At 40.1% G+C, this 63,461-nt stretch overlaps 3 protein-coding genes and 1 long non-coding RNA gene across 9 annotated transcripts in view; 2 read left to right on the top strand and 2 right to left on the bottom strand.

Moving 5' to 3' along the window:
• Positions 1 to 159, bottom strand: part of MDH1B (malate dehydrogenase 1B) — a 7,712-nt gene extending 7,553 nt beyond the window's left edge. For 2 of the 4 annotated variants that reach the window (XM_027637086.1, XM_027637087.1), the window contains exon 1: positions 92 to 159. In XM_027637086.1, coding sequence (XP_027492887.1) covers positions 92 to 113 — 22 coding nt within the window. In that variant the 5' untranslated portion in view covers positions 114 to 159. The remainder of the gene's footprint in view (positions 1 to 91) is intronic. The other 2 variants (XM_027637089.1, XM_027637091.1) reach the window with 1 other exon arrangement.
• FASTKD2 (FAST kinase domains 2) lies at positions 154 to 11,312 on the top strand. Of its 3 annotated transcripts, none has more exons than XM_027637085.1 (12): positions 154 to 267; positions 942 to 1,709; positions 2,112 to 2,215; positions 3,610 to 3,718; positions 4,974 to 5,097; positions 6,211 to 6,350; positions 6,649 to 6,821; positions 7,192 to 7,355; positions 8,350 to 8,571; positions 9,493 to 9,577; positions 10,578 to 10,692; positions 11,165 to 11,312. In XM_027637085.1, exons 2-12 carry the CDS (start codon positions 1,050 to 1,052, stop codon positions 11,282 to 11,284), a joined length of 2,016 nt encoding a protein of 671 aa, XP_027492886.1. In that variant the 5' UTR covers positions 154 to 267; positions 942 to 1,049; the 3' UTR covers positions 11,285 to 11,312. The 3 variants fall into 3 exon arrangements, with proteins under 3 accessions (XP_027492886.1, XP_027492884.1, XP_027492885.1); XM_027637083.1 differs by lacking the exon at positions 154 to 267 and adding an exon at positions 342 to 551; XM_027637084.1 differs by lacking the exon at positions 154 to 267 and adding an exon at positions 342 to 597.
• Positions 11,313 to 22,014: 10,702 nt separating this feature from the next.
• CPO (carboxypeptidase O) lies at positions 22,015 to 36,473 on the top strand. Its single transcript, XM_027637227.1, has 11 exons — positions 22,015 to 22,143; positions 25,336 to 25,411; positions 25,827 to 25,951; positions 28,414 to 28,528; positions 29,566 to 29,667; positions 30,447 to 30,551; positions 31,167 to 31,277; positions 33,049 to 33,139; positions 33,697 to 33,899; positions 34,846 to 34,930; positions 36,123 to 36,473. The coding sequence occupies exons 1-11, from the start codon at positions 22,064 to 22,066 to the stop codon at positions 36,389 to 36,391; spliced, it is 1,362 nt and encodes a 453-aa protein (XP_027493028.1). The 5' UTR covers positions 22,015 to 22,063; the 3' UTR covers positions 36,392 to 36,473.
• On the bottom strand, positions 24,393 to 62,965 carry LOC113944287. The gene is made up of 3 exons (XR_003526628.1): positions 62,556 to 62,965; positions 61,141 to 61,257; positions 24,393 to 24,492 (listed from the first exon to the last, which is right to left on the bottom strand). It is a non-coding gene; the product is annotated as an uncharacterized LOC113944287 (long non-coding RNA).
• Positions 62,966 to 63,461: the final 496 nt, after the last annotated feature.

Below are 63,461 nucleotides of genomic sequence, written 5' to 3'. Positions count from 1 at the left end.
GTCCCTGGTGCGGGTACGAGGCGGTGCCGCCCCGGGGTCCCTGGTGCGGGTACGAGGCGCTGCCCCGCGCGGGTCCCGGGTCCCCCCTCACCCGCCACCACGAACTTGGCCATGCGCGCGCCGCCCCCCAACGGTGGCTTCGGCGTTGCGCGGCAACGCGCCGCGCGCGGATGTAGTTTGTCCCTCGCCGCGCGCCATCCCTCTCGCGAGGCCTGCCGGGAGCGCGCGGGGAGCGGGCGGTGTCATGGCGGCGGCGCCGCGTGCGAGGTAACGGCGGCCGCCGCTCGCCAGGAGCCCCGGCACGGCCCAGCCCGGCCCTCCGGTCCCGGCACGGCTCGGCTGGTGCGAGCGGCGCCAGGCACCGCCCGGCCCGGCGCGATCCCAGCCGTTGCGTCCGGGAGCTCCGAGCCGGTGCGGAGCCGCCGAAAGACCTCTGTCCCCTTGTGCCGTCCTGCTCCGCCGGGCAGCGCTCCCGGCGCCTGGGGGAAGCGATCCCGAAACCCTGCGGCTTCTCCCTGCCTGGTGTCCCCGGCCCGGGAGTGATCCCGCGGGTGACCAGCCGGGCAGGCGGCTTTCCCGGCGGATGGCGGCAGGGAGGTCGGGCCAGGCTCGCGGGCGGGATTCTGTTACCCGGAGCTAAAGGGGACCCTCCAGAGCCCTGTCGAGAGACGCGTCTGCTTGGGAAACGTCACTTAGGAAAAGCCTGTGCCTCCCGGCAGGGCTTTTGGTTAGAGCAGCAAAGAGGAGGAAACAGTTGACACCCAGGCTGAGTGTGCCTTGTGCCGAGATGTTTGGCTGAAATGTAGGAGACGGAATAAAAGCCTCTCATTTTCCGGGGATCTTTTCCCAAATCTTGTCCCCTCCTCTAAAAGTGCATAAAGTTGAAATTGTAGGAGTTCAAAGTCTGGTAACTAACCCATAATTTTCAATTGCTTTTACAGATGAGTGATCTTATGCACTTCCTCCAGAACTGTTTCCACTGGTAGAATTTCATCGGATCCCTTACTTTGAGTTGGTATTTCAAGTCTATTCATGAGGAATTAGCAAAAATGAATAGGAGAATAAGTTATTTGTTAAATACTGTTAGATACCTGCATAGGTACAGTTCTCTGTTGACTCCCAGATCTTCAGGCACAACAAGAAAACACATTTTATGGATTAGCAGATACAGGGATCCCTTGGGAAATGTGAACTTTAGGGAGTTATTTTTAAATATTTTTCCTTCTCTGCATGGATCATCGCTTCGATTCCTATCTCAAAAGACGGATGTGTTTAGCACAGGTGCAGAGGCTTTGGTGAGTGAGCAGGCTTCCCAGAGCTCTTTGGAAGCTGAAAAGTTGGATGATTCTGGGAGCTTCAAAACAAAGCACGTAGTGGATCATAATGACCCGTTCTTTAATAGTCTCCGGAAATGCACCTGTCCTTGCGATGCGCTGGACTTGGCTTCCGAGTCTGCTGTCTCCATCAAGCATTACACAAACTGTTTAACCACTGCTTGGAGGCTCTTCAAACACATGTCGGAGGAGCAGCAGCGCTACGAGAAGCAGCTGATCTTTGAGCACCCGGCCTTCGCCAAGCTGTGCCAGCAGCTGCTGCGGGACTCCCGCAGGATGACGCGCAGGGACCTGGTGTTCAGCCTGCACGCCGCGGTGAACCTCGGGGTGCCCCAGAACACGCTCCTGGTCCAGACTTTGCTGAGAGTGTGCCAAGTAAGTGTGAAGATCCTTCTCCTAAATCTGGGCTGAAACCTCGTGGGCAATTCTGGGAGTCTGTGCAGCATCAGAGAGAACTGGGTTACATCCCTGGCTTAGTCTGATGTTCCATGGAAACAGGGTTCCCATAGTTCATTTGTGTGTACTTCTTGTCTCCTTCATTTTTGAAACCGCTGCCTGATTTCAGATTTAACAGAGAGAAGTCTCAAAAATCATTACCCCTCTCAAATCAACTGAATTTGATGTGAGTCCGTGTGGGGGGCCACTGCAGAATTAAAGCTTGTGAATTGACTTTTGAGGGGAAAAAAAAAAGACAGGTACAGATTAAGAGTGGTCAGTTTTACTTTTCTGAAACTTCTGTTGGTTTGCAGTAATGTGACATTGTGGAAACTTTAACAGGAGAAGCTCAATCAACTCGATAACCGATGTGTCTCCGTTTTGGCAACTACTTTATCAGGGATGGATAAAGACAAGAATGTGAGCGCTCTTCAAGCTGGATTACAGTGAGAAAAACATATCTTTCACGTGTTCTTCCTATTTCAATGTTGTTTGAATACGTCTGTTAGAAATCATCAAGGGAATGTCTGCGCATAGAATACATACTGTGCTTTTAGGATTTAAATGATCACATGAGATAAGAACTGTCCTACACAGTGATTTTTGGCGTTGTCTTTGCAGTTTCGAGCAGGAGGGCTTCCAGTAGTATAGGGTGCTAGTCTGGTCCGCAGGGGATTGTGTTCTGGCTGCAGCTCCACCAGTGTGGTTTTTTTGTGATCTTAAGTCCCTTCACATATCTGTCCCTCTTTTATCTGTGTCTAAATGGGAGGTAGTGAGACTAGTTTACTTTGTGAAGTATTTTTGATTTTTCATTATTAAAAATGCTATTTAGCAGCCTGGGAATATTTTCTTTTAATTTAGTAAGTAAAAATTAGGCTGAAGACTAGTTGCATCCAGCAAGTCCCTCTCTGTAGTACTTTATCAGAATAACTTGTTTGGCTGTAGTGAATTTTGTCTGGGCCAATGCGATTTATGTGACTAACCAAGCTGCTCAGTCCCATAAGATTGTTCTTACTGAGGCTGTCAAAAAACTTGCCATGGATTAGTACTTTTGATCCTGTGTCAGGTTCTACTTTGAGAAGGTGGATGTGCCTTAAAAGTTGGTGCAAAGCAGGAGAGCCATCTACAGCTCTCTCTCTGTCTTGATGTCTGGAGCTCTTGCCTATTTGCAGGGGTGAATTTCAGACCAGTGCACTGCCTTAGAAAGTGACACTTCCTATTTTGTAGCTGTGCAGGTATATTTAAGGGTTGTTTGGACAGAACAATTACAATACTACCCTCTGAGACAAAAAAGTAGGTGCTAGGAATGCAGAATTCCTTCATCTTGTGCTTATGATCCCTCTGTGTTGCGATATCCCCTTCTGTTCTTGCAGCCCACAGCACTGCTTGTTTGTTTTCTTTCCTCACTTGCAACAAATGGTTGTCAGTGTCCGTTCCTGAGTTTCCTGGCAGTTTCAGAACTTGTCTGCACGTAGATGATTCTGAGATAAAAATATGCAATTTTTTTTTCTGCATAAGGATGTTAATTCTTTGACACTTAACGGGACTCACATCTACACAGTCATGTGCAGTCTGGTCAGGTGCCCCTGCTGTTAATATATCAGCAGCAACATTCATCTATCAGGATAATGTTAAGAAAGCATGTAAAATTATTTCTATGTGTAAAATATCTGTGCTGCAGCTACATCACGTAGAGTTATGCCAATATTGCATAAAAAAGGAGGTGGGAGAGGAGCAGGGAATTACAGCTTTAACTTAGGGGTACATCAGTGAGGAAGAATGGGGGTACCTGCTGTTTCTGCTGAAATGAGGAAAGTTCTTGTGTGTGTTTCTTCATCAGGTTACTAGTGGAGCAGCGCATTTCCAGTATCAAAGACATCTTTATTCTGCAAAACCTGATGAAATGCATGGGAAAAGATGTTCCGGTTTTTCTGAAAAAGAAATTAGAGGTAAGTGTAGTTGGAGGCTCATTTTTACTTCCACAAAGCCTGTGCTCTTGCATTGTTTATAAATTGTGTATGGTTCTTTCTCAAAGAGAAAATATAATAGAAAGGTAACTGTATTTGCAATTTGAATCATAGTCCAGATATATCTGCAGGAAGAACTTAAATTTGGAGGTTGGGAACAAAAGGAGTTGAGGCAGTAAAGTAACAGTGTGCCCTTGACTCTTTGTTTTGGCCACATGGTGTTTCATAGAAGCACTTAAAGGCTATTCCCTGATTCCCTTGCCCAGCTTGTGACTGGAAGACAAGGCGACAGAAAATTAGTCTATGATGGGGCTGTGTCTAGTAATGGTAAGGGGATGGAGGACTGATGGGAGTGAGGTTGGGAGCAGGCGTCAGGTTTTATGGCAGGGCGTACTGAGGTTTGTCACCTGATTTAAAAATCCTTTTTGAAACCACTTTTCAAACAAGTCCTGCTGTGTTTTCATCACATAACTGAAGGGCACTGAGGTCACACTTAGTAATGGCATTCATGAAATACCATAAAACTGAAAGGAAAATAACATTTACACTTGTTAGCTAAAGGGAGCTCCTAATTTTCTGAGCCCACAGGGTGCTGTTTTTTTACAGTGTAATTTCTATTGTAGGTGCATTTTGTATTTAACCTTTGATATGCGTGCAGTAAGAATACTGTATTTTAGTAGCCAATATATTTTGTAGTCTCATTTTTACTGTCATTTATATCAGTCTAATTACTGCTTCAATAAATGAAACCTCTCTTGTGGCAACAGAGCTGACCACCTCTGCCTCAGTCCACATTTGTAGCTGGGTGTTTGTGTTAAAGATAGGCCGCTCGGTGTACTATGGATCACTTTGGAGGCTTACAGCTTTCATGGGCATGCAGATCAGTCAACTGTGCCATTTTTGTTTCTGCTACTTTTTTAAGAGTTTGCAGAAGACACATATTGACAGTGTTTGGAAATGACCTTTGCTGAGACTTCTTTCTTTTAAAAGAAGCGTATAAAGGCAAATTGCTGGGAACTTGCATAGTGACACATCTCTAGAGTGCTTGACCTGTTAAAATTGTATATGAAGAAATTGAAAGTGGTTACTTTATGCTTTTGCTATTTTTTGCTTTTTTTTCTTTCATATAAATCTGAACTAAGGAATTTGGGAAAGTTTTGGTGAAATTGTCTTCACCAGAAAGCAGTGATAATATACGAGAAGAATGAAGGATTTAATAAACTCTGATTCACTTTAGATGGCAGTTTTGAAAGAAATAGATCATCTGACTTTTCCGAATGCTCTGCGTGTGTTTTTGGCTCTTGTTGCAATGAATTATTGTTCGTATCCAATCCTGACTGCCTGCAGTAAAAAGATCCAGGGTAAGAAAATAATATACTTATTAAATTTCCTTTCCTTATACCAAATTCTTTCTAATTACTGTCTCATCTCCCTTTTCTGACTTCCTTTAAAACTCAGGAAACATCTTTGTTTTACAGGATATTATAGTTATGTGGAGCCATTTGACAAGAAGCAAGACAGAAAATTACTAATAAATAATGAAAACAAATAGCTCTTGTCATCTCTGCCCTTCTTAACATTTACCTGAATTACATGTTTTCGTTTATGTTTCTCTGTACACAGGATTTAGGAAAAAGAATTTAATTCTATCAAGAAAAGACAGATTTCAAATAAAATTTTAAAACAAATCTGAGTTGGAAACGGCCAACTTACAGGACGGATTGGCAGCCTAGTGTGATTAGTTGGTAAACTAAATGAAAAACAGTGTTTCCCTGAAGAACTGGATTTAATTATTGAGTACTGCTTAATAACTGACCTCATGCTGTAGCCCACAGAAACATTAAATGAAAGCTAATGCTTTCACGTCTCTCTATACCTTTACAATACATTACTTAAGTGTATGTGGTCAGTATGTATTGATTCATACTTAAAATAAAAATGCATTTGTGTCTCATAAAGCATTAAAATAGTAAAATAGCATTTTTAGCATAAGTAAACCAGAAGTGTTAAAGCTGCTTGTATAGCCTGTATTGTCCTTACACGTATAAGGACACAGTGTTTAATTACACATACTGGCTTCTCCCATAGGACTTCCACCACACTGGGGACACCAGCCAGGTGGCATACACAGAGTGAGCAGTGACTTTTTTCAGCATTTTTTAGTGCATGCTGAAAGTCAAGAAACCTGGAAGATGTCCTGGGAACACAATCTTCTTGCTTATTTTGTAAATTTGTCCGCTTTTGCTGATTAATGTGTTCTAGCTTGATTCCAACTCAGTTTGTTTTCTCCTGTCTCAGTTTCTTCATGTGTTTTAGCTCAGTTGAGCTTTGCCTAGCTAGTCTCAGTCTGTTCCACAGTTTCATATCAGATTTTTTCCCTCCTCCATCCCTTAACCAAACTATTCCCACGGTGTCTCCAACCTACAGCTCCCATTGCTTTGTATCATTTGTCCTTTTTTGATCTACTGTTACAGAAAATGTCCATGATGTTCCATTTCGGCAGTTAATTCTCATTCTGGAAGCTTGTCACACTCTCCAGTACCGTAATGTAAAACTGTTTTCAGCATTAGCAGACTATGTTAATTCCACTGCCTGCCTTTGGGACAAAAGACAGGTGAGTTTGAGACCAAATAATTTATAGCAGTACTAGTAGAGTATCTGGTGCTTTCCATCTTATCTTTCTTCATGTTTGTGCTTGATCTTTGGGGAACAGATTTTTTAGGTATACCAGTCTGATGAAGTTGATAGTTAAATTTTGAAAATGCTCTTCTATTTATTGATAAGTAAAGAAACAAATAAAAGTGGTGTTATGATTTGAAAAATTTGCTTTCATTAAAAATGCCTTTTATGATATCAACAGGTAGGATTTACTTCACTGACTTTCTTGACTTATAAAACTCTCTTTTCTTTAGATTATCCTTTTTCTTTCTGCCTGTGAGGCACTTGGCTTTCAGCCTAGTGAGTTGATGGAGATTTTTGCAGAGAAGCTGACCGAAGACCCTGAATTCCTTAACTTGAAAAATCTTTTGATTGTTCTCCGAGTGTATTCACGACTCAACTATGTTCCCAGAGTCCAAAAGCATCGGTAGGTTTTCATTTAGGATGCCTGATAATACGTTATGTAGTCATTATAGAGTAATGTATGGCAACTAGTATTTGATTTCAGTTGTGGAAGAGTTCATAATCCCATTTCATTAATCTGCAAAGTAAATTTGCTTTGTCGTTTTACATTTTTTCTACATAGGATTTTTTTTTGTCTAGCTGAAGACTTTGGTTCTAGACTGACTAGGCTACTAAATCTGTTGATAGGAAGCTGTATCCTCAAAGCAAGAATCAAGTGCTAATGTTAAATAACACAAGCTAGCAAGGATTTCTAACTTGTATTTTTGTTTGAAATGTGTGTTTTTATAGCCTTATTTGTGTATTTAGATACTTTTCTTCTGATTTTGGAAAAGGTTTTTTGAGACCCTTCAGAGCTGCTTGAATAAATGCCTGCCTCAGATTTCCGACACAGAACTGCTGAAGGCAACGTATTCACTTTGCATCTTAGGATATCTTCCCCATCAAGCACTGGATGAGCTGCTGCAAAAGGACAGCAAGGATGAACTTATACTGTCAGGTCAGACCTTACTTTGTCATCTTCTTGTTTTAAAAAGAATAGTCTGCCTGTGTACATAATTTGTTGTAATTGTGTTAAAAGATTAGAAATTAAAGAACCCCAACATGATTAATATTAAATTTGAAGTCCTCAAGACAGAGCTAATTTAGTAATGGTGGTCTGAGTGATCTGGCTTTGCACTAAGGCATCAGCTTATTGTCTTGGGCCCCATGGTGGAAACAGTTTAATAGTAGGTGTGCAGTTAAATGAACAGAGATGAAGATGGGATTTGTGGAAGTGGTAGAAATGTGCAAGAGTCGAGGGTTCTACAGTCAATAGATGTTCAGGCATTTTTAAAAATATAGGAAGTTTTAACCTTTATAAACTAACTTTAGTACCTGGAATCATGAGTAAAAGTGAGATTTGGACTGCTCTGAGTTATAATGAGGTACTTGTAATGGTTTGTAGAAGAATTTGGTTTCCACATTATAATTTTGTACAGGTAGTAGAATTGTCGAGCAGAGTAGAAATTTGGTGCAAACACTGTGTCTTGCTGTTGAGCCTGCTGTGTCTCAACCTGAAAGATGTAAAGCTGTAACTGCTTAGTGTTTGCACAGCTTAATGCTCTTCAAGTACAGTTTCAAAATTTTGGCTGAATCTGATATCCCTTTTTGGTTTATAAGTAGTGTCCTGATTGTCTGGATTTCATGAATGGTTTTTATGCATACTCTCCCATGATAACTGACAGCATGCACAGAGCTGTGTACAGCAGAGGGGGAAGACTGCATAAATGGGCAAGCTCCCTGCCATAGACTTTAATATTGTAATTAGTGAATTGATGGTGTGTATTTAACAATATGTTGAAGAGACTCAATAATATTCAGTGAAAATCAATTGGGTTTTGCTTCTTACATCGAAATTCATTTGTTGTGCTGGAACAGACTATAAAAGATAATAAAATTAAAAATCCTGTGGGATGATACATTGTATGTAGTATTTTTGTATCCTTTTTCAGGTGATCTTTACAAAGAACAAAAGGAAATGATGCTTCGCTGTGTGAAAACGTGTATGGAACTTGATAGCCCTTCCTTCACGAAGCCTGCATTTGTGGTGACTGAGAATTCGTCCTCATTGGTCTCTCTTAGTCTCAAAAAGGCTCAGGAGGCACTGACAGAGCTTCTGGGAGATGAGAACATGTTTCGGCAAAATGTTCAGCTGCCATATAAATATCACGTTGGTATGAAGCTAAATTATTGTCAAATTCTTTTTAATATGATTTATTATCCCCAAATAATAAGGTGGTAATAAGTTTGCATAGTATGCAAGTGATTAAAAGTGTAACACTTGTGATGACAGTCTTTTAACAAAGGATGTCCTTGATTGGTGAATCTACTTTCTAGGATGCTTCTGTTAAAGTATTTAAATCCATTTCCTAAAAGTTAATGATTTCTCTTATTCACAGAACTGCTTTGGACTTTTTGTTAAGCATCAGCAAGGAGATGTTATTGTACATAAATCCAGTAGGGCCAACTGTTTGAGGGAGTTGACATGTTGATACTAAATTACATTAGAAACAAAGCCAAACAGCAGCTGCCTTTTGTTCTCTGACTTGTTTCTTCTCTGAAGTTCTGGCTAAGGTTTGGGTTTCACCTTCTTTATGAAATGTGATGTGACCTTTTGACAGGTGATCATTTCAGAAGGTTTGGTTTCTTTTATGTTTTGATCTTGCTTATTTTTTTTGTCAGCCATCCAGCTTACCAGTTCTTCTGTACTTGTAATAATTTTCTTCCCAAATATTTCCAGTGAGGAATTGGACTACAGGAAAATATGAGTAGGCATGACAGCCTGTGATCAAGAGTAGTTTCTTTAAACAATGATTTCACTCCCATAAAGTTACATCTGCAGTTTCCAGAAACAAATTTATTTTTTCTGGGGATGTGCAAGCTATAGCTGTTTATATTGGTTGCAGGGAGGGAAAAGCTATCAGTAATAAGTCAATTATTAGAGAACAGCAATTAGAAACAGACCAGCGATGGTGCCTATTAACTTTTTCAAATGAGTTGTTCATTTGAAAACAATTTGAACAATTAGTGTGTTCAAATGAGAACAGTAATTGTAACCTCTTGCAGAGTTAAATGTTTTGTTGGGTTTTTTTCAGATTTTGAAATCAGAATGGATTCAGAAGGAAAAAAAGTGCTCCCTATAACTGCAACAGATGATCATCCTGACCCAAGTGTTCAAAGGTGTCTCTTTTACTCCATATTTTTTCTAGCAGGCTAGTTTTATTTGTATGTATTCCATCCAGTTACTTCTTCAGTTCACCGATTTGCAGGAGCAAAGTAGATAACTAAATTGTTATTTATGGTCACTGAAATACGCAAAAATTTCCGTGCCAGTTCAGAGTAACAATTCATCCAGCTCAATACCTGCTTCTGAGGGAGGCTAAAATTAACATTTCAGAGAAAGAAACATCACAGTGGTCTGATACTCTAGTAGTGTATGCAGGTAGAATTTTAAAATTGCAAGTGTTTGTGTGTCCAATTAAACATTCAGTTATTCTCTTAAGTCTCAAAGATGTGCATCTTAATGATATGTTATGGCAGTTAATTCAGCTACTGAAATATACTTTGAATAAAAAGGATCATCATATGCACATTTTAGGTGATTAATTTAATCTTGTGTAGAAGACTGACCTCTCAGTAATTGAAGCAGGACATGTATCATTTAAGTAATGCTTAAGTAGAATTGGGTGATACTTAACATTCATGTGCTGGATCACTGCACAATGTATTTTATACAGTTTGCTTTTTGGTAAAAAGAGAGCTAGTGAATTGTGTAACAGAAAGTCAGTGTTCCAAGCCATTCAGCTTTTCTCACCCTTCCAAGTAGCTTTTTATGGAAAGAAGTAACTGATTCTGAATATCATTAGCAAAGGATCAAAGTAAATGCAGAATCTCTCAGATTAATGGAGAATGCTGAATGATCTATTACCTTCTCATTGTGGGAGAAGTGGAGATCTAAGTACGTAATTCTGCTGTAAGCACTTGGGTAGATGGTGGAAGTTGTGTGAGCTCATGGAAGAAGAAAGGGTCTAAATTACTTAAGTCCGAAGTTCGAAATTTTTGTAGTCCTGATATTTTTGCCTACCAGAAGGAGAGCTGTATATTCTGCTGTGTTAAAAGACATCACTGAATCATTGTCTTAAAAATGCTTGTTCTGCATATGTGCCCTTCTTGATTGTAGATTGGCTCTTCTGTTTGTTCCTCTATCTACTTTCTGCATGGGTACAACGCACCCCCAAGGGAAGCTGGCAATGAAGAAGCGGCATCTAAATAAACTGGGCTATCACGTGATTCTGGTAAGAAGTCAGGTTATTCTCTCTGTTTGGGTTCTCTTATCAGTGTAGTGATGAGTGTGTTTGGTAGAACAGGCATTGTTCTACCAAACATGAAAGCTCACCTGGGATGGTGGGCCTTCTCCAGAGTGGTAATTGCGTATCTTTGCTAGTTAAACCGGAGTGATGGTGTCACTAGCGAGAAAGGGCAGAGGAACTCTAAAAGACAAGCCACCACTTACCATTATCAGTGAAATAAATATAATCATAGTTGAGGGGGAAAAAAAAAAATCAAGCCACTGAATTCCTTTGTGCCTAAAAAACTTATGTGTCTCTGGCTTGTTTCCTTGATTTTCATAGAGTGAATGATTCAAGCGAACTTGTTTTCAAAATACAGCAAATCCCTATGGCCTTCTCATCACTGAGCACTTGGTTTGTAGGACAGGGTAGTTTGGATAATAGAAATAACGGACCCTTTCCTTTTACTTTCTTCTAGATCCAGAACAGGAAGTTTCAGGAAATGACAAATGAAGATGCAGTTGAGTTTTTGAAAGGAAAAATTTATTTAGAAAATACTTCCTCTTCTTCTGAAGCAACTGTGCAGGATAATAATTAAAATAAACTAAAAATTTTGGGTCTCCTGATCTCTCTTTTTCCTTTGTAATTAATGTAAGGTTTTAACGGAAGAGATAAGTAGTTTTATACACAACTGCCTGCTCCAAAGTATTACAGATTAAGAAAGTTTGTGAAATGAATGAAACCTGCTGATAGTGGGGGTTTTCTTTTGTGAAGTGGGAGTGGAATTTCTCTAGTAGAGGGAAATAATCCAAAAAGCATCCTGACATCTACTGCTGTTGAAATGTCTTAATTTAATCTGTATTATGCTTCCCCTCCTGCATGCTCCAAGTCAAATTTCTCTCCTCTTGAGCTGGTTCAGAGAAAGGGTGTGACTATTTCAAGTGCTATTGGAGCCTGGCCTACAATTAGGCACTAGAAGGATTCCTGCCCAACATCCCATACAGTTCTTTACGCAGATCTGTATATGGTAAAGCAGTAAATAACTCGGCCTAAGTGGTGTATTAAAAGATCTGGTTATGTGGAAAGTTTCTGAAGAAATCAATCCCCTTCAGTTTTCTGGAGTTCAGACCAGTAATGGTTCAGTAAACTGTATGCTTTTTCTTTTGAACCGTTTGTTTCACTGCTACTGTAATAGATTTTGAGACATCTCACTACAAGAATACAGGTCTTCTATGTCTTTACAAAATGACTCCTGCTCTCTGTTTCTGATGTTACTGTCTCCACAATTATTCAAAGAGGTTTTGCAATACTCAGATTTGTTCATTACATACTGTGATGCATCTCCATTGGCCTGTTGTGTAGTGGTGCAATTGATTAGGGTGGCAGCATTCTAGAAGTGCACAGCAGCTTTGGGCCTTTTATCTGAAGGAGCAGAGTGAACTGATGCATCTTTTCTGTTCTTGGTAACGTACTGATAAAATGCATTTTGTTCTGCTGGAGTTCCTGAAGTACTTAGAGCGCTGAAGTGCGCAAAATACATTTGCAAACAACAGCTTGCTTCTTTCTGTGGAGTAATTAGATCTTCAGTCACAATTCTGCTGCACCACAGCCACAGTCCCATTGGCATAGAAGGAAACAGCAATACTTGCTACAGTGACTGTGTGCTACCTAACCGTGGTGCCCTTGCTTCATTTCCTGAGCTACAAGCACTGCGTTCTTTGTCTTTCTGAAGTAGCGTGGACACGTGGTTAAGGTACTACTACAATGATGAGGTAAAAAAGGTATTGCAGTCATAAGGTGAAAAGAAGCAATATGTTAGGAAAAATTCATTGCTCAACTTCTTGTGGAACATGTAGATAGAATACAGTGCATGTTTGTGTAGGAAGCAGTGCAACCAAAGGAGCATTGTTATGGCTGCCTAGTGTAAAAAGCAGAGAGAGCTGTTCAGTATTTCAGTCTCTGAAATGCAGCACGGACAGGAAAACAGATTTGATGCAATTGTAAAACTTAACAACCAGAGCAAAGTTCATCTGCTTGACTTGATGAGAAGTTTGTTATGCCCCCTTTTTGGATCTGCTACTTTAAGAAAGCATTGTCTATACAGTTTCAGCTGTGAGGTACACTGGTCAGTGCCATTCTGTTGTTTTGAGCTGGCTGACTGACTCATGGTCCCAGCCTGTGCTGGAGGAAGTCTGAAATACTCTGTGCTGGGGTGTCAGGTAGTGCACAGAGCTGTGTTTGGGAAACCACTTGGTGCTGTGTAAAGCCTGGAGCCCTGCAAACCAATAATGCAGTGTCAGCTGTGGCTCTCGCTTTGGCTGGGGAACTGCTCCCTCTGTCTGCTTTGAGCTTTTCAGTCAGGTCTTCAGGAGTAGGTACGTAACTCCCATCCCTTCAGGGACAAAACACAGGCAGGGAAGTATACTGTCCTCTTGGATGCCACCAGCCTGGACAGAATTAGCTACCAGTGGGCACAAAATGGCATAGCACATTATTAAACTAGCTGATCACCATGTGCTTTTTCTTTGTTAAACACCTTAATAGTAGGTAGAAATGAATACAAGCAGCATGGAAGTGTAGTAGTCTGCCATTATGATCACTGTGCTTACTAAAATTTCTTGCTTTATGCTCTCTCAATAATTTATGTTGGTCCTATGTCATCTATGCTGGTAGATAGTTCTAAGCACCATGTAGCTACTGCCAGAGACTTCAGAGCTGTGGGTTTCTTGAATCTTCACATATGCTAAAAAGCTAGTCTGCTGAAAATAAAGCCAGGTTTTTCAGGTGTCCAATTCATGTAATAAGGAAGATCTAATCCCCTGTTCTGTGCATTACAATCTGTATTTAGAATACCATTCTCCTCTCCTGAGTAATTATTAAAATTAGTGGGAGACTCACAATGAAAATCAACAATAATTATTTTTCTCCCATACTTATGAGGTTTGTCACTGCATGGAGTGGTTGGTGTGAAAGGTGCAAAATCCTCTTTTTTAAGCAAAACAGATAAAAAATAGATGTTTTTAGCTGACCTGCCAGTGAGGCTAACTGGAGATGCAAGCTGCATCTTTCTTTACCATTTTCATAGTCTGCCTGCAGACTCAGGAACTTGTGTTTCTAAGTTTTATTCATACTTGGAACTCTTTGTATGTGCAGTGGCTGGAAATCTTTTCTCAATGACGAGTGAGGAACAAGGAAGCTGCAAATGGCTTTATTTCATACAGCCCATGGGTGTGTGTTATCAATGGATGGAACCTAGACCCAATCTGTATCAGGGCCAAGGTTCCCAACTCCCTGTAAGGTGAAAATAGGAAATTTATTAAGTAAACTAAACTGCTGAAGCAGGGTAGGATTTTTCAGTGAATTGAAGGCTTGTTAAAGCAAGTATAGGGCTTAGAGTAATTGTATACCTGTGACTTAAAGACAGTGGACTCAGCTGCAGAAAGCAACCATATATTTGACCAGACTTGTATGAAGGCAGCATATTTTATACCTGGGCCACAAAGAAGTCTGAAAAGTAGAAGCATACAAATCTTTCCTTCATTCTGAGCTCTGAAATACTGGACTTCAGAATTTGTCCTGCTAATCTCAAGAAACAGATACTGCCTTTTATGATTCCTGGGTTTTACATGCTGCTTGCTGTTAGATAGTTTATGATTCATAAATCTTATTACAAAACAGTAAAATGCCATTATAAAGCTGGCTCATCTGGTAAATTTTTCTTTGAGAGTAATACATGTACTGTTCATCTTTTGAAATCTCCAGGTCATCTGAAGGCTATCCACATACCAAAGGGTGACAAGGTTAGATCATTGTCATGTATCACCCAATCAAAAAGAAAACATAGAAGGATTTACAAATATAAGATGTATAGCAAACTTCACTGGCCGAAGGATTGTGTTAAGCATTGAAGGATGTGTGAACTGATCTAAAATGAGAATAAGAAACAGGAAGGCAGAAAATGTGGGCTGCAAGGGTCAGGAAGGTTCTTGCATGAACAGAAAGTAAACTAGTACCATCTGAGCGAAATCAAAACGAAGTTTGTGAAGTAATGCAGAATGAGAATGAGTGACTGGAAAAGCAAATTGTCTCCATAAGCAGCTGGATTTACAGACCCTGGTGATCTGCAGTTCTGTCTTGCTTGGAATTCCTTACATCTAAAACCATTTTTGAGCCCTAACTCGAGCCTTCTTAGGGTATGAAATATTGCAGCCTCTCATTCACAAAAATATCCAGGAACTCTCTTAAAAACTTTCACTTTGCTCTCAAAATGTTCAAAAGATATTCTCAAAGATATTCAAAAGTGACTGGGAAAGAGGGACTAAAAGTACATTGCAAGACTTTGGTTTTTGTTAAGAAATAGAATCTAAATAAATTGGAGCTTGAATTAGAGAATTAAAGTCTGTTTCTCAAGTATTGCAACTGTTTCTGCATAGAAGAGGTTGATTAAAACTGATGCAAATATAACGGAACTCTGAAGTATGGTTAAAATCAGTCCTAGTTGTAAAAAGTTTTTCCCCTTTTTTCATTATTTTTGGACAACAGCAGTATGAAGTGAAAGTATGAATGTGGTGGTGACTGTAAATAGCCACTCAGGAACAAAAAGAAGGAGAATCTGTATTTATGTCTGCAGCAAAAGTCCTTGTGTCCACAGATATTCAGTGATCCTTTTGTTTCACCCTGTTCCCTCCTTCCAAAAATGCTCCTATGCATACTCCAGTAACATTGTTGCCATGGCACCTATTAAAACCCAGCATAAGCTCTTGCTTTATGAAGCAACATGCAATTTTTTTACAAACAGGAGAATTTATTTAAAAATAATTACCTACTTTGCTGTAGGTAAGGGAGTCTATTCATGCCTCCAGACAGGGGCAATATTTATCAAACACTCTTCATTCCTGAGTATGTGCCATAGTTTGTTCTTATTAGTTCAGTCCAAAAAGGGCACTTGCTAAATTTTCTGTATTTGTCCATTTGATTTTCATGGTACAGATTCTGCTGCACATAAGATGTCACTTGTACTTGATCACCCTTTAGAAAGGTGGGGAACTCTGTGGTAACTGTGGGGAAACGGCACTACAGCAAACATGAACTAGCTGAGGCAGTGGCTCCACAACTTCAAAGGAGAAAACTTGAACTGTTATGTAAGTCCAGCATTCTCTTTCTGCAGTGGGGAACAGCTGGTGAATCGGCCTCTGACTGCACAGAGGCTGGTGTCAATGGTGAGGATTGTCACTGAAGTCTTGATTTGTGCTGACACAGATGGGATGTGATTCACACAATGATGTGTTGTGGAGGAGAGTATATATTTGTATGTTTAGATGTTATTGCACACAATAGCTCGGGAAGGAGGAGAAACCAAGCATGGAGTTCACATTTGAAATGTCATTCACGTAATAAAAGACTTACTTAATCTTTTAAAATACACATATTGAAGACCAATAGTGGGTTATCACTTGCCCTTTGTAATGGCTCAGCAGTTAGATATCAGCTTTATCAGAGCAACAGACAGTTCCTTGACACACAGAATTCTCTGGAAAATACAGAAGCAACCTGCACCCCTTGCACACCACAGTGTACAGGGCAAGATGAGGGCAAAGGCCACTGATGCATTTGTGTCTGTTGGTTTAGAATATGCTCTATTTTGCCATGAATGATTTGTTGCAGGGACAAACCATCTTCTAAATGAATCTTCAGTCTGGGTCACATTCTGTGTAAATGTAAGGAAAATTATGGAGATCTGAAAAGTTAAGTAGACAAAATATGTGCATGCATGTGTGTTTGGAGATTTGCTCTGTATCAGTCTGTGTTCAAGGAACAGTACAAAATGGTGAATGCCTCACTGATGACAGCAAGAAGACTTTCTTCTCAGTTGGCAGTAATTCCCCCAAAAGGTAGTACTGAGGAGGATGAAGGTTGGTTAGATTTGTGCTGGTGCAGAATAAAAACAGAACTTTCCAAATTTTCCGCTGCTGGTGTAGGTTTGATATTTATTTGCTGAATCCACTAACTCTGTATTTGAAGGGGAAAAAAGAGAACACCAAAAAAGAGCCACGCTCTCTGAACAGAGATAAATTACGTGGCACTAAGGTAGTAGTCAGAGACATGGGGGATCTTGAGTTCGGCTTCCTGCTTGCCATTGATTATCTGTCTGCCCACAGGAAAGTCACTCAGGAGGTCCCTGGGGCACACCCAGATTCCTGGTTCCACACCCATTTTGGTAGTGCATGACTCAATGGAAAGCCTTGTTTGGCAGTAGGGGCAGAGTTCCAGCACAACCAGGTGTCTGTGTTCCCTGTCTATAAATGGGGACGCCCCCATGTTGACTTGCTTGGATTTGCAAGCTCTCCTAGGCAGAGCTGGCTGATGTTTCAGATCCGCTTCTCATACAAAGAGTAGGAAGTGTTCAGACATTAGAGTGGAGGAAGCCTTGGCTGCCTTTGCTGAAGAACCCCAAACCTTGTGACCGATGCAAGCCATGTCAACAGCCTTACTGCAAACCTACCCAGCCCTATCACAACAAGCACTTGAAAGTGCCACTACCCAGTCCCTCCCTCAGATACTATTAGCAGCAATTATTTTTAATAAAATCAGGCACCAAAACACAAGCCGTTTCCACTGCATGTCACACCCATAGATACATATCACACTTCAAACCTGGCTTACAAGTTACATAGAATGGACTTGTTTGGCGCAGACAAGAACTGCTTTGAGATCTTTTGTCAGGTACTATTGGTTTCATTAATAATCTCTGAGGTTCCTCAGGGCTATCATAAGCATTTTTAACAGATTCTCAGGGTGGTTGAGGGGTTTGTAGCATTGCTCACCTTGTGTGGACACACATAACTGTATGCATGCAAATAATGCTATTTATGCTTGGTGCTGTCACTAAACAGAAAGCTCAGTGTGTGTGTCATGTTTGATAGGACAGAGAACAAAGGTAAATATGAACATATTTTATAGTTGTAAAAGCTAATTACTTTATATACAGTGTATATTGTTTGAGTTTAAGAAATTGCATGCAAGCATATTCGTACCTAATCACAAAGTATTCTGGTGCTTGTAATAGAACTCATTAAAAATAATGTTGGTTATTCTAGGATACAGTGCAGTAAGCTTGTTTCTTAACCATTAAGCAACAATAAAGATTTATGTGCTGTCCTTTACAGTTCTGCTAGTAGTAATAAAATAATACTAATTTATTTACATACAAAGGTATTTATTTTATTTAAAAATACAAGCCAGGCTTTTAATGTTACATGACATCCTCTTTAAAAAGGCCTAATTAAAACAAACACTGCATTACTTTGACAGCTAAAGCTTTACGAGAAATTTTGTTTCTTCACAAAATCAAGGATTCTTGCCTAACTCTTGTCCACTCAGAACTTCAGTACAGGATCAAACACTTCTGAAAATTCTCTTCCCCCCAGAGCAATACCTCTGAAATCTCAAGTTTCAATCATGTCATCAGAAGGTATTCTTATAAAGGGAAGTTTTCAAGACCGGAGAAGGTGAGTGAGGAAAAAATAACTGATTTTTCTGATAGTGGATTCAGGCACATAAAAATCTGTGAGCAAATTGAGTCTTTCTGTTGATCAGATTACAAGGGCAATATTTTGCAGCTTGTATGTGTGGACTTTGGGTTCAGCAATTTACCATTGCACCTGAAATATACCACTAATAGTTTTTAAAGTTAAATTGCACAATCCTTATGCAGACAAATTTCCCATAGGAACTGTGTTTACATAAGGAGTGTAGGATTTTGTGCACAACTCCTTGTAAATGTGATTACCATTAACTCCTAGAACTGAACCAACAGTGTTTGTTACCTTTAATTACACGTGGTAAATATAATTTTGAATTCAGACTGTATGTTAAAGCTCAAGGTCCCTAGCAGTGATATTTTGCCATCTAATGGATGAAGTAAAAATAACTACTCAGGCTACCTGTTGTTTAGGAAAGACAATACAATAAGAATGTTTTTCTTTCCTGGTTAAAGAAAATGATGACTGAGGAAGCTGCTCTGCCAGCCTAATTAAACCAATACAGATTTTGTCAGCTTGCTTCCACCTGCTTCCATAAGGAACTGCTTGCTGGGTGGGTACTTGAAGCTCCTCTCTGATAACAAAGCTGTCTAAAAACTGCATCACAGGGCTTGTGGAGAAAAGGCAGGTATTATATCCTACACTGACACAACACACTTGTATTTACAGTTGCGCTCAAATATGTGAGAATGCATGTGTATAAATGCTGTAAAATCTATGGAAAAATCTTTGAAAGTGTCTGTAAATGAAAATACCTTGAAATTACTAGATCATGTGCCAGTAGTTGAATTAGCTCCACTAAGCTGAAACTTATGTATCCTGTGTCACTTGATGATCTGCAGGACATTCAAGTTTGGCTTAATGAAACTAATTTTAAGGTTTGCTAGTAATGTCATTCTATCTAGAGTATGTTAGCTGGAATTCTTTCTGGTTCATGATTATTTTTAAGTTCCAAATGTAAAGTTAATGGGGTGTTTGCAGAGTAGTCTCAGAAAAAGAGAGAACAAAAAAATCTCAGCAAGATGACTCTAGAACAAAATTGTTGTAACTCATAGTTTCCAGTATATTCTCATTTATACTAGGATTGTTGCTGGAGCTAATGAGGCTTGAGAACAGTTAGCACTGTCAAATCACAATGAAATCCAGAGACTTTCAGTAAAACCTTTCTCTAACAAAGCTGTGAAAGCTGAACACTTGGCATACTAAGAGGAACAATGATTCCACACAACATATTGCTATATATATGTATGCTATAGTATTACAACCACATATTTAATCTTCTAGAATGAATTGGAATATTTTGAACATTGCTCAGAAAAAAAAAGAAATATTTTTTAGTACTCATAGAAAAGATAATACCTACAGAATATACTATCTATTCTGACAAGACAATGGGAAACAGAACTGTCAATTCATTGTGTGCTTCCTCCAAGTAAAACTATAGTGATAACCAGAGGATATTTTAGTAAAACAGCTGAATCACCTCTCTTCAGTGGAGCAGAAGACTAGGATTTAAGGCACATTAGTCTGCCTGCTACTGATTTGACCCTACTGAGTGATGATTCTGTTTTGGACACATACTGTGAGTTTTCTGCAGCAATGAGAGGAGATTTATCGGAAGATGATTTTCTCAGAATCAAAGTGATGATTTAAAAACATGTTAATCATGTTGAATTCCATTTAGTTCATTTAGTTTTTTAGTTCAGATGGAGTCAGCGTGGAATTTAGTTGTTAACTGAGAAAGCTTAACACAGTGAATGGATGTTTGTGGAGAAACATGAGTGTGTACATTTTTTTTTGTCTTCGTCCTTGAAAGTTACATGCTGCTCAGTAGGAAATCTGGGTGCAGCAGCTACCAAGATCAAACAACTCACTGCTGTATGATAGTTGTTTAAAACACGTGGCATGCTTCAGTATGGAATCTTTAAACAAAACAGTTCAAGCTTGTGGCTGTTGCTACACAGACTGTATGCAGATAAGTCACAAATAGCTGAGCATATGTGTGGTGCAAGGTTAAAACAATAACAAGCAGGTCGAATCATTCAAACACTGGAAATCACTTTGACTCCAGGCCAAAAGCTTAGCTTGAGATTATATCAGTATGGGATAGAAAGAGGATAAACTAACAGGCTTAGCAACAAGCTTGTTGGAGTCAGCATATAGTATCTATACTTCCAGCAGGAGAGCAGATGGTCATATATTTAAGGAAGCACCAGACAGGGAGTCAGGAGATCTGAATTCTATTCCTGGTTCTGCAGCAGTGTTCCTATGTCACCTTGGGGAGCCACTTTTCCCCTGTTTTTCTTAATCTTTTAAGTAGTGGAAATAATATTTGCTTCTCTAAGAGGGCAGTTAAGAGGCTAAACTGATGCTGAATAAAACTCTCTGAAGTTCTGAGAAGAATATATGGAAGCAGTGCAAAGTAAACTTTTTTGGAAGAAAGGACACCACAAGATTTCATATGGCACGTTTGTGCCACATGTTTATGACCTTTCCTCCCCCCAGAAAGTCGCATGCCTTTTTGTGCACAGTTTTCAAGGAGGGAATAAATGGATTAAGCTGCCTTCCACATTTGCTAGAAAGATAAGCAGCTGCCAATAAGAACCTGACCAAAGAACAGACTTTACTACTGAGAAAGACGTTATTTATGCCCAAGAGGGCAATAGGCTTGTTGAAGTTAACTGTTCACCCCAAAATACTATTTTGCATTGGTGGCAGAACAATGTCTCTAATGGCCTTTATTCTGAATTCAGCAGTGCTGCTTGCAAGCTGAACATAAGTACAAAATTAAGTATTGTCTTTTATGAACAAATTTTCTGCTGAAATCCCAAAACAAGTCCATTTCTTAAATCAGAGAAATGTCCATGATTATTTGCACTGTACTTTCATTTAAAGGCTATTAAAATCAACTAGATTTCAAAGGAATCTGAATCAAAGACTTAGCAAGCAACTGTCATTTCTCCCGAGTTCTATTCCCATTAAGCAAAATGACCTTATCTATCTTTGTAACTATTTGGCATCATAGGAGTAATGTTTTCACTACAGAATAAACAGCTTCTGCTTTTGATGTTGAAGGTGTAAGCTTTGGGCTTCCTGAAGAACTGGGCTGTATGTTTAACTGTAGTCTATAAATGTTTACTCTTCATATATGAACTTAACAAGAAATTAAATATTTCAGATAGTAACCAGCCCACTGTTTTAAGTATATAACACAGAGACACTCTTTATGACAGTGTAGAGTTGTTAGTCTCTGGCCAGAGACTGATCTGGTCCAAATGAAAGTGGTTTAGATGAGACTCTGATGTTCCCATCTTTCCCTTTTACAGGAGTGTTGGCTATTCTTTTATGTCCTCTTTTTAGTTAGGCAAGTGACAGAATAGCAGTTAAAAGGTCAAAGAATTGTTCCATAAAGACATAAACACAAGAAGAAAGAGAGTAAGGATGGAGCTTTTTTTACCATTGTTCTTTTGTTCTTGCCCATCCCCATGATTTTTATAAACTGATCTTCACTAGTTGACATGGACCTTGCACTACCAATTTTGTCACATAACATTTTCAAAGATAGAAAGGTGACATAAAGAAAAATCTTCTTACTTCTTAGAAAAAGTGATTCAGTGAGAATGTTGCTAATTATGTTTGTGTTTTGGGGTATGGAAGAGAGCTTTAAGAATTGAGAAAAAGCAGAACTATTTACAAGTGAAGTTAATGATTCAACAAGGGCAGATTTCTTCCTGGATAAGTCTAGTTATATATTATAATTGTACAAATCAAGTGTTCAGTCCAGATCTATCCTCCTTCTCCTCTCTAGTCCTGCACTGTCGGTGCTTTGCACAAAGATGTGGCTTTCTCTTGGGATCGTCTTTTCTCTGGGGATGCTAATTCCTGGAAAACTCAGCTTGAAATTGCAGTATGACAGGTGAGTGTGAATGTGGTATCATGAAGAATTGTACATGCAGTGAAATTCCCAGGAACTGTGAAAGAATAATAACAATTATGAGCTGAAGACCTGGAGACAGGGTTACTAAGCTGTAAGCTTTGTAAGAGTTGTGAACAAAACATAAAGATGAGAAATGAAGAATGAGTGAATCAAATCCAAGCCAACGAAGATACAGCTGCAGCAGCAGGAGCCACAGAATGGCCCTCAAATGCACCTCAGGATGCTCTGCTTCCATTAGCTGAAATTCATTTGGCTTAGCCTCTTTCATAATGAACTTTGAAATCAGATGTTCTAGGAATAAAATGTCTTTTCTGAGTATAAAGCAAGGGAGATGACTGAGCAAAATTATATCTATTAATAAAAGACAGCTTAGGTTACCTGAAAAAGATAGTGAAGACCTGTTGGAAACCTGTAACAATTGTTAAAAAATGCTAAGGAAGTTGTTCCAGACAATCTTTCATCACTCAAAGAATGAGATTATCACATTTTTTATTACTGATTAATGTTTCTGAAAAGCATGAAATCTCTAGTTTTGCTGTATTTTCCATTCTTAGTTCCACTTCTTCAGAAAATGAGTGATGCAAAATCATGATGTTTGCCTAAACTATTTTTGTTTCAGTCATCTTCAGCTTCCAAGGAATGATAGGTCACTCTGCCATTGCAGGAGCTGGGATTTTCAGGAGGGACGGGAGCACAGTGTGGAGACCACCATCCACGTATAAGTTTATACAGGGAATTTTCTAAAGTAAACAGAGAAAGTAGTCCAGTGCTGAATGCCTCTAGACTAATTAATCCCCAGAATACAGTCATAAAAAGGACAGAAAACCAAGCAATACCTATGGCAAGTAAGTTAGTTCAATGTATAACCATTCAACAGCTCTCCTGGAAAATCTTCTAGGAGAACATAAAGAGTCACTATTTAAAATGTGTTATTTCCCCTGGATAATATTTAGCTTTAGATTTGTATTAGGGATGCAGTCAGAGCCTGTTGATTTCAGTGAATAGAATTCAGCAGATCCTTGGTAATGCAGTGTTAATTTTTGTTCCTAATTACTGTCCAGGACTGAACCTGTTGAGTACTTGCATGGAATTTAAAAATAAGTATCGTATGGTCATTGTGACTTTGGATGGGCAGCACTTGCATAGAGATGAAATTATTAGTAAAGCCCATTTTCATTGTTATTTGCTCTGTTCAACACCTTAAATGAAATATCCGATCCATGAGAATCCAAGGAAACACAGCTAGTCCTGAGAACAGCCCTTTAATTTGGTAAGAAAGCTTAAATAGCATTTTAAACACTGTAGTTCTCTTGTGGTCACATGGGCTGACTTTGCACTTCTCCACTGAGAAACTTAGTCCATAATCATAAACGAATGTGTGCTTTCTAATCTTAGTTTACTATTAAAAATTATTTGTCTCCACACTGGCTATTGTGAAAGGTTTATCAGTAAATAAGAGCTGGCCATCTGGCAGCAATCTGACTGTCTGGAATTTCTCTGATTTGGTGTAATTAAGACATAATGTCAATGAGGATAGAAAGATATTACAGGATATTGTTTCCCTTCCTGATAGACAAAGAGCAAAGCAAGCCCAGGCATTTAGAGAGAATAAACTCTGAACTGCAGCTGAGATGTTTATTCTGCTAGCAAAGATGTTTATCCTACATCTACAAGGTTTATTACAAAGATATCATGGCTGTTGTACCAATCACTAGCAATGGACATGGAGTCATTTTGCCCCACAGACAAGGGATTAACAGCAACTTGCAAACCAGTAGTAAATGGCCCATTTTAACTACCAAGTTCTCTATCAGCAAAGGTTATATTTTCAGGAAAGATGTAAAAAATCAAAAATCCTCCTATTTGTCTGGGGATGAAGTGAATGAATAGTGAATTTTATTTGCATGTCTATTAAGCTGATAATTGTACATTTCTGTATGGAAGCACAAATGATGGCAGTTGCAGTTCAGGTGATGAGAGCATATTGAAGACTGTAATGACCATGGCTTTAATAAAAAGCCATGCAAGGCTTTTGCAACATGAACTTCTCTTACAAAGTCTTTAAAATGTTCTTTTTTTTGGTACTTGTCCTGTAAAGGCTCCAAGGTCCATTAAAGCCATTACATGAGACTGTGAAGCAGTAGTTGTTGGTTGCTAACAAATAGAAAAATTTCTAGGATTCCCCATTCTGTCACAACAGTAGTGGTTAAGTGCTATCTCACCTTTGAGTAATGCAATGTAGTAATCAACATCCACTCCTCACTCTGAAACCCTTTCATTAGAAATGTCACACTTGCTATCAGCCAGGAAAGCCAATCTGAACAAACACTGAGAAAAAAGAATAGAAAAATAATTACAAGGACTTTTTAAATACAGCATACAGATTTGTTATTTTCTGCATTTCAAACCATTTTGATTTGTTCCTCATAAACTTCCAATATTTTTGTCAGTTTAAGCCTGTAGTAAATGAAAGTTTCATGGGGCTTCATGAAAATAGATACTAAGACACTGGATCTGTGTGTCTTTTCTAGAAATATAAAATGATGGATCCTGTACCAGAAATTTTTATTTTCTGTGAATTGAGTAAGAATATGCAGTTCTGGAGACTACAGTATTCACTATTTGTGGAATAAATTGGCTGTTTTCATGACAAGCAGTTTGTGGACATGTCAGGTTCTAAGCAATGTTCATTTATCTTAACTATCTTATGTTTTTGCATGCTGAAAGAGATCAGCCAAGCATCAAGTCAATCTGGCATAACTGAACAAATCCCAATGAGAGGAAATAGAGAAGTGACATCTAATCAAATAAATAGTTTATCATATATTACCAATGTTCTCATTTTGGCCCTGGTCCTGCAAAGGCAGAAACACACACCAGGGCTCATGAGAGCAGCTGGCTCCAGTGAAACTGGTATGGTGAATAAAGGATTGCCACCAGCAAGGAAGCAGAGTGGCTAATGCTCTAGCAACAGAAAACTCACATCACTTAGTCCTGTTTGCAGCTAAAACACTCCAGGAATTCATCACTCAGACACATTTTTGTTGAAACAACACTCAGTTACATGCTCTATCTTCCCTCTGAGTAACAAAATATCTCCTTTTGACTTATGAAATCATGGATGCTTTAACAGACATTAAAATTGATCTTGTTTCTTCATTGAATTTCCAGGGATCAGGTTTTGCATATTGTGCCAGAAACATTTCAGCAAGTCCAGCATCTTCAGCTTCTTCACAGTACTTTACTCGTGAGTAAGAATAACCACATGTACCTGAAAAGCAGAGTATGGTCTTGGGCTGTAAAACAGGTGTGCATGTAGCTTTGGACAGGGGTGAAGCTTACAGTAAACTTGAAAAAGCTTTACCTAACCTTTTTTTGGTCTTAGTGTAGGATAAAATTGGTCTTCTACTACATGAAGGAATTTATGTGAAGAAGTTAGTTTCCTTGTATGGCTCTGTGAAGGTGCCGCTTTCTATCAGTGGTGCCTGAGTCAACAGAAACACTAAGCCTGTGCTGCATGCTCTATGAACAGATGACGGGAGAGTTACGGGGAGAAGGAAAACTTCTTTCATTTATTGATACGAAGCTACTCTATCTTAAATACATTTTCTTACTCTGAAAACAGAGCTTCACTTCTGCATTTCTTTCTTCTCTCTGCACAGCTGGATTTGTGGAAGCCCTTGATACCTGAAGACATCACGGCTGGAGAAGACCTGCACATAAGGGTCCCAGCCCCTCTGGTGCAGGAGGTGAAAGACAGCTTAGGTCAGCATATGATCTCTTACAGGTACAGCCTCTAATATCCTGATGGGAAAGGTGGGCTCTAACAATCTTCCTTGCCATCACAAAAGGACCCAGTCTTTTCCAATAAACAATCAGCAAGTACTGGCAATAGAACCCAAACTTTGTTCCAAATACCTGCAACTTACCTTGACCAGCCAAATGCACCGATGCTGTATAAACCTTCGAGTTTTAAAAGCACATTACCCTATGCCCTATTTATTCACCTCCCAACTATCCTGGACTGTGAATTTGGAGCTGGGACCTGAGACGGCCCAATTTGTCTTGTTTCCTGCTGTTGCCTTCTCAGTGGCAGAGATGGCACTTAGATGTATGACTCAATTTTTAATCTAAAGTCAGGAAGTCAAACTTGGTACAACCAGTATTTATAGGAGCATGCTTTGCTCTTGAAAACATAGATATTTGAATGCTCTCCTATTTTGGAGACCCCAAAGATTTAATCAGTGTCACTGCAGAGAAGTTTCTAGCTCTCCTTTTCCCCTCCCTGTCTTTTGTTGCTCCTCTGGTTTGGAGAAGAGCCCTTTCAAAGTGAATAGTCATCCAGTTTCTTCAAGGCTGCAGTTTCCTACCCCTGTCCCCACCACCAGGCTGGTAAGAATTTCCTGACACCATCCAGCCAGAGACATCCCATCTTGGGACAAAGATCCCGGTGGCAAATGCCCACTGTGCACACAACTGGGAGCCATGACCTACAAATGGCCCACGATGCTTTGTCACACCTACCCAGCCATATGTTGCCGTGCTTTTACTTCCCAACCAGAAGATCTAATCCAGATACAAAGAGTGTTTATAAAGCCAAATGGGATTAAATAAGATCTATTCCTCACACAGTCCCGTTCCCATTTAGAACTGACTCTTTCAGGTAACCAGTAGCTAATTTAATTTAGCTGTATTTAATATAAACAATCCTGAAGTCATTCAGGGCTGATGACAAATGGCCTATAGACATACACTGGCATTTACCAATCAAAGATAAGTTTGAGGATTGGTGCCACTTCAAAGCTGTTTTGAGTTAAAGCTGATCTTGACATCTTGTATCTTGAGTTCTTTTAGTAAGTGTGATGTCCTGACGACCAGAGATGAAGATACATGAGGTTGGAGCCAGTGCAAATGATTTAGCATCAGGTTTAGGTATTCAGGACAATATTCCAGAAGATATTTAACATGTTATTTTGTGTCAAGGCTCTTCATTTTCTAATGTTTTCTACTGATTCTAGTCAAAAATTAAAGAGTAAACTGAAGTTAGCAACTTAACTTTGTTTTCCCTTGGTCTGGGGCCAGAACTTTATCCACCTTACACAGGGCTCTAGAGAAAGAGATGAGATTAACAGTCAAGCTGAAATTCCAAAGGGGTTGAGATGAGTATGACAATGTTAAAGTTCCTATAATACATTCAAAGCAGGAACCACCTTTTAGAAGGCAGCTGACATGCAAAGAAGGTAACATGACAGTCAGGTATATAATGATAGAGACATAAATGGCAAATTATAATCAGGACATCAATATTCTGACTGTGTCAGACTCTGGGATTTCAATTCTCCAGGGCACTGATAAGGTATTTTGTGTGTGTGGGTTCAGTTCATGGGAATTTGCCCTCCCTGAATTTTAGTTTGAAGTTTAGATGTGAATAAACATCAAAAGCTCAGAGTGAAAGTCAGCTGTAACTACTCTTAAGAATTTCTTACGTGCAGTTTACAGAAATGCCGATCACAGCTGCTGTCAGCAGAAAAGCCCATTAGCACTTACAGCATTGGAGATCAACAGTGTTTGAGCTACCTTTGCAATTGTCTTATCGCAAGTATTTACGATGAGTACAGATTTACAGCAAGGGGCTGATTGCAGTGAGAAAGAACAGCCTGTGATCCAAAGTCCTCTGAAGCCAAGGGAACGATTTTATTGACTCCCTTGATCATGGAATCACACCTGTGTTATACTAATTACTGAGCAAATTTTGTGGCTAAAAAGCAAAAAGAGCTACTTGAAGGAAATAAGGGGTTTGTTCTGATTTTTGCCAATTGCAATGAACACATCTTGAAGTCTTTGTATATTGAAAATGTCTTAATAAAATGCAATGAAACACTAATCTTAAATTTATCTTTCCCTTCTTTTTCCCAAAAGGTGGTATTTTCAGAGTTTTGCTCAGAAATAGAAGTGGTGAAGAAAAATATTGAACTTTTTACTTTTGGGGGGAGAAAATCAGCAATTTTTTTAAAAATCTTGTAAAAATGATTGCATTATTGTTAAAACCCTGTGAAAAATCTCAATATCTTGAACTTTATCTTACATGAAAGCTACCATAATGCTGATGGTGATGATTTTGCCAGGCAATCCACAACAGAAGGGGCTAAATCCTTTCATTTGCTGATGTAATGTACAGTGTAACCACCATGATAGTTCTGCAGTAACTGTTAGGGATTGTTTTCTATCTTCCTCTTCCCCTCCCCTCAGGGTCCTAATACCTGATGTACAGGAACTTGTGGATCTGAGCATGCCAAGGGAGAGGAGCAGCCATAAACAGGTCCAAGAAGGTTATGTCTACACCCAATATCATCCAATGGAAGAGGTAAAGAACCCAAGTCTGCTTGTGTTCTTTGTTAAGTTTTGAAAATGCTACAGCAGGCAACTCTGTGCTTGCAGAAAGCTCAGCTGAAGTCAGTGAACCTCTTTCTGGCTTTCTTCTTTGCAGAATCAGTCCTTACTCTTTGACTAGAATCTTGGTGTGGTTGAATTGAACATGGATTTGCCATTGATTGTGATTAAATCCTCAGTTCCCCACTGACCAAAACCCAAATGCTCTGCATGAAGCAGCCACACTGTTTTGCAGATGATATTCTGGGGTTCAGTTGATTGGTTTGCTACCTTTCTACCCTGTTATGCTTTATCATTGTCTCTAGCCTTTATTCATTTAAATCCCTGTTTGCTTGATGCTGAGCCAAATGTGAAGTGCAACAACTATTGTGGTGTCTGGAATCCGAGAGGAGGAAGAGGTGAACAATGGGAGACCTGTAGAAAGAAATATTTTAAAGGCAGGTTTTTGATAATTTGGGAGAGAATAATGTCATAAGGGTGGGCAATGAAGATTTTTTGGTATTATGTTTCACAGGCGAGTCGGTAAACCTGGACAAAAGCAGAGCATGGTGGTATTCTTCCTCCTAGATGCATAATAGAAGTGAGAGAACAGAGTCAACCCTCTGGTATATTTTGTTTGAGCTACCTATTTGGGGTGCGTGCTGCTGAACTCAGATGTGGAATATCAGTACTGATAGGGAAGAGACTGTAATACTGCTTTGAAGATTTGATGGTGTGGCTTCACATTTGGTGAACTCAACAGGGAGATACCCAATAGGATGGGCATGTTGAATGACATCCAGAGTGGAGTATCCATGTTGTATTGCAGTGATGTCATCTTTTAACACCCCGTGAGATATGACCATGCATGTGAAAGACCTTCCATGACTACGAGTGACATCATAGATTGAAATGAGCTCTGAGGAAAACGTTACTTGTCTAAACAAAAGCAAATGTTTTAATCTGGAAACGGAGGTGGGAAAGAGAAGGAAACTCCAACTTTGGACAAAGAATTCTCTGTGACTATTTCAGATTTATCAATGGATGACTCAGATCCAGAAGAACTACAGTGAGCTGGTCACTCAGAACTTCCTGGGGATGACATTTGAGAATCGACCAATGTATTATCTACAGGTAAAGGAGGAACTTTCTCTTAATAATAAAAGGAACCTTAACAGGAAAAAAAATACACAGAAGAAGACAGGATTTGGATATTTCCCAAGATAGCACGAGATAGTTTTACTCCTTCACAGTACAATAAGATTTGCCAACTTTGATATACACTATCACCATAAGCTTGCTATTGCTATTATGTAGTGAAAACAAATTTAACTAAAGTTTTGTTTAGAAATAAAAATCAAGCTGAAACTAGCTTGGCAACAGCTGTGTGAGGATAAAGACTTTTGGTTTGTTGGTTTTGTTACTTCTTTCAGTATATAGCTTTTCTGCTCGGAGTATTCCATGACATTTTTTATTGGGCCCACTAGCAAAAACCATAGTCTTAATATTTGGGTTAGCTATTGTCTAATCTGTCCTTATCACTGCGTAAAATTAGATTCCCTGCCTTTTTCTGCTTCCCCTTCTAAAAAAAATATAATAAAAAAAGGATCTCCAACTAAGAACAACCACTCCTGTGAATGACTAATACAAATGAAAGAGGGGAAAAAAAGAGAAACCGTTCTATTAACTGTTATATTGATGCTTCTGCTCAACAGACACTTTAAAGCTCATGCCTTGAGATACTACAGAGATGGGGTTATTAGGAAGGAAAGCTTGTCATAATGATGTCTGTAATAATAATAATCTCAGATGGCTCAATGGCATTTCAAGGCACATCCTTACTTTCTCTATTACATTAGGCTATTTTATTGTAATGTAACAGTTTTTAAATTATTATTTTTACAATCTCTCAGATCAGTCAACCATCAAATAAACCCAAAAAGATAATTTGGATGGACTGTGGGATTCATGCCAGAGAATGGATCTCTCCAGCCTTCTGTCAGTGGTTTGTGAAAGAAGTGAGTTCTCACTTTTCCATTTAGATAATAAAAAAAATATAACTTTGGATACTTCAATTCTCTTCTCTATCATGGTACCAAGAATTATGTTTTTCTGTTCAAACATGATTTTCAAAATTAGTACATAGTACAGATATCTGTGGAGACCTAAGTCCAAATCACAGTTTGAGATATGGGGCAAAATTAATTAGCGCGTCAATTCCTCCACCTGCACCGTTTCCAAATCCTTCCAAAAATCCTTCCCTCTTTTTTTCCCACAGTGGCTTTTGGATCAAGCCTTTCTGTATCACAAAGTGATAATCCTCCTGAAATAAACCCTAAGCTATGGTCCAGCAATGTTCCATGTGTACAGAAAGTATCTGGCACACAGGTACTCTATCATGCAGTTTTCATACCCACAAGACTGTATCTATATGAAATACACTCTCACTGGATATCCTGTTACTTTGTAAGTGACAAAACATGTTTATCTCAACATATCGGGAGATCAAGTAGATGTTGGATACCATAACGATATCCAGGAGTGAGTGATTCCCTAATAATAGTTCTAAACTAGCTCTTTCCAGTGATCACCGCTAAATTATCTGCTCAGTGCTCTGTACTTTTTCTTTTCAGATTCTTCAAAATTACAAATCTGACCCAAAGATTAGAAGATTTCTGCAGCATTTGGATCTCTATGTCTTGCCAGTCCTCAATATTGATGGCTACATCTATTCCTGGAAAACAGTAAGTAGTGAAAATCCAGGAACTAGAATGATAGTGCACAACACGTTTTGTTACTTCTAGATGCTTTGATACTTTTAGTAATAGCAATTATATTTAAACAGAAAACAGTGACATTACCCACACAAATCCTTTCATGGCAGAGAGGTTTTGTTTCTTCTGGCAAATCAACAGCCGCTTGAGATTGCAGAGCTAAAAATTCCTAGCAAATGTCATGAGCATTGGGAAGACAAAACCACAGGATCAATTGCTTTTGAGTTTCTGGGTATCACAGGATGTGTCAAGATGGAAGGGATCCACAAGGATCATCAAATCCAGCTCCTGGACCTGCACAGGGCCATCCCCAACAGTCACACCATGTGCCTGACAGTATCATCCAAATGCTTCTGGAACTCTGTCAGGTTTGGTGCTGTGACCACTTCCTGGGGAGCCTGTTCCAGCGTCCAACTACCCTCTGGGGGAAGAACCTTTTCCTAATATCCAACCTAAACCTTCCCTGACACAATTTCAGGCCATTCCCTTGGGTCCTGTCACTGGTCATCACAGAGAAGAGATCAATGCCCGCCCCTCCTCTTCTCCTCACGAGGAAGTTGTAGCTGCTCCCCCTCAGTCTTCTCTTCTCCAGGCTGAACAGACCCAGTGCCCTCAGCCGCTCCTCATATGGCTTCCCCTCAAGGCCCTTCCCCATCTTCATTGCCCCTCTTTGGACCCTCTCTAACAACTTAATATCTTTCCTATATTGTGGTGCCCAAAACTGCCACAATATTCCAGGTGAGGCCGTCCCAGTGCAGAGCACAGTGGGACCATCCCCTCCCTTGGCCGGCTGGTGATGCTTTGACTGATGCACCTCAGAACATGGTTGGCCCTCCTGGCTGCCAGGGCATTGCTGGCTTATATTCATATATGGATTTAACTTCCTTGATAACAGCTCAAGGCCTGGTTGATGGAATTAAACATGTCTGGAAGAGTCATTCATTCTTCGCAAAAGATCTCAACTAGCAGATGGGTCTTAGCACCTTTGCATGGGACAGGAGGAGAATTGGTCAAATATAGGGCTATTTGGCTTTAGAATAGGTGTGCCCTGTGTCCTTTTCTGATATAGAGGATAATGCAAAATGTTAGTCTTCAGCCACTCACATCATGCTTCCAAGCTCTTGAGCCCAGTTGAAGCACCTTTTAATGCAGGACCTCAGCATGGCCCAATGTGGATCCTCAGCCTACCACCATGTGGATCCTGCTGTCTCCCAAGGTCTCCAGTAGGTTTGGGGCATACCACACACTGCACTTGGATGCACAGGTAATTCAGTTGGGAAGCTCATAAAGGCAGTGCAGTGAGGTCTGCAGAGAACCAAGTATAGCAGTGAGTATAGTAGGGAAGCAAGGAGCAGTAGCAAGGTTAGCTGACAAAAAAGAATTAATCTCCATGAATCTGAAACAAAGAGAAATTCAGCTATTGTCTCTTATCCCTCACAATGCCAAGTCTTGCTTAGGACTGCAACATGGCATGGAAGCAGTTGAGTATTACAGAAAGAGAATAATTAAAAAAAAAAAGCTCAGGAAGCTCATTTCAGGGTGCATGCAGGCTTGTGGCAGATGACAGCCTGGCTGTAGTATCACTAAGCTTTATCACCTTTGCACACAGAGTTGTACTTTTACAATGCAAGAGTTACTTAGAATGCAGAGGTCTAAAATAAAGGAGTCTTTACACCCTAATATTACTGGGCCATGTGGATCATTAAGTTGTTATTATGTATCAGAAGTTACCTTTCTTTAGGATCGTTTGTGGAGGAAAAACCGTTCTCCATATATGAATGGCACCTGCTATGGGACAGATCTGAACCGAAACTTCAATTCATCCTGGGGCAGTAAGTTTGAAGTATTTCAGATCATGAACACAAATGTAAAGCAAGGGTAATAACCAGTTTTGGAAAAAAAAAAAAAAAGATGAAGTCCTATAAGAAAGGAACACTCATCTAGTTGTTATCAAGACATAGGTAAAAAAAAATTCTGTTTTGTAACAGTGTTAACTCATTGACTTTCAACTGCCATTTATTTTTGTAAGTAGAAAATTGCTGCTTAAGTAGCTATACCTCTAATTCACTGCAAGAGCAAGCATCAGCTCTAGATAGCAATGTTAGCCATGAATTTCAAGGAGGCCCCAAAGCTTCCCTGGCAAGTGGTACACTGTGGTGGTGTCACAGTGTTTTCGTTGCAGCCATCCTGTAAAAGTGCATTAAATATTTCAGTCTTGTAGGAAATTTTAGTTGATACCAACAAAGTATAATGCTAAAGTCCCACTGAGCTGTCTAGTCTCCCTGCCCACATAAACACATGCTTTAACTCTCCAAGGTAAATTTCCCAGTTCCCTCTGAACTGGTGTTTTATGTCTCTCCTTTGATTCAGTTTTTGTATTCCTCTCCAGGTATTGGTGTTTCTTTTGACTGCAGCAGTGATATCTTCTGTGGCTCTGAACCAGAATCAGAACCTGAGACAAGAGCTGTGGCTGAGTTTATCAGAAGGAAGAAGAGTGACATTGCGTGCTTTTTAACGATCCACTCCTATGGACAGCTCATCCTCAGTCCATATGGTTCCACAACTAAACCTCCAAGTAACAATGAAGAACTGGTAGGCAAAACATTAATCTTCTACACTAATAGAGAGCAAGTACAGGCAGTAGCATGTGGCACAACCCTACTTGCCCTCTTGCCTTTCCTTCAGAAGAATGGGGCTTATTCAGGGCCTTGGCTCCCAAAGTTACTGATGCTCTGTGCAGTATCAGCAAGGTTTATTTGCCTCAGAAATTCCAATTCTTCAACTTAAATCAGGAAAATTGAATTATTACAGGTAGGGCTAATGCAATGCAAGGTAAATGGAGAACAGCAACATTTTTTGCTGCATAAAAGAATGAGTTTGCACTTTAGGACGCCAGCACATTATACACATATGGCTGTCATGATTGTGTCCAGGAAGGGTATTCCAAATGTGCTCTCAGGAGAATGGAAGTAAAGTAAGCACCTACTTCTTGGCTACTTCTCCCCTCGGTTTCTGAGTGTTCTGATTTGAGTTCATTCGCATGTGTATTTGTGAAGATTCCAGTAGCTGAAGCTCTAGTCAAGACCATGAGGGATTTGGGTTTGGACTTCATATGAGTCATTGGAGAAGTCATTTAGTTTGTCTATGGCTCAGTTTCTAAAGATGGTGGGATACAGAGCCTATGGCAACAAGAGTAAGAGGTCAGTCACTGCTGTAGTCAGTGCCAGTGTGCTATACAGTATGGACTCTTAATTCTCCAAAGTACAGCCCTCTAGCCTCACAACAAAGCAAATAGAATCCCTATCTTGCAGCAGAGTAATTTAAAAAATTTTAACATAATTTGCATTAAAAAAATCAAGGAGAATTTGTCCGAATGTTTAGAATGGGTTCCTTTAAAGACCTGAAATAATAATATCAAAACTTAAAACTGATCATATGTAAACGTAAAGCTGAAAGAGACAAAAATTTTGGTCCACTCAAAATAATTGCTGAAGATACTGCCACCGATGACAATGCTGACCCTGTTTTGAATTTTCAGATGCAAGTTGGAAAGAAAGCAGCTGCTGCACTGACAGGAAAGTATGGCACCAGCTATAAAGTAGGACCACCCTCTTTAATTTTATGTAAGTTTCTTTACCTTTCCCTTTGATTGCTCTATTTTTCAAAGAACAGAGTCATTCTTGTGTCACAGGCATCAGCAAGTAGTGTTTTGCTGAGTTTCCTCTTGAGTAATACTTAAAGGGCTGGTTTGGTGGAACATCTAAGCAGCAGTCATTTGAATACAAGGTAACTCTGCAGGAAGGAAGGAAGCATTGATTAGAGAAGCAAGTTCCTACATGGATTCCTCACAGATACATCACAGGGGACAGAAGGAGATCGGTTATAGATCATCCTGACCCTGCTGAAGTCAGCAGCAAAACCCTTATTTGTCTTGACTGAAATCAAGCAAAAATTAAAAGCCCAATCAGGGCTATAGTTACTCCATCAGACATTATCACATGGCAGCTGCTTGCAATTCTGTGTGAAATATATCAGTTTCAGCCTTGTTCCTAATAGACTGGATAGCCACATCACAAACACAACATGACAGCTGATACTAGTTGACAGCCTTTACAAAGAGGACTAGAGAGCCCTAGAGGCTGCCTGGTAAATTCAGTATTTTCCCAGTAAGCAAGAGCAGTAAGTAGTTGCCTCTAGAATCCATGTGGTTTGCATATTCCAGTGTCTGTCCCTCCCAGTCTTGGAGTGCCAGTCTCTGAGTCACCTACTGCATGAGCAATGCAGTGTAAAGTAACTTGCCCCTGCCTAGGGCTGTATTTTGTCAGGGTTTTTACTTATACTGAATAGGTAAGAAAAAAGATTTGTGAGTAAGATGAACAGCGATACAGGAAGCAGCCAGAAATTTTTCAGATTTGACCAATATCATGCTTAAAAACAGCTATAAATAGAAATTCCAATCAGTATCAATGTAGGAAATGAAGTACCAGAACAGACAAATGGCCAGTCCACCTTGTACCCCACACACAGCAAAATGCTAAAAACACAGAATCCCTGAAACTCATCTCCTGTTACTGAACAATACCATCTTATGAAGAATTGTGACTTAGGAAACTCCATGGAAAATTTTTAGTATAGTTAAGAATTGCAGCACCTAGAAACTCTGTTTTCCATCTCACAGTGATATATGGTTACTGCTTAGTCCAGGAATTCTGGTATAAACTTACATTAACTGCAGCAAGAAGTATTTTTTTAAAGAACCATGCTTAATACAAATATCTCCCCTCTTTTTTTTTTTTTTTTTTTTAAAATTCACAGACAATAACTCAGGCTCCTCACGGGACTGGGCCCACATGATTGGCATTCCTCTCTCCTACACGTTTGAACTGCGAGACAACGGTACTTATGGATTTCTTCTCCCCGCTGACCAGATCCAGCCCACATGTGAGGAGACTATGTTGGCTGTGACAACTATCATAGACTATGTATACCAGGAGTACTTGCCAGGTGGGGCTGTGGTTCTGACCTGCAGCAGCCTGGCCCTGAGCCTTTGCCTGAGTATTGTACTTACATGGACTGTTTCTTAAAAATGGCTTAGAGAGCACAGCAAGAGACTCACATACACCCCAAAGTACAGTGTCCCTTTGAAAATACAAAATTACATGAGCGGAGGAACTAAATGTCAAGTATTTCAATAAAGGCTCATCCCACATAATAAAAGCATCCACTTGTGGTTTTGATAGCTATGTTTTAAGGAAGGAGGAAAGGATGAAGAGCTGTGGCAATTTCCAAATCTTCACTTGCTGGCTCTGCTTACTCTTTAAGGGACTTTAAATCAGACATTCATGGGAAGTACCCATGGGGACAGAGCATTTTACTCCCTGGTTCAGAGGGATGTTTTCAGGGGCTTACCTGGACCTATGTAGCCCTTCTGTCAGCCATAGTCCTGCTCTGTCCCAATTTTCCCACTGCCTGAACCCACTATCTTCTGGGTCTTGCTGACCTTAGCAGGATGCCTGTGAGAATTTAATTCCTCAATTCCCACTACAGAAAATTGGATGGCTTCCTTGACTGCCACCTTCCTTCCCTAAGCTGCCACATCAGGGTTTGCTAGAAAATACAGGGCCTCAAAAGCTGGTGAAAGGTCATAACCAGAAAACCATCAAGAGCAGCCTGAAACAAGCTGTAAGATTTGATCTGGTACAAGTGTGTGGGGACAGAGAAGAGGTGAGGCTTTGTCACTTAGATGCAGTCAGATTAGTGAAGATAGGAGCTGCCCAAATCCTTCAAAAATTCAAAAGGGAAAGGGAAAAGAAAGATAAGAATAGGGTTCTATTTCTACAGAGCAGATTAGAGAGTGGTTTGTTTGCATCAACTTCCAAAACTGTGACTGGTGGTGTCAATTATCCTCCTTAAGTGAGACTCCTAAGGGTTTTCATTACAGATTGTACATAAAGAAAGTCTATTTGCAGAAGGGTTTCTTTCTTGTAAACCATTTTTGGGGCTGACTCTGCAGAAGGACTGGGGCCCACTTTTGTGGCTCTCCATCACTTGAGAGAGCCTGCCATCTGCAGGGCTCTGCCTGGGGTCCTCATACGAAGCTGAAAGCTCAGTGGAGTGCCAGAGGAAAGGAAACGTTTCACCCCATCGGGCAAGGACTCTCCATCTGAGCCTCTCAAAAGGGAATGCCAAGGAAAGAGCTTCTGTGTTGTTACAGCTAACACCAGAGGGTGCAGGGCATTCACTGAAATAGAGAAGGCCTATTTTAACCTTTACTCTGCTTTTGAATCCAGGAGTCCCACATCCCAGAAATATGTCCACCAGGCTTAGCTATTACAGATAATAGATTACTTTTTTGTCCTGAAAGAAAATGAAGAATCCAGGGGGAAAAAAAGTATGAAATGTCTCGTTTTCTTAGCAAATGTCAAGATTGTGCTTGAAAGTAGAAAGTGTTCTAACCAGAGATTTTTCAACAAAATATTTCCAACTTTGTGGAAAGAATGTTTCCCTCCCCACCCCCGACTGCATGAAGGCTAGTGATGGAAAACGTAGACCATGAGCTTCTGCCAGAAAACTACAGATAACAGACACTGAGAGAACTGAAACATTATGGTCTTCAACTTATAAAGTACAGCAAGACTCAGTAACTTAACTAAGATCTCATAGAGGGTCTGTGGCAGACTCTGGAAAATTCTTGTGGCCAATTCTCTTCCAATGCTGCCAAGAGAAGGATGTGTATCATTTCACCATGGTACTGCTAAAAAAAAAAAAAAAAAAAAAAAAAAAAGATACAATCTTGCAGTCATTTTTCCAAAGCACATCCTATTTTTTCTCTGTACTATTAGTTGACAAGTCTTAGCTCATGTGTTCATTGTCCATAGATTATTTCCAATTGGTGCAGCTAAATCTGCCTCACTCCTGCAGGTTCCCCAGAGCATTGTCTTTCCAGACCAACCACTCATTTACAATAAGACCCGTCTGTTGCTGGGCTCTGGAGCAGGTGTCACTAATTAGCACCTCCCCCCACAGGAGCATCAGTCCCCAAACTTACGTTTAGTTTAGGATGTGACTTGTAAGTCTTTATATTTGCATTTGTGTATTCTGTCTTTGGAACTGTAAGAAACAAGACAAATCCATCTGGCCCATGACTGTGAGATGTCTTGACGCAAGGGGGGTTTGACCACAAGTGTTTTGTAGCCATTTGCTGGCAAACAGCAGTGAAGCTCCCCGGTGCCACCAGCAGCAGATGGTAGAGCCCTCTGGGAACCAATGCCCACACGCTCATCTTGCCAAAGCCAACCCAAGCTTGGGCTGCCACGAAGTGCTTTCCAAAACTAACCCATGACTGCACTGGTACAAAAATACTGCCAGTCAGGACTTCTTCACTGGATTCAGAGGTGCTGCACAGCCTCCATGCCTAGAGCCAGAGAGGAAGGGAGCTGGTTTTGCTGATAGTGGGTATCTTTTGATGAAAATATTTACTGCTACAAGATACAACCAGGTGTGCCCTTAAGTTAATTGCAGGCTTCTGTGGAATGGCTCAGTCTCTCACTAGCTTCTCTTATTGTAATAACATCCATCAGGCATGGGAAGATACCCCTGCCCATGGCACAGAAGCAAGAGAATGAGGGGGGAATTTGCCTCCAGTGTTCCCAGTATTCAGGAGTCATAGAAGTGGAGAGGAAGCCTTTTACAGAAAAAAGGTAGATATTTGACAATAATAATTACCCAGAAGAATGTCTGCTGCTGTCAGCACACTGATTATGCCTGGGCTCACAGCTCCTTGGACCTGTTAGCAATGGCTCACCCTCTTTGCACAGTGAAGCCATAAATGAAGGTGTGTGAAAGCAGCACCTTGCCCCATTGCCACTGCAGAACAGACATCCTGCAATTAGTGCTTACAACCCGTTTCAGGAACTAACATTGCACAAGCAAGCCACAACCACTAAAAGGCCACCAAGGCTGCAACAAATTAATCTTTACAAACTTTACATGGCCTCTCTATTTCATACCCCCTCCCAGTTTGCTGACTTCTCTCTGTATCTTTTGTGCTTGTAAAAGAGTGTTATGTATGGCTGACAAAAATCGCTGCAGAGAGGGTGTATATTACCAACCATGTTTTGCAAGGGAAAGTTTTAAAGAAAAAAACATTAGGGATGTCTCTACTGAAACTCCCCTTAATTCACGAATCCTGGCTTTCCCCTCTCCTGCATTTCTTTATTGCTTTCTCTGACCCTTGACAGGTTTTGCTTTATGATGAAGTATGGAAAGAGCCACATTCTGGTTTCTTGCATGTTAGCAGAAGCACAGTATTATCCTACTGAGACTCCTATAGTGTTACTTACAATTCACTCATGCAAACACAAGCAAAACTAAAAGTTATGAAAAACTAGTAGAGTCTTCTATTCATTGTCATTTCTTCCCAATAATTTTACCAAGACCCATGATCCTTTCCTCTCTTTCTCACAGTTAAACACCCGTATTGTGGCTGCTGTGTTATATAATCAGTACTGAGAAGGTTTAATTACTTTTAGTCATTCAGGTTACTGAAAAAAAAAAGGACATTCCAATTCTGAGTAAGTGTTGTATATTATAATTGTTAACATTTTGTCTGTAATACAAAAGTAAAGATCGACAAAAGGGCTGTCAGTGATTTCATTCCATGTCACACAAGAAGCTCCTCTGTTAATTTCTCCTCCACACCATGTAATTTGATAGAGTCCTCAGGCTCCTAACAAGTTAGCAACACTGCCCTCATTAAGGAAAGTGAAGATATCACAAGGGAACTACAGTATTAGATGAGCGTGTGTAGCCTCATTTCTTAGAGCATCATATGATAGAAGAGCAGAAACCTACAGTTTTGAGGGGACTGTGGAAAACACCTCTGTCAGACGACATTTTGGGGAAGTACTTGCAATGCAAGTTGTTACTTCTTGATAATCTGCTTATGCTCCAAACATTATTCTTTTGTGCAGATTCTATTCCAAGTGGAAAACTCTCAGACTTGAACATCTTACACTGTGTATGAAAATTTTAAGGAGTCTTAATCAGAACAAACCCATTCAGAAACAAAGAAGGATGTTCTCAGTGTGTTACAGACAATTTTTCAATTGTAGTCTGGGAACCTACTTCAGACAGAAAGGTCAGGCTCTGAATCAAAGTATCTTGATCTGGTTTTGGGTTCCCTTTAGCCGACAAGCTGTAGGTATGCATGGTCCTGATAAGCTTTATCTCATTCCCTGTGTCTTCTTTTGGCTTTATCTAGAGCTGGGGTTTCTTGACTAGATGGGATGTCCAGTTATATCACACACAAAACCCACAGTGGAACCCATGCTGTGCTAACAATTTCCTTCCACATGAATGGCTGGCCATGGCTACTTTGTTTTCATTATTACTCAGCTGAGGGGGGACAAATAATAAGAAAAAATTACCAGGTGTTATGACCAGGCATTAGGATTAGCAAACTTGGGTATTCTTAATGAAGATCATGTCTGAAATGTATTTTATATTTCATGTATCTGTCTTCCAAAAAATCTGGATGATCCTTATTGGTACAAAATATAAACAAATCATTTGATGACAGCATGTCATCACTTGCTCCTGTTTGCCAAATCTCATGGAGTCTGTTTATGTGCATGGTAGGCATTCATAAAACCCACTCCTTTTCTGCAAGCTGGCAAAAGATATGAGTGCACTATTCAGAAGGCAGCCAGCGGTGAGCAGAAAGAGCAAATGTAATGTCATCCTCACATCTTTTAATTCATCTCAGTACACTGACCCAAGGAGCATCCCCATCACAGCTGCACTCTGTTGTGTGGGAGTGCCTCAAATGAAGGCAGTGTAATTTAGAGAGCAAATTAGGAGAGCAAGTTAGGATTGCATAGTACCAACTGCAATGGAAAATCCCTAGAGGAGGGAGAGAACTTGCAAAAATGTTGGAAATTTATTGTGCTGACAAAGATGGCTTTAGCAGTGGGAAAGAGGAAATGGATAAGTCATAGACGGACTAATAATGCCATTTTCCTAGCTTTAGCTTCTTCTGCATGAGTGTCTAAAGGAGACTGTCCTTGTTTTTATAATACAAACTTCCTGTTCTCAAACACCCATACAGCTTTACCTGGGAGAGTCCTGGAAAGAAAAAGGATTATTGATGAATGTTACTTAGCTCTGATTAGTGAGGCACAGGGCGGAAGAAGGATAATGAGGGAGATACTGAGCACAAGCAACAAGCAGGCATCAAGGAACAGAGAGCAGGCAACACACTCTGTAACAATTAGGTGTAAAGGTCTACTTCCCAGAGACACATAAGAGAGGTTCCCATCCTGAGACTGCAGTCCAGGCCTTTATGTCATTCACTACTAGCGGCAGGGCAGGTCAATCAACCTGTTGTAGCAAGTATCCCCCATACACTGCCATCATCTAACACACAAATAGTACATTTGTGTTTCATGTCTGTGTTCCTAGTTCCTAAACACAAAACATGAATCTGTGAAAAAGGTCACTTTATCCCAAATTCTCTCTTCTCACTTCAGTCACTCTTTCTGCAAAGCGTTTAGGTTTGCCTGTCGATAGTTTTTTCCCCCCAAATTTCCTAGTTAGAAACAAATGAAGATCTTTTTTATGGAGTTTTGGGGGGCTTATGCTTTAGCTTCTACTTGAAAAATGAGTTTTTCTTGGGATTAACAATGTCCCTTGTAATCAACACTTGCAGTACTGGAACTGTCTATAAATTTGTTGGAGTTTGCTTCACCAGTTACTAGTGACATTGGTCTGAACCAATTATGGTATAATTGTGAAAACACTTAAAGGGATCATTATCTAGATGTAGAAATCTGAGAAAGCCAGCCCAGTGTCAAACAGTTGACAAGAAAATACTATAAATACTCAGGGATAACAAACCATCCCACACCAGGAGAATGTATTTTTATTGGGGAAATGATTGCACAAGTCTGCACAGTCAAAATGCATTATTTGGTATTGCTCCCACCTCAGGGGCAGATACTGAGCTACTTGTGCATGTAGAAATTTACCCAGCTGTATTTCATCTGCTACCCAGAAAGTCCCATTCATTTCAGAAACTTGTTAGTGCCTTAAATCCCTAAAAGACTATTCAAGGATATTCTTATCATCCAAGCGACTGGGAATCAATAACAGTCTTGGGAAGAGGCAAGAAGGGGAATAAGGGTTAATAGCAATTATTCATGGAAATGCAATCTAAACCATGGAAAGCAATCTAAACCATTTTTTCATATAATTTGGAGTGCCAAATTTAAAGGACTCTTGAATGGTAAGGCCATTTTCATCATTATGATCCTATGTTTTATTGGGTAGGACCAGAGTATTACTCATTTTTTGTGACTCTGAGTTATCAAGGACATGCTGGGCAAACAGCCAAGGTAATACAAGCTCCTTAATAATAATCTGTACTTAAAGTTAACATGATGGCTACTACATGATGGTTGTGCCAGTTGGAGGAAGATCTTCCAGCTCTGGTAACTGCTTGACTTAGCAGTTTTTTTAGTGCATGAGAAACATTATAAAATAAAACATATATCTTACAAGTGGGAGAGAAGTCATGCAATGTAATCAGCAAAGAAATGGGAAGAAGTAGGAGAATGATGGGGTAGAGAAGCAGTGAATCCAAAAGAAGTTTTGACATGTTTTTTAGGGGAAAAAGTCAGTAAAACCCCTGTGGTGCCATCTGCACATAGGATTGCCGTTGTGTGTGCAATCACACAACAGATCAAGAGATCGATAGGAGCCCTGTTCTATTTAAAGGACATGGAAATGTGTGGAATCTAAGAAGTTAGAAATGGACAGTGTAAGACTATCTATCTCCTTGGATTGATCTCTGGGGTACATTTCTGGGTATGGGTGCCTAGTTGAGTCATTGAAGTCTCAAGCTCTTCTCTTCTGTGTCCCACTTCAAACTGTGGAGTTGTATGTTCATCTTCAGTTTTCAACCTTTTCCAGTACTTATGACTCTGTTCAGCAGATGTATTTTTCATATATATACTTGTTTTGTCTTAATGACTTCTGTGGATCCCATGGACTTTCAAGGATCCAAGGACAGCCACTGGCTTCACCCATTGATCATCTTGTGACACACAGTATGCCAGGGATTAAAAAAGAGTAAGTTCCAGAAATTGTCACTTCCTTAGCGACTGTATGACTAAGATGGTCATGAAGCTTTTTTCATCTGTAATGTATGGACTTTGTCCAGGTTATTAGGAATCTGATATTGTATCTACTGTATGCTTTCTTTATATTATCAGCAGAAGACTGAGTTCTTTGACTATCTACCAAGGAAAATCAGGAACTCTAGCTGAGTTCTCTAGCCCAAGACAGCTGCTGAGACAATGCTTGTTCTAACCCTACACCTACTGTGTAGAATCACTCAGATTAGGCAGTCTGGTCAGTCCCACTGATCTAGCTATGTTATTCTTTAGTCCAGATGAAGGTCCTCTCAGAGGTTCTATGTTGATGCAGAAGTGACCAGAAAAGAACAGGTTATTTATTTTCTGAATAGGTTAATATGGCACTTTCCCATACTGTAACCTTTCAGGGATAGACACCATTTATTTCACCTTCCTGTACATCAAATACAACAACACCTGCTGCAGAACAAGTTTTGAACTCTATTTGAACAGCAAAAATATTTTTTTTATGTGACTACAGTACCTCCAGTGAGGTCAACACGGTGAAGCCCACATGGCTACTGAAAGTCTTCACTTCACTTTTAGTAGGAAGTGAAACTACCCAACAAAGCACATGTGAACTGAAGGGAAAGAGAACCAGCTTGTGTAAGGGTACCTAGCAAAGTGGACTACAGAGCACAGAATGGGCCCTACTCACAACCCTGTACTATTCAAACTGAGACACAGAGCTTTAAAATGAGAAATGGCTTCAAAGGAAAAGAAACTTTCTAATCACAGGGCTACTCTAAAAACACATAGCATCCCAGATCTAATCAATATTTTTTGCCTTTCACATTGTTCACACATAGTATTTTAGCAATGTAGTGCAAATTTCCCATTCTGCTTTTCCAAAGAAAAACCATGAAAAGCATTTGATAGTATGTTTAACAGGTATTCTAGTGAAAAACATCCTGCTTAAAGGTCACATTTTTTTGAGAGAGTCCTTAGATTTCTATATGAAGTGCAGCAGGTTTTACTTAGAGGACTAAACCCAAATGTTGACATGGTGCCATAGTACCCAGTGAAATTACTGGCTCCACCTCTTTCTCAGCTTCAAAACACACAGATGCTTTTGAGAAACCCACCAGGAACATCAATATGATGCTGTGTCAGGAGGAGGTTACAGTGAGCGGGTGGCAAGTTCTGACCTCACAGAACTCCAGCATTTCAGAGGGCTCTTCACTAAAGAACAACAGCATTTTCCAAACCCAAGTGTAGAAACAGAAGCTGCTTAAAGAGAAATCATCCTCTTTGTTGAGCAGCTGTTTTTTCTAGATGAAAAGAAAGAGAATTGGTAAAACCACAATGTACCTCCAAGATGTAAATATTGTAAGTAAGTATTATCTAATATGTTTAAGGAGAAAAGATAGGTGTCTATAATTTAAATGGCAGTGTTAAACTGGCTGTACAGACTATTCTAAATTTAAGCTTGAAATTAGTCCAGCACACCAGCAGTGTCTCAGAAATTTCTAAGGTTTCTGTCACCATGGTAGCTAAGTGGCAATGGGCTTAATCCTGCACCCATTGAGTCCATTATCAGACTTCTCCTGGCCTTAGCAATGCTGGATGTGACCCTGTAAATCCTAACATGCTCAAGACCACAGCTTGATTTCTAAAACCTTTTTACCCACTTTCCCACGGCAACTTGGGTTGGGAATTTTGTGGAAACCATTCACTTGAAAGATGTCTGGGGGAGATTTCTTTCATTCAGCAACAAATCCCTGACTGATTAAAAGAACTGTGTTGACAGCCTGACAGGAAGCCATGCCATCCACTCCTTGGGCAGCGGGCAACATGTGCCAATTTACAAGACAGGGAACACTAAGGGAGGGGAATCAGGAATCAGACAAAGTCCCTGGAAACTTCCAAGCTTTTTAAAAAAGAAAGGAATTGTTGCCTTGGTTAAATGCAATTCCCAGTCTCTCACAGCCAACTAGACAAATCAACTATTATACTAAAACATTTATATTGTCCTCAGTGGATGATGATAAAATGTAATGATTAGATAATATGCAGGAGTATACATAATAACTCCTCAACAAAATCACCAGCTCTATGGGATAAAGATGGCTCTAAAAACCCAGGTCCATAGACATAAACACTTGGGCTCTAATCACCTTCTGGTTTTATCCTCTTTTCCTGAAGAAATAAGGTCTGGGAGATCACACTGTCCATCTCTCAGCCTCTCCTTAATAACTCGTGAACCAGCTGGCTGTTTCAGCCAAACTGGCAATGTGAAAGAGGTCACAAAAGTAAGAAGTTCTGCAAGCTCCATAAGAAAAGGTGACTGTGTGGAGTACAGACCCCACGTTAGTGCCTTTAAGAGGGAAAGGGGTGTATGTTGAGGTCAGCAATTAGGACTTGTTTGAAAAGAGCAAGGGGGGGCCTCTCCAAGAGAAGAGCAGAGGAAATTGCGGGTGGTTTTTGGCACACTTATGATGGAAATTGTGCAGAAGTGGGTTACAGACTGTGTGTGGGCAGGGACACAATTTCAGAGGAAACTAGACTTCGTTAATTCTGCTGCTGGGTTGTATTATTGTTTTCTATAAAAATGATGAGGATTATTAGAAATAGCTGGTAATTGCATTACCAACATGAAAAGGCCTCAACAAAACCACAAGGGGATGATGAAAAAAGAAACTCTAATACTGAGAAGCCATGTAATAAGTAATATACAAGAAGAGCTAAGATCAACATACAACTTACACTGCATGTTGATTAAAGTAATGCATGTGCTGAAAGGCTGCAAAAATAGGAAAGAACCTGCAGGACATTTAGAGTAAGGGTGGCTCATTCAAAAATTGGTATGTGTTTTTGAACATACCTGAGTTCAGCCAAAGGTTGTTCTGAGAGTTCTTTGATCCTTTGGAAAGTTGGACAAACTGAAACACCTTATTACTGCACTGTGGCTTCCTGTGGAAGTGTTGACTCAGAGCTGACCATTGCACGCTCTAGAAACACAGTTGAACAATCTTCTGTTTTGTAGGAATATGCTTAAGGCATCAGCATAAATGCTTAGAGATAAAGCAAGCGTCAGCCCTAAGAAACCACATCCTTCAGAGAGAAGAGATCTGAGATGAGGCCTGTGTAGAGAAATGAGGAAACTACACGCTATGCAGGAGCTGCCCTTATGGATTTGACTGAAGAGTCAGATTCTGCTCTCATTTGTGGCTTGAAAAGTAAGAGCAAGCCTGTAGAAATGCCAGATTTTTTTCCCATTTAAAGCCAATCTGGGAACAAAATCTGGTCTCTACGAATTTAGCTCCTGCTGAAAAGAGGGCTGTCTCGCTCTTCAATTGTTAAAATGCTGCTTTTTAAAAAGCAAGCAGGAGGCAAGGCAAGGAGAGATTTTTGCTCTAAAATTAGGAAGACCTGTTAAGCACATATCCCACATCTTCATCAGGTGACAGGATGATAAACTTGAACAATTTTTCTATTGAATAAGTGTCTCAAGGCTCAAGGGGACTGCTAATTCCTTTTTCTACAATGACTCAGGCAGGGATTTCCCTTAGCTTTGTTATTAGCCTAGTTGCTATTTTTCTTTCTACCATTTTGTTGCTTAGGAGACTGCTAGTCATGATAAGAACTCCACAAATAAACCAAACCAAAAAAACAGAAAAAAACCCCCAAAACTAAAACAAACCAACAAACAAAAAACCCCAAGGCCCAGTCTTGCCACTGTGATCCCAAGTTATGGAATGCTAAATGCTTTTGCCTCCTGGGATCTGCTCACACAGAAGGAACATGCTTTGTTAGTATAAATAGTTGCCAAGGAAGTAATTTTCCAGGCACAGCCATAGTTTGCTCTCCGAAAGCCAGGTAGAATATATATATTTTTCATATTTTTGGAGCAGTAACAGAAATTTCTCCAGCAGAACAATGTAACTGGGCAATGATTTCTGGGGCAGAGGGCTGGTTATAAGACAGAGTCACAGAGCAGAGCAGCAATTTCCCTGTCATTACATCAGGACTGTGCAGTCCTATAACAATTATACCTACATCCCTGTATAAAATATAAGAGCAAGTTCTGCTTTTCCTGGGGAGGCTGTCTGCACACATTCTAGTCCAGTATGATTATGGTGCCCCACAATAACTGCTGACTCTTCTGTCTCATTTTCTTCAATCTGCTTCCTAAATCTAGTCATCATAATTTCCTCTCTTCCCCTTAGATTTTTACCCTCCCCCCTCCCCCCTTGATTTTATAGAAGGTGAAAGTGCAGCCAAGAGATCTGATCAAACGTAAGAGGTGCTGAAAATTCCTGGACCCTGGTCCAGTTCTCTAATGGATGGCTATAACTCTAAAAAGAAACCAGTGTAAAATGCAGTACAACACTTTACACATGGTAGAAAATGAGTCCTGCGTTACAAACCCCATCTATTTTATTTTCTGGCTTTTCAAAAGGACGAAATACATAATTTCTTGAGAAGGGGTTGAAGCTCTTTAGATTTCATCCCTCTTGAAAAATCTGGTGCTTATTTTAGGATCCCAGCTACAGGTTTAAGAAATTAACGTCAAGCTCCCATTCTTGACATGCTGAAAGTGTGGGTTTCTGGCACACGCATTTAAAAAGGGATGTGTTATAAATTGGCTTCCTAGGGCCTGAGGACTTTGGAAAAAGACTTATTAAAAGATATGCAGCATTAGAAAGAAGAACACCTTCAAAAACTGCTGCTGTACAGGATGACTCATAGGGTTATGCCACTGATTTTGCTAGTAACACCAGAGGAAAATTATGTCCTAGATCAAAAACACTCAGATGATGTGAACTTGTTCCTGGGGAAGACATATGGCACATTTTACCAGGCTTATTTCCTTTGCTGAATAAAGTAACTGAGAAAGTAGATAATATCAGCATATTCAATGCAAGCAATAGGCAGTGAGGGGATAAGTTCTTATGTCTTGATCTTGCTCTTATTTGTAGATGCTGATACATCTCCCTTGGATTTTAGGAAAATAGGACTGACACCAATATAGCTGTCCTTAATTTCCTGCTTTCTCTTCAAATGCATTCTTCCTATCTGTAGCTCCCTGTTGCTGGTCTTTTTAGATTCCCTCTCCAGGAAGCTTGTCCATGTCTTCTTATCTGTTTGCCTAAGCCATTGAAGCATAATATGTAGCTCTTTGCCTTTATGTAACATTTGCTTGCTATCCAGTGGTATCTTTGGAAGAGTTGGCACTTTCAATGATCTATCTAAAGCATGTAGAAAATGATAAGACTGTAAATGCCCTTTCAAAATGACTGTCCTCCCACTGGCAGGGGCAAGGACATAGATGGATTGTATGTGAACCAAGATATATGGTCAAGAAAGAACAAAAAGACAGAAGCACTTGCCCACAAGGAGAAAGCAGGTGAGGTTACATTCAAAATATGTGTTCCATCATGGAGTGACAACTTACGGTTGAAGACCCCTAGGGAGTCTTCACGTGCATTATGGGGTCACGACCAGCCCACCCTTCCTTTATTGTTAGGTTGGGAGAATTTATGTATTAATTTCTATTTCTGTAGCTCTTAAGACCAATACCAAGAGGTCAGGGCCATGCTGGACAAAGTATAGTGACATTTAAAACAAAGCCAGTGCTCTTCCCCAGAGATAGCACATACCTTGCAACCTAGACAGTATGGAGCACAAGGAGAGTGACACATTACAAATGTGAGACAAATGGGGGACAAAGCAAGAGCCAAGACAGGAACACTAAAGAAGGCTTGCTGCTCAGTCACAGGCAGAGGCAAACATCCTGATAGATGTCTGCTGCAAGATAACTGGGTCATGCTGGCTGAGGGGGTGAAGTAGATTTCATTTTCATTGCCATCCTGCTTTGCTACAGACAGCAGGAATAGCACAATGCAGTTTATGTGAGTTCAGAAGCCCACAGATAACTGCCTGGAGCCCCCAGTAAAATCCCCTTGCCTCCATCAAGGGGAAAGCATTTTTCATCAAGTATGGATGCTTTAATTCCCTCCCTCATTTTCACATGAGGAAAACCAGCCAAGTCAGGTTGGAAAGTCAGGTCTTCTGGCTCCAACTCCTAGACTTTGAGCTCTCCTCTGTCTGACACCTCCCTCAGCTGGGAACTGCTTGGCTCAGCTGGGAACACTTTGCATTCATTTTCTCCACTGATTTCCTTTGTAAACCTGTTGTGCATCATCTCTTTAGATAATAAGTTCTTCAGTATCCTCCCTGTAGTCTGTATGTACAGTGCCAAGCATGATATGGCACCAGATCCCTGCTTGGAGTGTCCATAATTTACAGAAATCCAAACAGAGCCATAGGAATGGCAGAACAAAGAGAAACAACTCCAAGAGGTTATGGGGAGCATAAGAAGGAACAAATTTATCAGTGTCCCTTTAGCTTCTGCCATAAGGAAAGAGGCAACAGCATCTGTGGTGGCAGCTACCAGGAATGTCCTCAGTGAAAGAGGGGGAGATGGTAGTTGTGGTTAGCAGTAAACAACAGGGACCCATGTATCTCACAGAAACACTCCTGTCCTATTCTCTTCAGCATCTCTTTTGACAGCTTCTAGGTTTTTTCCTTTTATTTTAGTCAAATAGAAGCAGCTGGAAGTGGGGTCACTTCTGGCTGCCCAATGCTTTGTTTTGGGAAGTTGGAAAATACAGTGTCACCTCCATCTTGCCTGAAAGGGATAAAAGACATCACAGACCTTTCATAGGCTACTTCTTTCTTGTGGATTGTTATTGCAGGGTTAAGCCCTGTTTTAAAAATGGAGGAAAACTTGTATGAAAAGTGCCTGGGGGCTTTTGAACTGCTTTACAAAAATAGATGCCTGAAGAAGGAAAAGAAGAGAAAAAGTGAAAAACCAACTCAACATCAAATAGTTTCTAGTTTATCCATCTATTGCAACCAGTGTGATATTAATAGAACACACAACAGCAGGGAGTGGGAAAATAAACATATTTTCACTCACATGAAGGGACTGCCTAAATGACTCATATATGCAAAAATAAATAAATGTCCCCCCATGATAATCTGAAACTATATTTTATCCACATAAACAATTCAGCTTCTTAACTGTAACCTAACATGTTAAATTCACTCAGTTTTATTTGAGGGCATGGACAGATTGAGTGATCAATCTCTATTACCCTGAGCTTTTTTTTTTATCCCATCCTTACAGTGCCATTTTTCTCCTCACTAGACATTTTAGTTCATTTCCCTGAGCCTTCTTCAGCTTAATAGCTGCATTTCAGACTTACATTAAAAAAAAAAAAAAAGGCTATCAAACTTCCAGAGGGAAGTGAGTAAGTAAGTGAGTGTTGTGCATGGGAGGGAGAAATACAGGAAAAAAAAATGGCTAAAGAGGGTAATTGTTAGCATGGCATGTGCTGCACCTAGTGGATAACAGTTATGTATTCTAGTTTAATAACGGAGATGTTTAGGGTCAAACAGGTGCTGGCTTCATATGCTGTAAAATCAAGAGGCAGGGCTTTTTGTCTTGTAGAATTGGCAAACAGGTATTCCCCTAGAGAAATGGAATGAGGACATAGCAATTAACTCTCCCGTTCCTGCAATTCGAGTGCTAATCACATCCTTAGCAACTGCGTGGTCACTATGGTACCGACAACATCTTTTGCTCAAATCCGTTCTGATTCATTCTCCTGGTAACTTTGGTGATGGTCAGAGCAGAGGTGATGTGCACTTGCTGACACTGTGCTGAATGGTTCCATCAATCTCCATTTTGCAATATTGGACTCTATTGCAAATGAAAATCAGCTCCCAGGACAGAAAGGAAGCCCGGAAGTGTCCAGAGTATCTGTGCTGTTTGCTTTTCAGAAACACTGTGCAAATGACAAACACAATGCTTCACTACAGCCTCTCTGCTCTAATAGTCTTAAATGTGAGGCTAATGAACTTTAGCTTTCAACAACACTGAACTCATTATACTGTAAATACCCTTTGTGTAACACCTTCTTGTGACTCAGATGCCAAAAACAATAATGAAGCTATCAGAAAAGAAGGAAAGGAAAAGGCTACAGTCTTAAATACAAGATAATCAGACTCATCTTTCCACAGCAAATATTTGTCCTGGGAGAAGCAGTGGCAAATTACAGAGGGTGTAATGGAAAAATGCTGGATATTGAGACATTTGTGAATGCTAATGGAATAATAAAATAGCATACATGAATCAGACTAACAATTTGTCCTTGATGGAGTTGCTTAGAGTGGTTGCTGAATCTCTCCTGTAAGAAGTTCTGCCTCATGCACTGCAGACACAAACAACCGTAACCAGCTTTCATTCACTGACTGTGTGGGGTTCACATCAGCTGCTTTGAGTGCTCCAGGGACATAGAAAAGCTGGAACTCCTGTCCTCACTGTGTGAAGAGGACTGCTGCCTCCCTTGCCTCACCAGCAGTATAAAGTGGTGAAGGAGAACTCAAGCAAGACTCCAGCCTTTTATTTTCAAATCTCAATGATTTAGTACACAGGAAGGCCAATCTTAGCATCAGTCAAGCAAAGAGAAGGAAACAAGAGTTTGCAGGAAGAAGATGGATGTCATGTAATCAAAGTATATGAAGTCTGTATCAGGACACTATGCAGTTCATAGGAATAGGAGAAAACATTCCCTGGCAGCATATTTTCAATATTTCCCAAGCTACAGGATTATGTCCTCTGATAAAGCTGGTACTGATTGGTTTTGGAGGCAGAACTGGTGAATGCTGTGTGGACCTAGGGTGACAAACATCTATTTTCACATGTGGAAGATAATGTTAAAATAGAAGGTATGGATACTGGGAGGTGGTCAGCTGAAGTAGGAGTTTCAAGTGGTACTGACTAAGAATCAGATAAATGCATAACTTAAGAAAGATTCACAGGGTGGACATCTTCAGTGTCAGCATTTATTATATACTTCTAATTGGAAGACCTCAGTTCTCCATTTTCCTAGTTGATTCCTGCAGCAAAGACATACAGAGCACTGTATACCACTCACTGATTGCTGGGCGAACATTATTGGAGTGGCAATATTTGCTTTTTCCTAGAGCTATCATTGTTGGAGAGGGTATAAGTCATTTTGGATAATGCTCTACTAGTGCTGTATTAAACACACATGAAAATTATCTTGTATGCCTACTCTGAGCTTTTTTCACTTTGTGTTTTACTTTGCAGTGAAAACAAATGCTAATCCAGAACTTGAGCAATAATCCGTGATAGTAATGCTGGAGATAAAACCATAATAGCAGTTTTGGTCAGCCTTCCCAAAGCCTTCACCACAAACTTTAAGAAAAACGCTGCTCACTGTGCAAAAGTTTCAGCACCCAGAGTATGATAATTTGACAAGGTGGCTGAGCTGCACAGCTGTGCAGTAATACTTCAGATTGTCCTATAGCTCCGTTGGTCATTCAATACGTATTTCACGTAACAGTCTTCAAAGGTAGACAGAAGATCCCTGCAATTTCTGGTAATAATAAGCCTGGGGAGTCTCCTGCTATGCTGGAAAGAAGACAGAAGAAAAGTGGATTGCAAAATCCAAATGCTATGGTCTTGGCTCCCTGACATAGGTCAAGAATATGTTGTTCAAAAGTTGAACACATATTTCAGATCTAGAGATCCACATCACAGAACCAGAAGCTTTGAAAGGACATCTTTGTTACCCATTATTGTTTTGCTCACTTCAATGGTTTTCCTCCACCCTGCTCTATATAAACCTATATAGATCTCCTATATAAAAAAGTGTGCCTTTCAGTGGGTGTTTAAAGTGATGATTATTCTTACATGAGTCAGTTGGGAAGGTGTCTAAATCCACTACACGTTCTTTTTTATGTGTGCAGAAATTTGGGTTCATGAACAGGAACTCCAGACATCTGAGGTAGACAAGATTCTGCTTAATAGGAATTTGTCTTATCATTAAACTGACTATTTGGTAAATGCTGGTCAGTGTAAGTTATGTCTTTCTTCGTGCATAGTCTGAAGAGAGCAATAGCCTCTCACAGCTCCAGTTGCAGAGGGTAACTTCAAATATAAAAGCTCCTGCTTTTAGCTCTCCACACATTCTTGGGACACTCCCCAAAGGATCAGCTATTTCAGTAACACCACAAAGCTCCTTGCTTCCTCATTTTTCACTTTTGATGAAATTTCCTGTTTCAGCTCAAAGAGCTGAGCTAATAGTCCAGATTTAATCAACAAAAGTATTTACATTTCAAAATAATGAGAGCCACTCAGCTGGTAACTTGTTAATTAGTTCTCAAGCATTCTCCTTTTATCCTCTAGTGCTGCAGCAGCTGCAGCCGACAATCGCTCCAATAATAAGGCAGGTAACTTGAGCAAATGTTATCTCAGTCTTATCTTGTTCCAGGATCAACTTACACCAAGCCGTTGATTGCAGGAGGACTACTCATGATTTACCTAAGGGTAAATGTCTTTACGTATCTCACTGTCTTACTCTTCCTAGCAGGTCTTTGCCTGCTATTTTTCGGTGCTGAATGTCTGCAAAACAATTAGGTACCCGAATTTAAGCCTCTCTGCCCCTTTGTTTTTTAACAATGTTGTTCTTTCGTTCTGGAGCTCCTAAAACTTGAGGTCAGATTCACATTTCCAGAAAAGTTACTTTATACAACTTTATAATTCAGTGTCATTTTTTTGTTTATTCTCACATGAAGGCCCTTCTACCCAGCTATACAAAGGTACCAGAATGTAAATAAGAATCTGTTCATTAATTATTATTTTTTTCACTCAGATACTTGCAAGTAAGGATGGATGTAACGAATGAGGATCAGTTCCCAATTTCTGTGCCAGTACCGATAAAATCAGAAATACAAGTGCTGGGTTTCATAGTCTTCTCCAGCAGATCCCTTAACAACTGGAAAACTCCACTAATTAGCCCCAAGCTCAGGATATGCTCCAGCTGACCTGCCAGTAATCAGTTGCTCCAGAGCCTAGATTGATTATCAATTCTCCAGTCAGACAGAACGGACAGGATTTTAAAGACAAGAAGATGTTTCAAGAAACAAAGTCAGGATGTTCTACTCAGCACACAGTTTCCTCCTATATCCCAATTTTGCAGGGCACAGAAGTGTGTGCTTAACTTCAAGTACATGATTAATGACCTATTTAGGAACAGGAAGTTTTTCCACAACTAGAGGCTATCTCTTCTCTTAGTCCTATGGTTGTGTGCCTTATTTTCTTCTTTTTTCTTTTCCTTTTTTTTTTTTTTTTTTAATTTCCCCTTTTCTTTTTTCCTGGTCATATATAATGCAACTGTGCAAAGTTCTTTTCTTTCCTAAACATGGTGGGTGGGCGAGGACACAATTACTTAAATAATAAGATGTGGGAATAGGTTATAAAAATAGCAGCATATTCCCAACTTTTTAACAGGAATTTGTACTTCTGAACCATTTAAATTTCTCTGAAAGCCTGAGGGCTAAGTACACATAGGAATGAACCTGTCTTTTTAGTCAATTGTTTATCTTCTATTAAGTAACTACATAACTATGCTTTTGAAAACCACAAATTAGCACCAAGAAGCTGCACAAATAGCAAGTATAACAAAACAAAATGAAAGAAGAAATAAAACTGACATGGAAAACTTTATCCTTCCCACGTCTCCAAGACATGTTTTGAATACCTGTCTAATTCTAAGGGTTTGTGACCATGACAAAAGAATTTTCCTACATGTTGCAAATGTGGAAAAATGTTGCCAATCCTTTGAAAACATTTTAATAGAAAAGTCTCATCTTTTAATCATCATTATGAGCCTGCATGTGTTGCCTGTAAAGCCAATGCAATTATTCTGATTTTCACAGAAATGTGACCCAGCCCTAGGGCTGGCAGAAGTTGTGATTTTGGATCTGAGTTCCAGGGAACAAAATTCTAGAAATGTAATTCATTAACTGGAGGACCTCAAGTTGAGTGCATTTCACTTACAGTACTTGAAAGGAATCTAATCACTTCCTTAAAGATAATCTCATGTTTTTATAAGGGTTGCTCATGAAGATTCATTTTATCACAAGGTTTCCAGCTTGTTAGTCCATAGGAGGAATAAATCTTGAAGACTATCACTTGAAAGCCAAACTTGTGACAAGCAGTGAACTAATTGCCTGTATATGCAAAAACCACTCTGATGAAAACTCCCTGAGTAAATAGATGGTTTGGTAGAACAAAAAGAAGTAAGAACTTGAGAAGGGGAGTTAATTAATTAAATATTTTTTAAAGCTACTACTATTTCTTTTCTTCCCGACTCCTTTTCCTGCACTTTTAAAAAATGTTCATCCTCCTAGGATACTCTATCAGTACCATAAGCATTCACAGATTAGCCCAGAGTGGAACCTGATCCACTTTCACTGTTAAGACAAAACTTCCACTGATACCAATGAGTTTGACTCTGAAACATGGATCTGCAGTTACTTGGTGGAGCTTGGCTTTGCTGTCCAGTTCGTACGATGCACACCATGCACCCACTTACTTAGGACCCAGAACGAGATGTTAGAGTTACAGAAAATCTGTTCTGAACTCTTTTAATTAAATTTTGGTATTTGTGGGATTCAGCAGAGAGCCAGTAAGACTAACCTAATTATGGAATATTAGCCATTGTGCATCAGGCTCTGGCCACATCATTTTTCAAATACAAATAATCTTTGTTGTGACTGTGAATATACAGGGGTTTTGGTTTGGGGTTTTTGGGGTTTTTTCAAACTTTTGCATGATATTTGGACATCCTTCCCTACAAAGAACTCTGTGCATATGGTTGACCTTAACCTCTGTGGAGTAGCCTCCTAGCCCTCCTAACTTCAACTCCTTGATTTCAGCATGTGCAAGATATGAGTTTAAGCAGCTCAAGGGTGCTTTGAGACATTCTGGTCTATCATCTGCACAGTGGTGTGGGAGTCTTCTGCCCATATCAACAGCAGCCAGAAAACAGCTGGATTGTTGTTATAATTGTTTTGTGGAAGATATGAAGGGGAATAGCAGAAAGAAGAATATCTTAGAAAATACTTCAGCATAAAGTAAGGGTGTGAAGTGGGAAGCTAGAGAAGCAGTCATTAGACAACCTAGACTTTAAAATCTACTGTATGTTGTTTGTGACCACTATAAATTACTCAGAAAAAACCTCCTTGCTCAGCCTAACACTGAATATCTTTACTCGCAGTTCTACAGCTTGTTCACTAGCTTCTGTGTTTCAGCTTGTATTTTTTATTTTTTATTAGAAAATTCTTCCTCTATGAATTGAATATTAGCAAGCTACTCTTAGGCATGCTTCTTACCTGGAGGAGGTTTCTCAGAGTTACACTGTGGTCTCTTTTATTTACTCCTAACTTACAATTGCTTTCATCAGCCATTAATAGATAAATATTTTACTATCTGGTTTTCTTCACCTACTGAATTCTTGTCTATATAGAATGGTCTTGCAGCTGCAGAGTCCCCTTCCTCCCCTTCATTCTGTAACCTAACCCATCCTTGCTCTAGAGATTATAGTATTCAATATCCCATTGAATTTGACACTCCCTCATTCTTCAGGAATATCTATTATGTCAAATTCTCCTTCCACAGTCATACACTCTGCTTTCACCTGTTATTATTTTTAAGCTTGTGGTATGCAGACCTGGATATTTTTTATTTTTTATTTTCATATTTTTATTTGTTATATTTATTTTAGTAGGCCATCTACCTATTTTTAAACGACTCCTCTGCCTAGCTCCCTACTTCCGAATAGACCACTGTGATTTCAGTTTAATTATCCTCAAGGTCATCTATTATCTTTGTTCCCATGTTTTATAACTGGATACACAGTTAACATGCTGATGGGAGAAAAAGCAGGTATGTGGAAATGCAGACACACTCTTTTAGCCAAAGACTTGACTACTCACATCCTACCCAGTGCAGACAATCCACTGCCTGATCCTGCATGGTGTGATGAGGTCAGAGCTGTGTGGCTGCGAACTCCTTTCCATAATTAGATCAGGGCTGCATTTTCCCTTGAAAATGCTCCCTTTTTATCATCAAGACATTTCAAAGCCCAATTCTATTTTTTTTTCTTTTTTTTTTTTTTTTTTATTTTCTTTTTTTAAAGCAGTGGGACAGCTGATTTTTTCTAGCAGTTTTTTTCCTGACAGGACAATGATAATGAAAAACAATTTCTACTTAGAATTTTTTTCAGCTATTCCATTACTGAACCTTCCATTGGTTCACTGGAAATTGTGAGAGGGGGTTTGATTCTTTTCTGTGGAAAGAACACGGAAAACCTTATTAGGCTTTTTGTAGCAAAAGAACAATTTTTCTTTTATTGAGGATTTTGCTTCTATTTTGTATAACATTTCTTTGAAAATACGTATCCCAGTCTCCTTTTAAATTTCTTTATTCTGCTCTGCTACTGAAAAGGCTGCAGATGGAAGGGGAGAACAAGGAACTCCCCATGTCAATCAGCTCTATTCATTCAATGGCTGTATTTCTTAGTTTGATTAAAAACATATTGAGCAGCCCTGGTTCCTCAGTTCTGCACGCCTACACAATCCTGACTGCCTTGCCATCCCCCTGTCAGTAAATGCTTTATCCTGAGGCCTTACTCAGATTGAGATTCCACATTAAACATGAATCCAAGAGGATATCACATGTTTTCAGGTCTTGGAATCTCTTAAATTCCACACAGCTTGACGGGTGCTGAGGGGGTTGGTGACGGTTAGATGAGGAGAAAAAAGTGCTTGAGGTGGACTGATAAGTACACTTTTTTTTTTTTAAAGAGAAATGGAAAGAAAAAGTTTGTGTAAAGCTTTGAAAATATCTCCGTTGTTACTGCCATCACTGGCATGAATGTACATGTAACATCTGACCAGCATATTAGTCATAAACTCTGATTTTGTAGGAAATACAGCACACTGAGCTGCCATCATACAAAGGAGCAGTTCTTGGAGAAGACTGTTAATTTACTACATTTTTAATGCTGAGGCATGTATTGGTCCCCTTCAGAAAATGTTCCGTTCTCTATATACCTCCTGTTCTTATTAAAATCAGAACTATGTGGAAGAGCAGAACCATGGAGTCTGCTCCTTATGGGGCCAAAAGAATGGCTGCTAACAGAAGTGTTGTAACTAGATTGGCTGTCTTTTAGCACTTTTGTTGGTGTCTTTTTTAAAAAAATCTATTTTATTTTATGACAAAATTAAAAAAGTTTGGTATTAATCAAAAAATCTCCATACTCCATACAGAGAATTAAAGTTGCAATTTAAACTGTACTCAAGTTGAAAACCTGCCTAGTAGTTTTAATGGTCTTTAGCTCAGACACCATACTAGGGACAACTTCTCAGAAAAATAATTTCTTCCTGTATTCAGCCCTGAAGAGTGGTCCATAAAAATCTATCTGCTCAGACACGTTGGAACTTAACATCTTCCTCTCTTTGGAAATAATCACTCTTTCCAAAAACATCAGATGGAATAACTGCTACCTAAATACCCTAATTTCTCTTTGCCTTCCCCATGTATTATACGGATCATGAACTTTAAGAACTGCGCCCTACAATTCTTCAAGAAAGGAAGAGACTGGATTATCCCCTTAAGCACTTCCAAGGATATATCATGTACAACCTATTCCACACATATCTTCCTTTTTTTCTTAAGTAGCTCGTGGTGTACTAGCACAAAACCATGGTACTTTTTTGTCTTTTATGGCAATAGACTTTGAGGGATACAGCAAAAAAAAAAAAGTCTGCTTTCTATCAAACAAAAAATATTCTTAATATTACTTTTCCCCGCCCTCAAAATGTTTGATCTTTGCAGTCACCCTTGACAGAGAATTCTTAGCACTGCTTCCATTCCAGATGAGAGAGCAGAGGTGCACTGGCATCACAAAATACATACCAGAATCACACTGCATACATCAGCATGGCCTCAACCAAGACTGAAATACGTATGCACCTTAAATTTACATGTCTTTGTGTGAAAAGAAATAAGTCCTACTGAGACAGAGAGCTCATCCAGTTCACAAGCACATGCTTGGTCCTTTCCAGATTACACACAGCCACTGTGTGATGCATCACACAAATCCAACAAAGAACACAACGGAGAGGACAATGCCATAGTTTCAGCTACTGTAACTCACCTACATGGTGCTGCCACTGAAGCTATCACTTTGGCAGGCTGGCAGCCAACTAAGGAGAAGCTGGTGTTCAACAGGATATAACTTGATTGAAGATGATATAAACCAAGAATGACATGGTGTTATAAACAGATTAGCAGACAGGTGAGACCAGGGAAATCAGTCTGGGACCTCTGTGTCTTTGGAATCTGATAATTTCGTTAATGCAGGTACCCCTGTCTGGTAGTAGAACGCAGTCATCCTTGATTTAGGAAGTTGTTGGGAGGCTAAAGACTCCCAGTATCAATAAGGATATTTAGGTATTGAATTCTACTGTGAATTTGGGCCAAAGTGACAGGTTTACAGTGTCGCAGGAGTATCTGGCTTGGCAGACAAGGTTTATTAACAACATACTAGTATTACACTCGGAAGAGCTTTGTTCCTCTCCTCTCTCACATTGCTTAAGTGTAGGGGTGGGGGTAGGAAAACATTCTTAAGGACTGTGTTATGGTACCACCAGAAACGTAAGGAGGGAACATAAGAACTTGCATATCTCTAAATACATGTGTGTATACACACATACAAATATACATGCATGAGTGTGTGTCCACACATAAAGCAGTAATGATGGTGATGGGGATTACCTGTTCACTCTGACAGTTGCCAGTACACAAAACAGATATTAGTCTATGCTTAATAGGTGTGTAATCACACCCACAGCTGGAGATGCTCAACACAGCTAAGAGCAGCTAGAATACCTTAAAGTGGTGTAGAAACTGTTTTAGTCCTCTGTTTCAAATAGTTCTTCTTGGTCAGCTGTGAGGCACATGGCATGTGAAGGAAGAATCATAAACATCCTTGATTTATCTAGTATTTTCACCAGCCATAATTTTTCACCAAACAAAGCAAAACAAAAAATATCATGAGCATAAAGTGATTTTGGCATCAGACTCTTCTTGTTTTCAGTCGCATCACACTGTGAGACAACTGGCACCATAATCAAACAAATAAAAACCATAGCACTGTTGGAGGGTCACATTCTTCTGCTGGAACTGTGGATTTTTCTGAAACTATTTACAAATTCTTTTAAGAAAAATCAGCACATGGAGTAATGAAATTACTCTCTACCTTACTGAGAAAAATTAGCTGATGCACTTATAACAAAGGGTACTGTAACCAGTGGCTACAGTTACATCATTTGGTTTTGATCAAGGAGAGATGTTGTTCCTGATTTGGTGTCAAAGTCAACTCAAGTCCCCTGCAGACTAGCTTGTAAATTCCTGGATTTAGCACAGAATCCAGTTATAACAAATGATAGTTCAAACCATCCTCCTTGAGCCTGGCTACTGTCTGTAAAAGCTCTCTCCCCACTGCTTATTCCTAATGTTTGAACTTCTCTTAAGTGGACCATCTCTACTCCCCCCATGGAAAGAGGAAACCAGCATTAGCCTTTCACAGCAGAATCACCCAGGCAAAATGTCTACACAGATGTCAACACCTTGCTGTGTTTCTGCTAGAGCCACGGAGCAAGTGAATTCCATGAGCATGCTACACCTTTGCTATTTATATTTACCTAAAATGTGTGTGGTGGTATAGGAACAATCTGGCATTTCTACTTACTGGTACAGTTCCTCACCATACAGCTTCTCGTAACATCTTGCTCTATTTAAAATCAAACTTGACTTGAGATTTTCTTTGCATGTTTTGTCTTCAATGTCCTCTTTCTCCCTTTCTCTTCTGTAAATAAATCGAGAAGGCATTTAAATCGGAGTATGCATTTCTCTATTAAATTGAGACAAACATACACGCAATATCCTCAGTGATGTTGACTATGTTCAAGTAGCTTTCAAGCAAGTCCTTCCTGATGCTGAAATGGGGTGTTTCTGAAAAGTGAAGGATAAGTGGCCAAAATCCTTTTAACACTGTGACTTACTGACAGTGATTTCTGATTAATTAGAGGCACATTCTCCCCTTGATATGTATACAATGTAATTTCCACTAACATCAAAGAGAAAACTGCCCTCCTTAAGTTTGTCAGGCAGTAACTACCCAGAGGCTGGTCTTTTGGGCTGAACAAAATTACTCAGCCTGTGGATGTTTTTTTCACCTGTCCACTGTAGCTGGACGGCTTCCTTCTGGAGCATGCACTTACCTCTCACTGCCAGTAACACCAAGTGCAGGCAGCAGCAGGAGAAGGAGGAGGCCTGCCCAGCCTGGCAGCTATCCTAGCTCCTACTGGCACAGCCGACATCTGGAAGCTTCTGCACCATGTTGGACATCTGTGGCACCAAGCCAAAGTGGCCCAGCTGTCAGGGGCCATGTTCAGAAAGTAGCACAGCTACCTTCTCACAGCACAGATATTTTTGGTCAACACCTGATCACAGTGACACAGCTCCCGTGAGCCCGTAGTGCTCCCCTCGCAGACAACTGTGGTCATCAGGAGAGGCCAAGAGCAGCTGCTGGAGGGAACGGCACTGTGTGGGAGTGCTGGTGGTGCTCGTACAGACATGGAAACACACCTGGGGCCTCCTCAGGCTGTCTGGCTCAGCTCAGTTTATGTCTCACACCAGTGAAACCTCTTACCCTTCCCCACACAATCTCCCAAAACACGTCTGTGCCTTTGGGCACCTGCCAACTGTGAGCCCTACACAGGCTGCACTGCAGGGGGTGTCTGATGGGGTCAATTTAGTAATATGGACAACTGGACCATGGACCTTGGTTGAGCTTACTAATGAAAATATGATCTGTGGATGCCTAGGTGGCTGGTTTTAATCCACACTGTGGCTTGGGGGAGCAGGCACCCAGCACCAGGAATGCTGAGAGAAAAGACAAGGGGTTAATAGCAATGCCCAACCTTAAGAACCATGGCAATTTATAATTCTTTGGTTACCAGCACTGTGAAAACAAAAACCTGGCTCTGCAGAAAGCCAGGACAGCTTTGCCATAGGGGGACCCCAAAACAGTGAGGTATGGGGTGGGGGAAGAAGGGTGACAGAATCACTGTACAGGGAGAGGGTAACATGACTTCCACGTACCAGGAAAAGGACCCATCCGATGGGAAGAGAACATGCCATCCTCAGCTTCCCTTCAGCCTTAATTCTCCTGCTGCTGCTGGCACCATTTAAAAGCAATCAAGCACTGCTCAAGCACTGAATAGGGCTGGTGCTTGCAGTCGATGCCAAAAGGTGCCTGAAGGGACAGGCCGGCTCCTGCTGGGAGACATGAGGGGAGAAAGGCGCCATTTTGAGGGGCCCCGTGCTTCTCCTCAGGCCCTCGGCCGTGTGGCACCAGAGAGGCCCCTGCCGTGGTCCCTGCTCTTCACAGGGCAGGGAGCACATCCTGCTCCCTCTCATCCCAGCCCTGTCACCTTACTGGGCCTGTACTTAGGCATGACTTAGAAAGCAGGTGTCTGTGTAAGGGAGCAGCAGGTGTCCCTTGGGTGTTGCACCACTGCCTCACCAGCATGTGGTCGAACTGCCTGACGCACTTTATCTCCCTCTAACTCATCCTACACAATGAAGAAAATTTATCAATTAATGGATAATCATTATAGATTTGAATAGCCATAGAATCATTAAATACCAACGAATCAGTTAAATGTAAAGGGGTGATCATGTTCTTGGGATAAGAAGGGAAATTGTCATCTGGCAGCATAAAAATACGGAAAAGGGGGGAGACGAGGAGTGGGCTGAGAGAATTCAGGGAAATGCTTGCAAGCATCAGAAGACAAAAGTAGAATGGAAACAGTTAAGGTTTATTAATCATTACTTGGGATTTCAGAGTAGTTTGAGGTGATGCCTTGGTGCTTCTCATGTGGCTTTACATGGAGACAAAGATTTGTAGCTCAGTCCCTCCATTCTGTGCCAAAATTCATGAACCTCATGAACTGGCAACTCTCGCTGTTCCCCAGAGCATTAGGTGTTACTCTTTGATTATGAGGG

This window comes from Corapipo altera, unplaced genomic scaffold (assembly GCF_003945725.1).
Source record: "Corapipo altera isolate COAL_440 unplaced genomic scaffold, ASM394572v1 45, whole genome shotgun sequence".
Lineage (NCBI taxonomy): Eukaryota > Metazoa > Chordata > Aves > Passeriformes > Pipridae > Corapipo > Corapipo altera.
The sequence above is the reverse complement of the archived record's forward strand: the minus strand, read 5'-3'. Positions and strand labels throughout refer to the sequence as shown.

Coding starts and splice junctions, on each gene's coding strand:
- FASTKD2 (XM_027637085.1), top strand. CDS start 1,050: ATGAATAGGAGAATAAGTTATTTGTTAAATACTGTTAGATACCTGCAT. Junction 1,710..2,111: donor CTTTGCTGAGAGTGTGCCAA/GTAAGTGTGAAG, acceptor AAACTTTAACAG/GAGAAGCTCAATCAACTCGA. Junction 2,216..3,609: donor GCTCTTCAAGCTGGATTACA/GTGAGAAAAACA, acceptor TTTCTTCATCAG/GTTACTAGTGGAGCAGCGCA.
- CPO (XM_027637227.1), top strand. CDS start 22,064: ATGTGGCTTTCTCTTGGGATCGTCTTTTCTCTGGGGATGCTAATTCCT. Junction 25,412..25,826: donor TTCTTCACAGTACTTTACTC/GTGAGTAAGAAT, acceptor CTCTCTGCACAG/CTGGATTTGTGGAAGCCCTT. Junction 34,931..36,122: donor ACCACCCTCTTTAATTTTAT/GTAAGTTTCTTT, acceptor TAAAATTCACAG/ACAATAACTCAGGCTCCTCA.